General features: G+C 31.9%; 5 protein-coding genes and 1 pseudogene across 6 annotated transcripts; 2 read left to right on the forward strand and 4 right to left on the reverse strand.

Annotated features, from left to right (window-relative positions):
• The first annotated feature begins 4247 nt into the window (after positions 1–4247).
• On the forward strand, positions 4248–10168 carry LOC132934415 (uncharacterized). Its single transcript, XM_061000719.1, has 2 exons — positions 4248–4790; positions 9638–10168. Exons 1-2 carry the CDS (start codon positions 4248–4250, stop codon positions 10166–10168), a joined length of 1074 nt encoding a protein of 357 aa, XP_060856702.1.
• A 23241-nt stretch (positions 10169–33409) lies between these two features.
• Positions 33410–33763, reverse strand: LOC132932694 (uncharacterized). Its single transcript, XM_060999066.1, has one exon. It carries the CDS (start codon positions 33761–33763, stop codon positions 33410–33412), a length of 354 nt encoding a protein of 117 aa, XP_060855049.1.
• Positions 33764–33770: 7 nt separating this feature from the next.
• LOC132932702 (uncharacterized) lies at positions 33771–36125 on the reverse strand. The gene is made up of 3 exons (XM_060999072.1): positions 35975–36125; positions 34448–35923; positions 33771–34387 (listed from the first exon to the last, which is right to left on the reverse strand). Exons 1-3 carry the CDS (start codon positions 36123–36125, stop codon positions 33771–33773), a joined length of 2244 nt encoding a protein of 747 aa, XP_060855055.1.
• A 5659-nt stretch (positions 36126–41784) lies between these two features.
• Positions 41785–55103, reverse strand: LOC132935803 (PHD finger protein 7-like). 2 transcript variants are annotated; one of them, XM_061002422.1, is made up of 5 exons: positions 54672–55103; positions 46546–46661; positions 45286–45451; positions 44209–44385; positions 41785–42092 (listed from the first exon to the last, which is right to left on the reverse strand). In XM_061002422.1, exons 1-4 carry the CDS (start codon positions 54785–54787, stop codon positions 44247–44249), a joined length of 537 nt encoding a protein of 178 aa, XP_060858405.1. In that variant the 5' UTR covers positions 54788–55103; the 3' UTR covers positions 41785–42092; positions 44209–44246. The 2 variants fall into 2 exon arrangements, with proteins under 2 accessions (XP_060858405.1, XP_060858406.1); XM_061002423.1 differs by having other exon boundaries at positions 46552–46661; positions 54672–55102.
• A 2944-nt stretch (positions 55104–58047) lies between these two features.
• LOC132932709 (uncharacterized) lies at positions 58048–60968 on the forward strand (annotated as a pseudogene).
• Positions 60969–63785: 2817 nt separating this feature from the next.
• On the reverse strand, positions 63786–64232 carry LOC132932716 (piggyBac transposable element-derived protein 4-like). Its single transcript, XM_060999082.1, has one exon. It carries the CDS (start codon positions 64230–64232, stop codon positions 63786–63788), a length of 447 nt encoding a protein of 148 aa, XP_060855065.1.
• Between the last annotated feature and the right edge of the window lie 7857 nt (positions 64233–72089).

The raw sequence follows: 72089 nt of genomic DNA on the forward strand, positions 1-72089 counted from the left end.
ACGTATAGGTACACGGGAGTACAGGTATTACCTTTAAAGTTTTTACCAACGTTTATATTGTCTACTTGTATTGAGTCGATTTTATCATTATTTAGAGATTTTGTTCCTATTACCTTATTAACCAATCTCCAGGTTAATTTAGAGTAGGACGACGCAGATCGAAACTTCTTCTCATAGAGTTTAATCTTAGCAAGCCTCAATATTTTTGTGAAATTATTTTTATATAAAGCTGCTAGTTTGAGGTTATTTGCATTTTAACCCAATTATTTATAAACCAAATATTTGGTTTTTTAACACTTAGATATTATAAATTTACAAAAATAAATACTACAAAACAATATTTAAAGGTACACACATATTATATTTCTCTATTATTAAGACTTCATTGCATACAATGTAAATATATAATAATTTATAAGTTTCAAGGCTCATCAGGCCATCAATTTATCAATATTTTTTTATTTTACTAAAAAAAATAATTTTATAAATAAGTATTGAGAAAGGTGGATAAGTGGATGTCACTCTGCTGTACAGTAGGTTACAAGTGGGTCACTGTCATGGATGGTGTTAAATTTCAATTCAATGATATAATATCATTGTATAAGAAAAATGATTCTGAGCGAAAACGGTCAGTCAGCCTATGATATTACCAAGTATATTTGATGATATTATTGTGAATAAAGTAATTTATATATAACCTGTTTACGTGGAGCCTTGTTTTAAATTTTCAATCCTTAGCCATAAAAGTTAAACATTTTATACATTTTTAACTACAAAATAATTAATAAATTATAAATTTGATAAATGTTGTCAAAATTTGAACTTTAAATGCTTATAAATAAAAACTGTGACTAAGGATTTTAATTTTTTTTCATCTGCCTTTAAAACAATAACCTAGGAGCCTTCTATTAAATTTTCAAGCTTTTTTACTCAACAGATAAAATTTTATTGATATTTATAGAAAAAAAAATTTAAAAAAAATGGAAATTTACAATGTCCGTAAACAGCTCAAAATGAATCAAAATATTTTTAAAATGTTATGGTGTATAGAAAATGCTAATATAAACATTCAGTGAAATTTCATGTCCCCACAGTCATTTGTTTTAGAGTTACACCAAAAACCAAAATAGATTTTCTCGAAAACAGATTTTGCGTAAAAATTCCAATTTTTCCTTAATTTTTCTTTTGTTTTTCACGTCGCTTTTGAAAACTACTTGGACATTTTTACTTTTGACCCCCCAAAGTACTAACTAGATTCACTTTCCTATCAGAAAAGTTACTGTTGAAGGAAATCCAAGCACTTTTACTGTCCTAGAAGATGATGACAGACACAAAAATAAAAAATTAAAAAAAAAAATAAAAAAAAACACACATTATTGTAAAATCAATACATTCATCGCTTCGCTCAGAATCTAAAATATCAAACTATTCATTTTTGAAAATAAATAGGTAGGTAATTTTAACTAAACTTCAATGTATTAGCGTACTGTTTGAAAAATGAGTTAAAGAGGACCTTATAAGCGCAATCATAGGAAGGGGGATTGAGTTACCCTGAATCCCTCTCACGTTAATCACTGCATTTATAAATTCGTAATCTGATCCAGGGGAATCTCCAAACTCGTATAGTCTTATACGCACATTCATAATGTTTACCTCAAAATTGACAACTTGTTAGCACTGTGCAACGAAAACTGTCATTAATCTAAAGACGGGCGACTCGTTAGCGCAAAATGAAAACATATAAAAGGTGATTTTTAAACATGCCAACCACATTATTATGTTTAAATTTGACATACCTACATACGTATTCAAATTCAATTTTTTGTAGTTTTTAAGTGTATACAGTATGTATATTATATTTTTAAATTTTAACCCACCTATAATGTAAATTATTCATCGGTTACAGATAGCAGTAGGTACAAAATACAATTTATCGAATATTTGATAGCAATATAACTATGATATCTTAAAATTAAAATAATAGTTTGTGAAGATTATAATATTATGTCCGTCTGTGTCACTAAAAAGCTCACAACTCCGTTTTCTTGCCAGCAAGCCTTATTTTCCATAGAGACTACTGGGCAGGCGGGATACCGAGAGTTCCCCGGTGGGCCGCTTGTACTAGTAGGGACGTTTTTTTTTTTTTTAGGTTTATCGGTTAAGGCTCATCCTGTCGACATTTTAGACGCATTTTCTAATGCGATTGTATTAGAAAACAATTTAGAATTAATGAAATTCCTCAAAATAGATATGAAAAAATCCATATGGAAATTATGTAAGTGTAAGAAATATACAAATGCTGTTTAGTAGATGTTTTGAATCCAAAGCGCATATCTTTACAACGGTTTATTTGTACGCATTATTTATTGAAATAAGACATTGCAAGCATACATCGTGGTTTAATATACTAAAGTCACTATCAAGCTAGGTGTCACAAACATAATTTGTTAACAATGTATGATATACTATATTTTATATAGTTATAAATAGTTTGGATAGCATAGTTTATAGTTAGAGAAAATTAAATTAATTTGCATGTTTCACGAATTATTTTCGAAGCTTATGTCAGAACTGAACGTAATTTGAAAATAATAACGCTATAATATAATAATTAATGCCGATTTAGCTTGACATTTATGTCAAAGAGTAAAAATTTTAGATATAGATAGGAATTCCAAAAACATTTTAAATTATAATTTTGTCTTTAAAAAGTAGGTCAGCGCATTTCGGTGGTGGATGTTTTGGGCCTCGGACAGGATAGTGTAATTTTACTGTATTCGATTTGAATGCAATGATTCTGAGCGGACGAGGGAATCTTTTTTTATTTAATTTTATTCGTTTCTATGGTGGTAAACAAAGCGTTTTATAAATTTATATAATTATAATTAGGAATTATCATAAAAATGAAAAAAAATATAAAATAAAAAAAAAAAAAGCTCATAAGTCGCTCAAATGTTTTGAAAATAAATTTTACTATGTCTATGTAAGGCTAATATAAGTAAACAACCTAAATTTCAAGTTTTTACGAATGTTTTTAACCGAATTACAACAAAAAAACTCCCAAAATTAAAATGTCTATAAATAGCTCAAAATGGGCTAAAATTCAAACCGTAAGGAACAAAATCCAAAATACAACAAAAAATATCGCTTGTCATTTTTATTTGAAGCAATATTTCTGGTAGAAAACGTCGTCCGTAATTATTTAATATTATAAAATCCTGAAATCGTACGTTTTTTCTCCTTTAACTGCTTTTATTTTCAGTAGCGTTTCGAAAATCGAAAAATGACCTCTTTAAAGTACTAGGTCAAGAACATAACCTTTCAAAAAAGATGCTATACTTGATACTTTTAAGCAAGTTTAGAGGGAGAAAAAGTGTTTAAAGAATAAAAAAGAAAAAGAAATAAACATCATTGTAAAACCATTACATTCCTCGCTCCGCTCAGAATCTAAAATGTATTAATTGTCAAAAATATATTATCCTTGTGTGTTGTGTCATATTGTTGTCTTCGTTAATCGGTAATCCCTAAATTATATAACGCACGTCTGGACTGCATAAAGTTTGTGACAATTATCACACAAACTCCATGTATAAATGTATAATGTTACATTTGATACACTAATCAAGAGTATGGAAATAAGTTTTGGTTACCCAGACAATGATTTTTTCGTAAAAACTCGATAGAAATGTCCGGTACTCAGTCCGGATCTATAGGTCTACCGATTACACACACTATGACTTAGAGGCTTTCCCACGTGTGCCTTATCGTGGTTATATAACCTCTCTGACCTGGGGCCAATCACCCTGGCGCCCAAACAGTGTGTATTATTTGTATTATATTTGTTGTATCCATAAACGCAACACCGAAATTTATCCTGAAAAATAAACCAATTTATGTCTGGTGTGTGTGTGTTTTGTGTGTGTGTGTCGTCCTCGATAGACAACGCGTCAAGGCTATTTAAAAATGAGCGTCGGTGGTATGTACCTATACGCTGCAGTACTTGTACTCTGTGTCTTTGTACTTGTTACCTATGTCGCAGTTTACCATTTCATTAAATAATTTATGAAATTACTTACAGTTATCTATACGACGTACTAGGTTTATAAACACGTGACATTCATAACCTGACAACGTGTTTTTGTTTGTTTGATACATTATAATTCGTGCTTTGCGTTAGATATCTGCAACAATATTTTTCCATTGCCTGCGTATCACTACAGCACGCTTTATTACGTGCGAAGCCGAAAATGGACAGTAGCACGGACGTCGATGCCAACGGTCAACGGTTGACGAAGCTAACTAAAAAGCTTGTGGTTATGTTCATGCAATCCTTCATCACGGCGGTGTTTGTGTTCATCCTGGCGACGTTCGCGTATTACCTGCACTTGCGGTGCAAGTCCACTGCAGCGCCGGTGTCGCCGATTACTGGTAAATTCTCGTACTATGATAACATGGACGGTTCGGGATTTCGCGCCTCGGTGCCGGTGGAGCAGATCGTCAACGTCACCGCCAGAGAGTTCTGTTCCGTCGTGTCCAGGGACCTGTACTCGCTAGAACAGATGGGCTACATGGACGAAACCAGTCGCGTGTCCAAGCTGCTGTCACTGGACCTCGGCGGCGCCCAGGACGTGCATTACGTGTTTGTCAACACCACGCACGTGCCGTGGACAGTCGCTTGTTCGCTAGAGTCAGCCCTAGGTGCTGTTGGCCATGTCGGCCGCGTAAATGTGTTCGTCGTCAGTGGAATGGAATTCGATCGAACCAATAACAAGTGCGGCGTGACGGAGCCGGTGAGTGATTTCTCAATATAAGCATATATAGGTACTTATAATAATATAAACATTAATCAGTATAAGGCAGTATATTGACAGATTTAAATCCCCTAAAAACTATCAACAATTAATAAAAAAATGCCCTGTATACGTAATTACGATGATAAAAACTACCAACATTTCTTTATAGGCAACCAAATATGCAGAAAAACGATGATTTAACTTTCGGCACTTTTAACATTTAATTATCAAAAAAACTACGAAGAAAATTACCAACAAAACTATCTATATAATAGGTACTAAAACAAAATACAAAACTAAGACATGTCGTACAATAAATAAGCAATAAACCAGGGCTTGCAAACGTTATAATAACGTTATGATTATAACGTTATATTTGATAAAAAACGATTGAAATTTGTAAACGTAATTATAACGAAAAACGATAAACATAAATAAATAAATAACACAAAACAAAACGTAACGTTTAACAAAATATATGATATATCATTAAACAAAACATAACGCAAAACGGTATATATTGTATTCCATTAAACAAAATAATTAATTTCCAATTATTTAATAATACTTAGTATTATTCAATTATTTATTCGATCCAAGAATTAATTTTATCCCGTATCCGGCCTATCCGGGAGATCCCGTATTAGATTTATTTTAAAATTTAATAAGAAGGTATTAATAGAATAATTTAATTACCAATAGCTAATAATAGTGATACTCTGATAATATTGTACTGTACTACGGTCGGAATTTATACCATTCAAGTTATTCAACTATTGTGTTCGGTGATCAGTTTGCTCAGATTTGTTCAGTCGTCAGTGTTTGAGTAATTGTATATTTTATATTTATTATTTTATAATAAAGTCCTTAGAGCCTAGGCAATTTATTAAATTCAATAATACATTATCACTTATAACTTAAGATTAATTATCATCATACTGTTTTATCATTTATTTTGTTTCCATTTCTTTACGAACTATGTATATTGTAATTTAATCTGTATCACTGTACTCTATATTTTGTAAATAATATGTAATTGGGTTATCTAACCCATTTAATTAAATAAATAAAATTACACAATACCTACTTAAAACTCAGAATAGGGAAATTATGTCCCCAAAAAAGGTCATAGTCATATACTTTTTAATTGCGGCCTGTGTACTTTTAAAACGGGTATCTAAATGCTTTTAAATATTAAATAACGATAGACGCAAAAATTGTATAACGTTTTAATTATGAATAACGTTAAACGCAAAAATTGTATAACGTTTTAATTCTGAATAACGATAAACACAAAAGTTGAATAACGTTTAAATTTTGAATAACGATAAACTCAAAATTTGTATAACGTTTTGATTGTAAATAACGTAAAACAATATTTTTTTTTCAAATGCAAGCCCTGCAATAAACTGGAAATTATTACGATTGTGAAGTATCTCCAACTGACCAATAATTAGTTGTTATTAATTTATTGTTTAAAACAAATTTTTATATGTTTTGTAAAACAACCATACTATCATCCAAAAATCGCTGAATATATACTGAATATATACTCATCGAAGGTATATATTACGGTTAGGTATATATTAAGGTCTACGAGCAGCATTAAATGCTTTAAAATATTTTGATACAAATAAAAAATAAGTATATTAAAAAAAAATAAGTATAAATCAATATACGTGTGACTTAGATCCTCCAAATTAAAATTGAAATTCAACAATCAATATAAGAAATGTGCAACACATAAAAATATTAAGGTGTTTGTCAAACATTGCATGACAATTTTAAATAAGGTACCTATATGTTATAATATGAATAATATGATGAATAATGTATAATATAAGGATGATTTATCAGATTTGATATCTCAAAAACCAAAATTTTCATCAGATGAAACACGGCATGATTACTTTTTATAAATTGGAACTTAAAATATATTTTTTTTTATTGCACAGTAGGTACATCTATCTATATTTCAGGGATACAATATAAGCATATCGTATGAAGGATATAATTAAAACGTTTCTAAATATGACTGTATTTAAAATTTAAATGTTAATGCAAACATTTATTTTGACTAAATTAGCTTATTAAATAACATTTGTATATAGGTAGGTACTTATAATATTATAATATATAAGTTACATTTTAAAATTTTTATTTTTTCTATTTATTATTTTATATTTATATTTTTACTCCCAAATCACTTTTAACATGTTCGACAGTAAACGAATTATGTCATGACAATAATAACTGGATGTTGATGAATTTTACATTTTTATAGTTATAAAATAGTTATATAGTTATATATGTTATTTTAGTTTTTTTCGGTTCCAAAATCCAATAGATAATTTATCTATAGTAGTAGGTATAATATAATTATAAAATTAGTTATTACCACTTATTAGTAATAACATGTACTTATAAAATCATAGATCTATAAAAGTTTATTAATACTAAGAAATAAGAATATTATTATGTGTTAGTACAACAGAATTTTCATAAAACAAATTCCAAAAATGTGGATAAGTGGATGTCGCTCTACTGTACAGTAGGTTACAAGTGGGTCACTGTAATGAATGGTGTTAAATTTGAATTCAATGATATAATATCATTGTATAAGAAAAACGATTCTGAGCGGTCAGTCAGCCTATGATATTACCAAGTATATTTGATGATATTATTGTGAATAAAGTAATTTATATATAACCTATTTACGTGGAGCCTTGTTTTAAATTTTCAATCCTTAGCCATAAAAGTTAAACATTTTATACATAATTAATAAATTATAAATTTGATAAATGTTGTCAAAATTTGAACTTTAAATGAATATGAAAAAAAATTAAGGCTATGTATTTTTAATATTTTTAACTGCTATTAGAACAATATATCAGGAGCCTTATATTAAATTTTCACGCTTTTTTACTCAACAAATAAAATTTTATTGATATTTATAGAAAAAAAAAAACTAAAAAAATTGAAAACTGACAAAGTCCGTAAACAGCTCAAAAGGAGTCAAAATATTTTTAAAATTTTATGGTGTATAGAAAATGCTAATATAAACATTCAGTGAAATTTTCAAGTATCTACAGTCATTCGTTTTTTAATTACAATAAAATAAGAAAATTGTTACATGAGAAATTGGGTGAATATCAAATGTTGTAAAAATATAAATTTCAGACGCTCATAAAAATTTAATTTAAGTTTCTTGTAGACATTTTTTTTTGATAAAAGTAGAAATACTCATAAGTAATCTTATATTACATTTTTAAATCTTAGATTTAAAAAGACAAATTTTTATGAATTCTCAACTCAAAATAATTTGCTAATTTTCGTGATTTTTCCGTATTTTGTCAAAATTTGAACTTTAAATGCTTATAAATAAAAACTGTGACTAAGGATTTTTAATTTTTTTCATCTGCCTTTGAAACAATAACCTAGGAGCCTTCTATTAAATTTTCAAGCTTTTTTACTCAACAGATAAAATTTTATTGATATTTATAAAAAAAAAAAAATTAAAAAAATGGAAATTGACAATGTCCGTAAACAGCTCAAAATAATTTGGAAAATGTTATGGTGTACAGGAAATGTAATTATAAACATTCAGTCAAAATTTCATGTCCCTACGGTCATCTATTTTAGAGTTACACCAAAAACCAAAATCGATTTTCTCGAAAACAGATTTTGCGTAAAAATTCCGTTTTTTCCAAAAATTTTTCTTTTGTATTTCACGTCGCTTTTGAAAACTACTGAGAAATATTTACTTTTGACCCACCAAAGTACCAACTAGATTCACTTTCCTTTCAGAAAAGTTACTGTTGAAGAAAATCCAAGCACTTTTACTGTCCTAAAAGGTGATAACAGACACAAAAATAAAAAAAAAAAATAAAGAAAAAACACACATCATTGTAAAATCAATATATTCATCGCTTTGCCAGAATCTAAAATACAAATTCCAATTTCCATGTAGATTACATGATAACGATTCCGGTAAGTAGGTACCTACGTTCAATTATTATTGAATCGAAAATTGGAATTCGTAATAAATAATGTAGAATTTCTAAATAATAACAATTTGTACGTTTATAAGTGTTTCATAGTAAGTTGTCTTATAATTGTTCCTTAACTAGTAACTAATATAGTAATATACCTGCAGGGCTTGCAGTTATAATATTAAATACCTTATAATGTGAATATCGTCTATTAGTTTAAAATTTAAATATTATTAGCTAATAAAATAGGCAGGTAAAGTGTAATGTTTGTAACCTTTCAAATACATTATAATTTAGGTTTTGCTAGTCATATACAATATACATATTATATGGCAGTAATGTTTTTTTTAAATCTTACAATGTTTAGAATTGAATGGTATAGACGTATATAGTGCAATTTCCATAAACAGTCAGTAAATTATTGAATATAATAGTATATATTTTATAGTTTTAGTGTTAATGATATTATATTACCTAAACGCTGAAATAGGTACACCTAATTACAGCTAATACCTGCCATTAAATAGCGGTTCTTAATATGTTAATTTTTGTATACAGTACTCAATTGATAAAAATAAAATAAAAAGTCAAATATTATAAAAGGTTAAAAACGGTATTAAGCAAAACCGAAACTAAAACTTGATATTTTTGAAAACTGGAACCAATATTTTGGATTTTTGAGAACTCAAACCTAAACCCAAACTGATAAAGTCATAAAAGTTTCAGTCCCTGATTGTAATTGGTGGGAGGATGGGAAGTTGTCCTACCTTATCTTCTAAGACCGTGATTTCGGTATTCTTTTAGGTCATCTACATCATATATGTTATGATAAAAATAATACTACTGATGCAGGTGTCGCTGTTGTCGAGCCTTGTCGACCTAACGGCCAAGTACGGCATCCACCGGTTGAACGTGATGCACGTCAACCTGGAAGATATGCTGGAGTTTTCTCCGTTCCAGTGCATGGGCCTGGACAAGCGTCCCGCGCTCGCCAAGTTCGCTGTGGAGCTGGTGCTGCTCTGGCAGTTCGGCGGCACAGTGCTAGAAGGCGACATGGTGGCGATCCGAGGGTCCGTGTACCGTGCAACCGACACGGCTGTCGAGTACAGCGACTTGACAGTCAGCTCGCCGGCCACCTGTCACCCGTTCTTGTACGACGCTATGGTGTGCACCAAGAGCTACGCGCTGCTTTACAGACCGTTCATGGCTGACACCAGCCTCAAGATCTTTGACAAGGCGGTGGAATGGTCGGGACGCGGTGACGGTGACGTCCGGCGTGTGGCCGACAGCGTGGTGTGTCGGAACGGCGAGGTCAGCGGTCCATGCTACTACGTACAACGGGCCGACGCCGACTTGATTCACCGCTACTGCCCCACTGTCTAAAAAATATTCTTCGAAATGCATTCAACGTTCTGTAATTAATCAATTAATGCAATAGTAACTGTTAAAATAAGCGTAATATTATTATGCTGATAAATTATAAATATTATAAAGTATAAACACGAATAATGGTTTACGTGGTTAAACTAATATAAGTAAACAGCATCTTAAATTCGAATGATCTATTATCTAATGTATTTTTTAAAATTAATTTTTTCCAGACCAGGACTTGTACTACAGCATAGAAATAATGTTACCAAAATAATGGAAGATATGTGAACAATGGACGACAGCTAATAAAAAAAATTCAACAATTATATTTTTGAATTATTCTAAACAGCTTACATGGAAAGGAAACGAACAACGGCAGCGAATAAAAAATAGTTTGTTATACTATTATGAGAAAATAGACATTTAAAAATGTGCATAGCTACATAGCTTCCACTGCCATGCATATGCTTATATCTGGTAAATTTGCACATCGTGGTGCCGCCGAGCTGCATCGAAAACTTGGTGAGAGCGGAATACTAATTGTTCTGCAGTCTCATGCCTTGGAATGGATTAAATTCCATCAAATCCTCCAGGATAACGTTTGACACACATTCAAAATCCATCGTAGTCATACAAACCGATGGTCACCGTCGGCTCGACCAGGCTCTACGAAATTGACACCTGCGGAATCTGCAGTAAACCAAACGTTTAACCGTCAAAAACACAGGTCTTTGTTTTTACTAGCTCGTAAACAATAAATCATCTTTTTTTCTTATCTATAGATAATTGAAAAAATGGTTTTCTGATGAATTCGGAGTTGGTTGTTTGCGTATTGTTATAATGCGCTGCGTACAAATATGCTTAAGTCGTTTATGTATAGTACTATCTTGCGTTAAACAAAAGAAATAGTCTAGATTAATGAATATTATTTATTCATTTTTAAATCATTTGTCAATAATTGAATTGACAACATAGCCATCCGATACAATTTCTGAAATTAACTTTAAATTCGTCCAACTTCAACATAAATAATTTTAAATAGATAAAATCATTCATGAAATTTGATGAAAAATTAAATAATATCTAGCTTTAGTCACCTTGGTGTCATAATTACTATTTTAGTTTCTGAGCGGATAAATGCATTGATTTAATTATTTTACAATGATGTGTGTTTTTGTTTTAATTTTTTTTTTTATAATTTAGGACACTAAAAATGCTTAGGTTTTCTTCAACAGTATTTTTTCTGATAGAAAAGAGAGTGTAGTTGGTACTTTGGGGGGAAGGGGGGGGTGTAACTGTAAAACAAATGACCAAATATACATGCAATTTTGATGTGATCATTTTATATACACCATAACATATTGAAAATATTTTATCTCTTTTTGAGCTATTAACAAACAATTTGAAATTTCAATTTTTTTAATTTGTTTTTCTATAAATATCAATAAAATGTTATTTGTTGGGTAAAAAGCTTGAAAATTTAATAGAAAATTTATAATATATTTATTTATTTATTTATTTATTTATTTATGTATGAACGATTTATTGTTTCAAAGACAAGTAAAAAATATTAAAAATCCATGGACACATTTTTTTTATAAGCATTTAAAGTTCAAACGTTGACAAAATACGTAAAAATCACAAAAAATAGCAAATTTTTTTGAGTTAAAAATGTATAAAAATTTTATTTTTAAATCTAAGATTTGAAGATGAAACACAAGATTCCTCACTAGTTTGACCACCTTTATAAAAAAAAAAAATGTCTACAAGTAAATCAAATTGAATTTTTATGAGCGTTTGAAGTTCATATTTTTACAAGATTGGAAATTCACTCGATTTCTTATGTAGCAATTTTGTTATATTGTTGTAATTTAAAACCGAATAACTGTAGATACATAAAAATTTCACTGAATGTTTATATTTTCATTTTCTATATACCATACAATTTTAAAAATATTTTGACTCATTTTGAGCTGTTTACGGAAATTGTCAGTTTTCAATATTTATAGTTTTTATTCTATAATTCTAAATGCAATTTCATTTGTTGGGAAATATTGTGTGATAATTTAATACAAGGGTCCTGGTATAAGGTTACAATAGTAGTTGAAAACTATTAAAAATACAATTGCACAATTTTTATCATTAGCATTTAAAGTTTGAATTTAACGACATTTATCAAATTTAAAATTTAATTAATATTTTGTAGTTAAATCTTATAAAATGTTCAACTTTTTTATCTAAGGATTGTAAATTTAAAGAAAGTTCCACTTAAATAGGTTATTTATAAATAACTTTAATTTAGCGGTTTTTCTTAATTTTTCGGTGATTTTTCCAGTGGCATTAAATAATTATTGATAAAATCGAAAAATGACATTTTTTAAGTACCATCTTGATCCAATTCGCTAATAGATAAGGTACTATAATATGTTGAAATCATAAGCACTTCTTCTAATAAACACCATTGTAAAACCACCAGCTTCCTCGCTCCGCACAGAATCTAAAATAAGTTCTTCATCTATTTTGATTCAGTTATTTTAATACTGTATTCTCGATATTTATTAGGTATAATTTATGTTTGATACATTAGATAATATAAAAATAATGTATTAATATTATTTTCATATATTTTTTCCCATAATAATGTTTAATAATTTTCCATCTATAGTAAAATGATATCACAACTTTTAGAGCCGTTTTTTTGTTTTATACACATAGTTTGGTGGAGTGTAATTTTTGGAATAATTACAATAGATACAGCTTAAAAAACAGATATTACCTACCTAAACTAATAGTTTGTTATAAATTATATATATATATATATATATATTATATGATAAGGTATTTTTTTTATTTTTTTTATTGATTTAATAGGCTTTAAGGTATTGAAAGGCATTTAAAGCTTCAACTTTTGAGGTCATTAGCCTGTAATAATAAAATAATATTGGTCTTAAGACTATGGGAATACATTATGTTCAACAGTAGAGGGAGTTTGTAAAATATGTATAAATATTCATATTGTTTTTTACAGTAATTTTGTTGAGCCTATGTTTTTGAAGAAAATTGTATTTAATTTTGCCGAATGATTGTTGCATCGTTGATGGGTTTCGCAGAATTTGTCTGGGGCTGTTGAACTTTGGGCATTCTAGTGTGATGTTTTGATCGTATGATGTTTTGATTTCTTCAAGTTTGTTTGTATTTGAAGTCTTTTCCAACATATCTTGCCAGTGACTTTTAGTTAGTTTATTGATTTTTAGGAGTGCGTCTTGCCGTTTTGAAATGTTATATTGTTCATTCTTACCGAGTTAGGTGATGCTATGGCTTTGTCAGCTGCCCTATCAGCTAGTTCGTTGACAATTATGCCAGTGTGCGAGGGGATCCATAGAAATTCAATTATTTTTCTTGAATAATTTCATTTTTGGGGTAAGGATGGTTAGGTATTATATATTTAATACTTTAATTTCATATTTTATGGATTATCAAATTCGGGTACTGTATTTAAAATGTATTATTTATTACGCTCTGTTGTACATTAGGTGTCTAGAGAGTCACTGGAATAATTGTGTTAAATTTTAATTCAATAATTATTGTGTATGAAAAACGATTCTGATATGCAAAATAAAATGATCAGTGTAACTTATTATCGTTATGAAACATATTTATACATCACTCACCTTGTTATGCAACCGTTCTGAATAAATAGGAAAAAACTAGAAATTCTCAGCCCTAGTATCCATAATCAGGGTTAGGATTTCTTAGGCATTAGCATATTACTTATAAAATGATTAAGTAATGGTCAAAAAAGTTTAAAATTTGTTTCAAAACTCAGAAAACTGAAATTAAAAAATTAATTTTGCATATTTACGCAATATTAAGTGCATAAAATCCCAACCACTATTATAATAAATCACTATAATCATTAAAAAAAGTATGAGGTGATGTGTAATCATAATTTGTACATAGTATATAGTTCAAATATTAATATATAAACTAAGTCTTTGTCTTTTTATCCTTAAAAATCAGCCAGTCCCAACAAAATGCTCTAATGTGACCTATGATTAGAAATAATGTGATTTGTTTTTCTGGCCTACCAGGGCGCGCACAGTGTGGTAAAAATATAATGTGTTATTACTTATTATGCAATATTGTAGATAATATTGTCTATGTAAAACTCATATTATTTTTCCAATACCTACTTTCTGGAAGTAATCGACTTTGGTGTGTGTGTGTGTGTGTGTGGGGGGGGGGGGGGGGGGGGTGAGGTGAACTTCACAGACATACTAATGAATAGTAAAATAGTTTTTGTTGGTGTAAATTAATTAGTTAAGCAATGAGACTTGCTCACAGTGGTGTTTTTGAAATGACAATTGTAGGACGCCGTCCTATGTCCAGTAGATACGCTCATATACCTATAAACTAGATTATTGGTCTATAGTTACGCTTGATGTCACGTCCAGACACTGTATGGGAAAATTACATTTACACGGTAACGTTTGTATAAAGCACAGGCGTGCGCACGGGGCCAGACGAACGGGCATGTACCAGTTGCCCTCAACCAAATGTACCAGTAGCCCCCAACTAAATGTACCAGTTGCCCTCATATGTTAATATATACACGATTACAATATATAGCCCGTAAAATAGGGGAGGTCATTACACAAATAATAAATAAAATTATAATGTAAAATAGTATAAAATGATAGAACCAAATGTTGATATTTGCAATTATATATGATATTATATTTTGTAATAAATAATAAATATAATATAGTATATAAATAATGGATAAAATGAAAATTGTATTAATAATAATAGCCTATTACTTGGTGCAAAGCGAGGATTTACCAAATTTAGTCGCGTGTAAGTGGATAGCTGATTTATCACGTGAGTAACGAGTAACCACAGTTATATTAGGCTTTATCGGAATAGGCTAGTTATTATAATTTATTAAACCTATCTTAATTAGTATTTTTATGGTTGTTAGAAATTATTGTACGATACGTCTTTGATAGGTACATTTTATTAGATAAAAAGCATTGACGTTGTTAATACGATGGAAAATATTACGCGAGTGCATAGTGAAAAGAGCAAGGTTTTATTAGTTTTAAATAATTATACTTTTTATAAAGATCGCATTACACAAGCTGGTGTGAAATGGCGATTTACATTAAAGTCGTGTACGTCAAAGCTGTTTGTGAGTGGAGATGAGACGGTGCTTTTAAAATCGGTTATCGAACACAAACACATTTTTTTCATTGAGGGCAACTGGTACATTTGGTTGAGGACAACTGGTATATTTTTAAAATCCTAATATCAGCCGTGGGGGGCAACTGGTCAACACCCTATTCACACTGTTGTTTCTTATTGTATATTATATTGTCCTAGCTATACAACTATAATAATGTACCTAACTTAACCTTACCAATCCTATATTTACGAGCAGTGCTCGACTTGGAAAAATTAAATTGGGGGACTTTGTTTACTTTTAAAAAAAATAGCGTCCCCCACCTCTTGTTATACGGTATTGAACAGTGACCTCACATCCCCTATTTCCCCTCTTTAAATCATACAAAAATATTTATATCTAAATATTCAATAAAAAATATAAAAGTTAATATAAGACATTAAGGTCTAGGTACCTAATATATTTATTATAGTCATCAATAATAATAAACTAAACAGGATAATAAAATTAATTAATTAACTGTATATTATATATATTAATTATTGGTTAATATTAACTATTCCATAAGAAAAATCATGATTGTAATTGGTAACTCGCACATTTTGAGAAATATTCAGAATTATGAACATTCCCATGCGTCCCCCTTATAAATAGTAGTAGGGTTACGCTAATTTTTTTAAAAATAATTTGTTGAAATGATACTGAGAAAAGCCGGCCAGTCGGCTTATAATATTACTAAATATTTTTGGTAGTTTGATTGTGGTTTAAGTAGGTAATTTATTTTACTATTAGGCATTGGTATAACAGTGGGTTAAATTGATTTTTCCCAAAAAAATACTTTCGAAAATGTCATTGTGTGTATGAAACATAATAATATACTCTAAAATTTCTTATACCTACAAACAACATTTTTACATTACAACAAAAGATTTAAAATCATTACTCTCGGTTTTAATATGTAATTTTGTCTACATTTTTACTTAAAATGTATGTACAGAATGACTCCACTCGGTTTCTAAAATAGTCAGAACAAACCTCGATCACTACAAAAATAATAATAAAGTAAACATCAGATTGATATATAGCCATATAGGTACCAGCTTACCCAACTATAGTGGATTTCTATTATATTTTTAATAGGTATAAGGATAAGAAAATATAAATAATAAAAATAATAATTTAACATAATATAATATATTATATACAATAATTAGTAATAATGAGTTGACAATAGAAGAATTTTTCGCATACATCATTGTTTAAGAAAACGTAATTTTTATTAAACTATAATTATTATTGTAAAGTGATTAGATGTTTGAATTCACTATTTTTTTTAATTAACATATTTAAAAGAAAGATTTGTTCTTCTATATTTTTATACTTACTCTTATATTATTGGAGGAACAACATATTGTAGTTAAAATTTAAGGACTACAGGGTACAGGGCAAAAACGGTAGTAGTCCATTTCTATACATTTTTCAGGAGAGCAAAAACAAAGTTTACAGACTTCTACCTATCTAATTATTAAACAAAAAATATGCCTTATGAACTTATATTTTATTAAAATGTATAAACTTCGAAAAGTTATTGAAATAAATTTAAAATTGTAATGATTATTATTAAAAAAAAATATATCAAAATAAAAAGCATGGACTTCAATCTTTTTTCACCGGTTAATCTGGATGATTGTTAATAAGAATATAAAATAATACAATATATTATACATACATTAATAATACACTTTCATTTCAAGTTATAAAAAAACATTAAATTATTAAAACAATTTTTTTTTCAATCTTCAGCTTCATCCATAGGAATGTTGTCGATGTATTCGTCTTCACTGTCTTGAATATTATCTTCGTCTGTCTTCAGATTTTCGTAGAACTTGCGTGATTCTTCTTTCATTAAGAATTGTTTTAAATGAAGTAAATCTTTATGTTTCGATTTTTTTATGGGAAGTTTGCCCTCATAAATTGTTTTCAAGGCATTGGTTTCAATGTTTCCCCTTGTGGGATTTTGACGTGTCTTTCTTCCTCGTTTGTTTTCTTTTGGGATTATCATAGTGCTAGCATACATTCCACTGTAATTATCTTTGTGGAAGATAAGTGCACGGGACTCTTTACGAAATTCAATTACTCTGATAGGTCTTGTTTTGAGGTTACTTTTTTTGGAATAGTGTGATTGCAAGTGCTCCGTCCAGTTTTTGAATATTATATCGTTTTCACAATCAATTACAGTGAAGGGCGAAGGTTTTGTTCTACTGGTTAACAAAACCTCTCGCCAGTCATCTGGTGTTTCGGTGTAGGAGTTACAATTTACCAAGCTCATATTTCGGTCACACTCCAAGTAAGAGTGGCCTCTAATTGGAAAAACCATTTTCACGAGATCAAAACGATCTTTTTGAGTAACAAGATAATGTAAAAATCTGAAAACTGTAATGTTTTTATTTTGTCCAGCGCAAGAATCACAAAACATAATTAACTGACGAACATGTACGTTTTTTTTGAATCTTTTAAAGAATAATGTGACTTGCGACCTTTCAATGATTTTAGAAAATTATCTACTTCGTTAAGAGTTTCATCCGAAAGTTTTCTGGGACGATTTTTATGTTTTCCCCTGTTATCTATAGGTATGTTTCCTGTGGTTGATAACGATTCCCTGAGAGTTTGAACACGTTTCGCAGAAATACCATGCAAGGACATAAATGCTTTTATACAGACAGGAATGTCTTTTAACTTGTCATCGCAAAAAACACACACGCGGTAGGCATAACTAGCCAAATTATACTGGGCTTTGTCATCACTAAGTCGACTGCGTCTCCTCATAATCGGTAATACTGTAATAAGACCGCAAAGGTACTTACTCTGGTTATTGTAGTTCTCCAGACTGTTAAACTCTCTAATGATACGCTTCTTTTCTTCATCAGTTATATTTTCAAAACAACGATAACGTTTACATTTGCAGTCGGGTCCTAACTCATGTGTAGTAGCACGCAATTTTTTTAGAACATCCAGTTCTCTACCCATTTTAAGTCTTTTTTTAGATGTCCGTTGATCACTGTTAACATCATCATCAAAATCACTTAATTCACTGTCCATTATGAATAATTAAAAAATAAACACAAGAACGTCAAGAACTAACTGCCGATTATAGCGAGAACATAGGAATAATGACGAAAATGGGAAAACTAATAATAATAATGCTATCTCGCAATATTATCGTATATTGTGTATCATACGAAACGCGTTACTGGGAAATACGTCATGTTACAATAATTTTGTTATTATTATAAATAACAAAATTATCAAGAATACGTCATATTATTATTGCAGTAGGTACAGTAGAAAGGAAAAAGATAAAATAAAATAATATATTTCGGAACTGGACTACAATCTGTTTTCCCCACAACCGCATGGACTAAAATCATTCTTCACCAGTATACCTAATTTTTTCCATTTAATAACTATGGACTGAAAGATTTTTTCACTGAATCGATTTCAACAGTCGATATTACTCCATATTTGATATCGAATCAAACCATAAAATCAAAATCGAAAAAAATGGACTACTACCGTTTTTCCCCTGCACCCTAAATTATTATTATTTTATAATACACTTTTATTATTTTAAATTGAATGGTTTTCATCATCGACATCTCTATTTATAATAATATGTATGATATGTATAATACCTATGTATGACTTTATAACGATTTCTTTTAATTTCAGCCCCATTAACACAAACGAATGGTTCATCACTAATAAGATTGAGTTCAGTTTTAATTTAAATAAGGTTTAAAGTCCCACATGAAAATTTTTTCAGACTTAGGACTGACAACTTAAATGTAGTCTAGTATCTAAGACTTTAATAAATAAAGGTCCCAAATTGGCTCACCTATTGGTGCAAAACCACCGATAAGAAAAACCCAAAATACCTGATGAAATATAACATTTCAGGTGCCGATTATTTAATTTTCCTTACATTTATATGATCCATAGACCTCATGCATTGTTTGTTGTGTTCTGGTCCATTATCGAAAGCAGATATTCTGTCGTATAATTATTTCAAGGGAAAAAGTTTTACTTCTTTTGTGGCTTTTTAAACTAAAATTCTTAATATATTCAGCACAGCCATCCAAGAAATCATGAATAATATATACATCATAATAATCAAATTCAAATATAATGTAGGTAATATTCATAAAATTAATTACATTTTTTAAAAAAATATTAAATTTAATAGAATATTTTGTATTTTTGGACTTTTTGTCCAACTTTTTTAAAAATTGACTTCTTGACAGATTACCTTGTTCTACATATTTAATATGTATGCATTGCATGTTTACAGACGCTCACTCGACACATTGCGATTCGTACGAATATCAGGCGAACTGCTTGGGATGTTTACACAACGTGTGGTGTACTTACCTGCCAATAAAAATGAAAGCAATATATTCCGTCGTTTTTTACATATCGTTAGCTATTGCATTATGTTCACCCAATGTTTTTTTTTTCGATAAACAGATCGAAGATTTACAAACTGCGTTAATGACATAGGTATCTATTTACATGGTAATGACAACAATGAGCGCAATACCTATAACCGGTGCGGCGTTAACGTTGCCGCAAGTGATGATATCTGGCCAGTTTGCTTTGCATTTGAATGATGTATTTGAAGAAATGGGCAGTTAATTGAATAAGGATCATATAGACTACGGAAAGTGTTCAGCAATCTTGGAAGAAATCGTAACAGCATCCACAATCATCAGGTCAACTAGTCATGGGTTCTCTCTCGTGTCATTTATACCGGGTTTAGGTTTGGCACTTTTACCTCCGAGGTTAGGTGGATCGATAACTGCTATGTTACTTATAAAAGAAAGATTACCATTTTGGCAAAAGACCAGTTGCCAATATGCTACAACAAGAGATTGTAATTTATAGGAGAATCAATAAAAATGTATATTAATGATATGATTTGATTGTAAACGATAATATGTAATAGTTTTATCATAATATAAATATTCTAAATCATACCGTATTATGTTTGATTTAATTTATGTTAGAAGTTAGTAAATCTATTTTTCACGTGAAAATTCTTATTTTCACGATGCGAACGTTTTGGCTTCATAGGCAATATTATATTATAATGGTCAGGAAATGTTGTCTAATTGTGCCCAAATCATTGTATATCTGTTTTCGAAAATTTGCTGCTCTCCTAAAAGTGCTGCCCGTAGCGATTGCCCTTTTTCCTGTACCCTAAATTCGCCACTGGGTATAGGTAGTTCAAATCATCATTTACGAGTTTTGGTCTAAAAGGAGTTGAAATTATATGAAATATAATAACATTTATGATATAATTTTTCATGAATTCGGATGGATTTTTTATTTATATAGCAGGGGTCATCAAATGGTGGCCAACAGACAAGAAAAAATAAAATAAAAACCCACAGTATTAGGTATATGGTTCTAGAGTTGAATTTTTTTTTTTTTTTCATTGGTTTTACCGACGTTAGCAAATTTTAGGGCTCTTGAACAACTTCCAGATTGTAGCCCATTCAAAATATTAATTAGTTACCCCTGTTATATAGTATATAGGTACTAGATTTCTAGTACAAACTCTCCTGGTTCTGGGGGTGGAGAAAGTCGGCGGCCAACTTAAAATAAATATAATATATGGATAACATTTCGTCATAAATTATGATTCATAATTTTAACTTCGAATGCTCATTAAAAACTTCTATGGACTTACGCTTACGCTATTTGCGTTTTGGAATTCCAGTAATAAATACTTATATAGAACCTTGTATTAAATTGTCAATCTATTCATGTTGTATTAACAATTGTCAATTGTTGAAAAAAAATTATTAGTTAGATTTCAATAGATGAGAAACATCTTTACCACACAATTTATCTAAATTACAGTAATACATTTATATGATTAAAATGAATTTCTGAATATAATTATAATTCTCTAAAAATGATATAACATAATATTCTCTTTACTCCTATTATGTGAAGCAATTGGATGGTAACAAATTATTCAAAGATAACTTGTTTATTTGTTAGGTAACATATTCAAGGGGCCTGCAGGTACATTTGAGAAATATCATATAAATATAAAATCTATTCTAACGACGATTTCCTTAAAAAAAAACAAAAAGGATTGATAGAAACAAAGTAAATTGACCCTCAACTAGAAAATGAATCTTTAGCAGTACCTATATAAATGAAATAAATGTTTTCACGATGAACTAGTCGAAATATTCTAACCACATCCAAACATAATTCCTGATAGAGATTTTATCTAAATAACTCAACAATCCATCTCAGTTAGAGAGCCTCAAGGCAAGGTGCCTGTTTACAGTGGCGTAATTAGGAATTTGGTTTGGGGGGATATACATTTTTAGCAAACATGAATGGTCATTATCAATACTGAGATCAAAATTTTAACGTTAAAAAAATGTTTCGGGTGGGTTGGATCCATCTCCCTAATCACCCCTTATTACGCCCCTGCCAGAGTATGATCTCAGTACAAACAAAAACATAAAAAAAAAATGTAGGTATTTTATAACTTAGAAGACAAGACACATTTTTTGCTAACCTACATAATGGTTGCTAAACAAAACTACTGGACTCTAAGGGCTAAACATTACCTAGGTACACCAGATTTACTTAAGTAAAAAAAGAATTTTGCATAATATATTATGTTCAAAATGTATAGTTATTACTTATTTCTAAAAATTATCAAGATCAGGTACTATACATATTAATCACTGGAAGTTATTTATTGTGAGGGGGGAGGGGGTGGCGAGAAAATACTATCACTTCAGGTGGTTAATTTGGATGGAAGCATTGCTGGCCACAATATCTACACATCATTGTTTACATCGATCACCATCATTCGACCATTTTGAGACCTTTTTATCATATTTATTTGTATTGTATATTAAGGGCGTTGTAGTCGGTGCGTTTTTAGTACAAAAACATGTCTTATAGGAAAACTCAAGTAAAAACTCAACTACAATACACCATATTATCCATCCCCCCACCTTAAATAGTTATCGGGCAGAAAATAAGTGGATAATTATTATAATTATTGTTGCAGTTATAATATAAAATTTAATTTAAACATTTTATAGAAATACGGAAAATTGTAAAAGCCGTCATCGACAACCTTAAGGGTAAGTTAATGTTTATCTAATAACGATCAGAAATTAATTTTTTTAGCAATATATAAATAGGTATAGTCGTAAACATTACGTATATTGCATATATATATAGGTAGTTGCGTAAGGTTTTATAAAAAATCAAGAGTATAATAGGTACCTATTGTAATATAAACACAACATATTATAATCAGGGGTGATTTAGGGGTTTTTTTTAGAGTATTTTGTTATGAATTTTTCCAACTTTCCTACTTTGATTATATTCTCGATGAGTTGTCTTATTGTTGTTTATTATTATCTAGCTAAACCACAGCCAAGGGCTTGTGAGTTTCGCTGGGCGTCGCAGGGTTGACAGACTGCGGCGCTCGCCGAAGGCTGGGGCGTCCTCGTCGCGGCAGATGGATACTGACTTTTAAGTTTGCTAACACCGAGCTATGTTCGACTTACGGCTGGTTAAGTGAACCAGCCGGTGACACGAGACTCGTTGCCGCGAGCCCTGCGAGGTCGGCCCGCACAGCGGACCGAGTTCAGTCAAAAAACCACTCGCGGCGGTCCTCGCCTGCGGCCGGGCCGGTCGTCGGGTAAGAACCGAGGTTCGGACAAGCCCGTCTCGCTGCCCTCTGGGGCGGCGAGGCGGGCTCTTATTCTTGTAAAATGGGCCACCTTCCCGCTACGCGCGGACTTAGCGCACGAAGGAAAGGAAGGTCAACCAAGTCCCACGGAGTGGTGCCCGCGAAGGACATCTCCGACCGTACACGGCTGCGGAGCGAACCATCGGACCCAACTGGCAGGCCGGTCCGCGGGTCGACGGGCTGACGAGAGTGGGCTGGTGGGGCCAGGCGGCCGGACCTCGGCGGCGCTCCCTAACGGCACGCGCCGCCGGGGGGCGGCCGGTAGGTACCGTCGACTCAGACTCGCCGGGACGCCACCAAGTCGTGCCCTGGCGAGCTCCGGCCAGGTCCCCGGGGCCCCGCGCGGGACCCAGGAGACAAACGGCCACCGTAGCAAATACTTGTACGCCCCAGGGCTCTCACGGTAGGACTAACTCCGATCGCGGCAGACTGGGGAGACCCGGCGGAAATCCGGTGCGAGGGAAGCACGCAGCACGCGGTGCAACCCACGCGGAGTGGACACCATCGCGCCTCACCCCGACAGCTGACCGCTCAGGTATTCAAAGACCGAGTTGGTGGGTCGATACGACGCGGCGCGATCGGGCCGCTCACGGACGACAGCCCCGAGCAAATGAGCGGGGAAGCCCGCGACGACCGTCTTGGGCACGGCGCCCGACGAACGCACTCAACGGGGCCGACGACGGCGGGCGTGGAGTCGTGAACCTCGCCCGACCGAGACGGTCCCACGCTGTCTCAGCGTACAACAGGTAGCAAACAAAGTGGCTGATGCGGGCTAAGTCGGAGGCGTGGCCGGGATATCGGCCGTACTCCGATTACTGTAGCACCGGCAACCAGCCGCCGAAAAGTGAACTCGGAGGTGGTCACGCTACATCCATCCGATAGAATCCGCAAGCTCGCTGAACGACTGTAAGCTGAACACGGGAAGACTGATACCCCGAGGAGAAAATATCGAGTGGTTGGCGTCGATTGCCCGAGCTCGCGTCGAGCGCAACTGGTCCCCTGAGGACCCGCGAACTACGTTCGTCGTCAAATCACTATTTTCCGTCGTAAGACTGAGACCGCAAGGAAGCCCGCCGTAATCAACATTTGCGGCGGGCAGGCAGAAGGCATCTTAGCGTCGTGCGGAGGAAGCGGCGCGGCGCCGGCGGGTTTGGCCGTCAGCGAAACCTTACCGGCTAAAGAAACCGCTGGGACGGTGGAGCGGGCTGCCGGGGCCGACGGCGCACCCGCGGAACCATGAACGATGCGCATATCATGCGATACCCGGACCTCAGAGGGCGGCAGAGTGCGGGCTGAGCCTCGGGGCGCGTGCTAGAGTCCGGCTCGGGTTGCCGGGGACCCCCACCGCGAGAGCACCAACGACGCGAGCCGTTGCGAAAACTGGCACAGCTCTCGCGGAGGGACGCGCCCCGGTGTCGGCCGGTCCTGGGCACCGGGTCGCGCGCCGTGGGTCGCCGCCTTGGTCGCACGCGGATGACGGATACGCACGAGAAGAGATCTATCGGAGGACCTACCCGAACGGGGCGCGGGAAGCGCCGCCACGAGCTCACCTCGGTGGGTCAGGCGGCGCTTTCGCGGCGGACCGGTCAGGGAGACCCGACGATGCGCTGGGTGCCAGTCCAGCCCGCACCAAGATGGATCACGTTGTAAACTTGCTGGTCAATCTGGCCCGGAACGTGGCCGGTGACACAGGAACTTAACGGAGCAAGCCTACAGGCTCCAAGTCCCAGGGACTAAAACTGTGGTACCTCCCGGGGCAGGCCACACAGGGGCATGTGCCTGACAAACGCGTCGGGGTTGCCCATGGCCTCCAGGAAGTTCCACACCGCTGTCACCTTCTAAAGCGGCGAGACCCAGCTAGACTTAGAAGCGAATACTATGTTAGCGAAAGGTCCCGGAGTAAGAGTGGAAGGCATGGGGGCGCCCGCAAAAGGCCGTACCCTTGGGCGCCCACGCGAATAGCTCGTCCTCGGTGGTACGGAACCGTGGACGGGTGAAAGATGGCCGCGGCATCAAGACCGCGTCCGACGAGCCTCGCGTGGTAGCGGGGCTGGGTGGAGATGCGTGATTGAACAAGTCTCCCGTCTCCCCTCGGGTAATCCCCCGTCCCAATCTCTCGACGCCAGCGGAGGGCGCATCTCCGAACCGACTCACCCGGTGATATGGTGAGAACTCAGCGCCTTGGTCGCGCGCCGTTTAAAGCAGACTACTAATCTTATGACACACGATGGTACAGAATAGAGACACCCCGTCGGGCCGAGGCCTGGTAGTTGGGAATTCGGATTGCGGGGTCCCACCACCAACGTGTATAAGACTTAGTTCTTCAGAGGCGGAGCCGAGCAACACGTCGACAGATAACCTCCTCCCGGGTCGAGACGCTGGTGTCACCCCGGTCGATACCACCGTGTCGACCCCACCGCCACGTAAAAAGAAAGGCTGGTGGAAGAGAGGACGGAAGAGACCAGGATGAGTCCAACCTCAAAAAGAAAGGGTCGACCCTGGGATAGGTGACTTGGTTCTCGAATGCGATAATATAACAGGCAGCCCCGAGGATCAGCTAGCTCGAACCGAGAAAGGTGAAGCGCAAGGAACAGCTGTGTCAGTTGACTGCATAACTAACACGGACACTAGCAGACTTGCGGCCCAAGGGAAAGACGAGACGCTAATTAAAGTAGCCCAGATAAATGCGGCAAGGTTGAAGATCGTAATGCATGAGATCGAGCAACTATTGGTAAGCAAGACCATTGATATCTGTTTGATACAAGAGCCCGCAACCGATGGAAAGGGGGTCTACCTGCTAGACAGGCGCCCCTTCAAGGTAATAGCTAGCGGCTGCGAACCTAAGCCCTGGGCCAAAGACAGTTAAGTACCTCGCATAATGCCGTGGGCACGATCGCTAGGGACGATATCCAGCTCACGCTGATATCATCCTATTTCCAGTTCTCGGTACCCACCTAGGAGTGCGTCGACGCCCTGAACTCTATCATGGACGGACTGAGCGGCGATGTACTGGTGAGCGCTGACGTGAACGCGAGGTCCACGGTTTGGCATGATGACAGGCCGGACAGTCGGGGTGACATTGTGGTCGACTTCATAAGTCAGAGGAACCTGAGAGTCCATAACCAGCCGGGCGTACCGACGTTCAAAAACCGAGGGTCGGCGTACCTGGACGTGACTCTGTCGTCTAACAACGTCAGAGTTGTGGACTGGTCCGCCACTCACGATCTGACGTTGAGCGACCATGCGCTAATCTGCTTTAATATCATTGCACAGAATAGCGCCCGAGGGCCTCCTAGGGAGAACGCGCAAGGCTTTAGCCACAGCCGGACGGACTGGAAAAGTTCGGTAAGAACTTAGCCGACAGGAGAGACGTTAGGAGAAGGGAACTCGAGTGCCCGGACGTTGAGAGTTGCACGATAGCGCTCTCACACGTACTGAGTGAAGCGTATGAAACACACATGGCAAAGAGAAAGGAAATCAAGCATAGACCTCCTCCATGGTGGAACGGAACGCTGGGCCGAGAACTGAGCACCCTCGGCCGTTGGAAGGTGAAACTCAGAAATGCCGGCAATGCATCCGAACGACGGGCCGCGCGCACCAAGTTCAGGAGGCTGAAAAAGGCCCACAAAAGAAACTGCTTCAAGGCCAGACGCAAAGCCTGGCGCGACTTTGTAACGGAGACGGGGAACGAGAAACCTTGGGGCCTCGTCTTCAAATGGCTTAAGACAGGTGGTACTAGACCCTCTGAGAGCCTTCCAACAGACGTCCGCAAAAGCGACGGCACGTTCACCACGTCTCTAAGGGAAACCGGGGAGAAGCTGATGGATACCCTGGTTCCCAGCGACAGCTACGATAACGAATGTCCTGAGCAGATGGCAGCCAGGATAGAGACGGGAGTGATGGTCGGCTCCTTCAGTATATGGTCCGAGAACCCCGGGCACATCGAACCCTGTGACGTTGAGGAGGTCAAAAGGGCCATATGGCGGATGGCACCTAAAAAGGCCCCGGGCATGGACGGTATAACGACCTGAATCCTGAGGCAAACCTGGCCGGTACTCGGGAAGAACATAACCGCGGTATTTAACAACTGCCTTAGGGTGAGAAGATTCCCGAGCACATGGATGGCGGCCAGGCTCGTGGTGATCAAGAAATCACCCGACAAAGACCCGGCAGAGGCTAAACCATACCGTCCAATAAGCCTCCTACTCGTACTATCTAAAGCATTCGAACATGTGATAGTAGATAGGATAAGACGCGACACAAACGCGCGCATGTCGAAAAGACAGTTCGGGTTCACGAGGAACCTCTCAACGACCGACGCTATCCGACACGTCCTCAACTGGTCAAAGGCAAGAACGGAGAAGTACGTCCACGCGATTTTCCTGGACATCTCGGGCGCGTTCGACTGCCTCTGGTGGCCGCAACTAGTAAAGGACATGGAGGCTGCCGGCTGCAGCGACGGCCTCGTAGAGCTCACGAAAAGTTACCTCGACGGTCGCCAATCAGAAATGAAAATAGGCGACCAAGTCATACGGAAAACCCTCACCAAGGAGTGCCCGCAGGGCAGCGAATACGGCCCTGACCTTTGGATATATGCTGTAAATCCACTCCTGTCAGAGGTGCTGCCCATAGGCACGGAACTTGTTGCGTACGCAGATGATCTGGCGCTGCTGATCTCGGGCAAAAATAGAGCCGAGCTGACCACGAGGGCAAACGCACTTCTCGAGAGAGCGTCGCTATGGGCGAAGCAGCGCAAACTTACGTTCTCAGCGGCCAAGTCGCAAACGCTATGGTTGAAAGGATCGCTTTCCAAACCACTGGACCTCCTTCTCGGAGCCGACAGAATAAAGCCAACTAAGTCAAATACCTCGGTGCTACGTTTGACGAAGGCGCAAAGTTCAGCGACCACCTGGCGGAAAAAGCGAAAAGCACGAAAGCTCTGTTCGGTCGCCTGCACGGAGTCGCTAAGACCACCTGGGGACTGAAATCCGGAGCACCGCTCCTGATTTACAAAACAGTTTTCATACCGAAAATGAGCTACGTGGCCTCGGTGTGGGCCATGGACTGCATGTCCCTGGCGCACCATCGGGGCAGAGCGAACTCCGCCCAGAGACTACCGCTGCGGGCGATAACTGGGGCATACAATACGACGTCGACGGTGGCGCTGCAGGTACTAGCGGGGGTTCCCCCCCTGGACCTGAAACTAAAGGAAATGACCCAAACTGAGAAGGACAGGATCCTGGTAAGAAACGGCGCTATGACGGCTGTAGAGGCTGGCCACAACCTGTTAAATTATACGAGTGAAACCATTGACCTCTGGCAGCAACGATGGGTCGCCGTGGACAAGGGAAGGTGGACTTATGCATGGTTCCCTAACGTCCGTCATCGGTTGGAACGCACATGGTGCGTCATGGATTATTACACGTCACAACTGATGTCGGGCCATGGGGACTTTAACGGCAAACTCTACATGTTCAACCTGAAAGGCGACGCAGCTTGCGGTTGCGGGTCTCCAAACCAGACCGCCGAGCATCTGCTATTTGAATGCCCACTTGCTGACCAGGAAAGAAACAGACTCGAGCTCACGGTGCGAGCGGCCGGTGCGGACTGGCCGTGTGAGCCCGAGTTCTTGACCAGATCCGAGGTCTTGTTCCAGGCGGTGAAACAGTTTGCACACACAACACTGAGCTGCTCTGAGGAAGGACGAGCCCGTTAGACGCGACTCGGCGTTAAAGTAAGATTCCGACGCGGGGCCTCTGGCAACACAGTAGCCAGAGGCCAGAGGGAAGAGGGATACCTCTCTAATCCGCACAGGGCACACCCGTCCGAGTGACATATCAGCGTCGCGGAAAGCGACGTGGAAAAATGTTGCGACACACCGGCGGAGGTTATTAAGCGGGGGAGGTAACGGAAGGGCTGGACCAAAGCAACCGCGGGCAGGCACCTCGAATTTTACCTGCCCGCGGACCTCCAGCCACATGCCGGTACATTCCCCGCCCAACTCTGGCCGAGAGTTCACGGGCCCGGCCAACTCATGAACGAACACGTGCAAGGTGGAAGTCTGGCTGGGGGACACCTACCGACAAGCACTCAAACCCGAGCATTCGGTACAGACACGGCACCCGGCAAAAGAAAACCGTACCACTCAAAAAAGGTCGCACCGCGGCGGCGTAGGAACTGTCCCGGTGCAGATGCTAGTGAGAAAAGAGTCGTTGTGAGTACTCTGGATGACGGATCCTTCAATCTCATTCCGCGGGTCGATGTGGAGAGCCCTACTGAAAACCCGACTTTGCTAACGCCCGAACGGTATCAGTGCCCATCGAGCTATGTGGCGTGCGTCCGGCCGACGCGCCTGTGACATATGTGGATGGCCTCGCGGAGACTGTGGTAGTAGCGCCTTAGTAGAAGGAGAGCTATTTGACTGGGTCGAATCCAGCGCTCGCCGACGCGGTTATACGAAACCCACCGATCTATCTCGAACGAGAGCAGCCGGCGGGGGACTGTCAGCCTGGCGCCTGGGCGCCCTGATGTAACCCGTTGGAGGGATGTGACCGCGTCATCCAAAGGCGTGAAGGAGCCGCCCTCGCGACAGATGGCTATAGGTGTAAAAACCCCCGAGGCAATGGTCTTATACTCCCCGTCATACAGTGGTTAGTAATGTTGTTTATTATTATTATTAGTGATTATTAGTGTGTGTGTGTGACTGTGTATAAATGAAATAACGGAGAGCGTATGTATAAGTCACAAATTCGTGCCAATTGTCTATACCCATTGCGTTCAGATTTACATGTAGATTTATCAGTTCATTCACTTTTAAGACAATAGTCCTCCATTATTAAATTCCAGCAACACCTACGTCTACACTTTCAAGATTATTCTTCAGTTATTCAATCAGAAAATTATCTTCAGACTAGACGTGTATGCGATGACGCCCTTAATAATTTGTGTCTTTGTTATACTTATGCATAGGTACAAAAAAGACTTATTATTATACATTTATAATATATACTAGTCGACCCGTCACAGCTTCGCCCGTGATTGGTTGTTTATTTTGTTTTTGGACAATGATATGTATAATTTTTTATTTAAATTTTATCGTTTAATGTGATCGGCAAGTGAATATAAAAAACGGTTAATGAAAACGTATTGAAATGTTTCTAACGGTATTAATGGTATTAATTTTTATAGCACTTCATTACCCGTAAAAAAACGCAAATCTTAAAAAAATGATGATTGTTAATCTACTTTTGGGTGTAACATGCTGCAGCCTGCAGTAAGTGCAACTCAACCACCCCGGTAGGCAATCCGAGTACGTCGGATCACGGACAAAGGCAACTCTTTCACCAATCACCTTGGTAGACAATTTTCAATAATTCGAATTGATCCAATCTTGTACTTGATCTGCCCAAAAAAACAATGGCAACCGATAATAAACAAACACAAATAATTTCTACTGTTGACTGTAACCAATGGGAACTATTAATAAATAAAAATAAAATTCCTAATGTAAACTTCAATGTCCCTGTTTGAGCACCTCTTTAAAATGCGAATTTCGGCAAATCCTTTCTTATTGCACGGTGAAAATATGAGAAGAACCCCTATTCCAAATTTCAAGTCTGTACGTAGAGCAGTTTTTGAGATACAGTGATCAGTGAGTGAGTGGTATTTGGATTTTATAAGTATAGATTATATGTATTACATACGGTTGTACTGTACTGCCATATTATTTTGTATTTATTTTAAAACTGTTGTGACTGTATCGACTTCGTGAAGTCAAAGTTGTATATTTGTTTTGTGTAATTGTCATGCTTCTTTTTTATCGTGATTGAAGGTCTTTGATTGCAAAGGTTATTAGCTTAAAAGTTTTACAATCTCGTCTATTTTACAAATTGTTTTACATTATTTATGAGATTTAAGAGGTATATTATATAATATATTTTTTTTTTAATTTTTTTTTTTTTTTACAATAGGTTTTCATAAATCTGTGAAGTTAAAGAAATTAAAAATATCATTTTTGTTGACTTCACTTAGCGCTTCCTCCATGTTTGTGGGGGAAGCTTAGGATGTGTCGTAATTTATCCTACATGGTTAGCAGATTCCACTAATAACAACTTACGAGGAACGTTGTAGGTGTTCACAATATCAAGTTATTTGACGGAGCAAAAACTTTCATATGCCTATAAAAAGCTCAACATGAATCAAAATGTTTTGAAAATTTTATGTATCTACAGTAGGTTCATAAGAAATTTATTTTAGAATTACACCACACCTAGCACTTACATCAAAAATCAAAATCGATTTTGTCAAAACAAGGATTTTACGAAAAAATACTTGTTTCCCTTAAATTATTTTTTTGTTTTTCCAAGCGCTTTTGGAGACTAGGTACCTACTTACTGGGAATTTCGACCTCCCATATAATACACTACTAACTAGATTCACTTTCCCACTGGAAAAGACGAAAAGCGAAGAATTATTTCGACCAGGTACTTAACACGGATACAAAAAATAAAAATAAAAATGTATTACGCAGAGAGTAAATTTGATAATAGTTTCACAATAGGTCGATTCAATCTAATTTTAAAACTAACTATGCTAAAATTTGTGATCTGCTGATCGTAAATTCGCTACATAAGAATGAGACAATAAAATGCCCGTGTTACGTCCTCTTGAATCGTGGTCATGGAGGCAGCGTTGCCGATGTTTTATACTTCGGTAAAATTTAATGCCCGTCACATCGGCCAGGAGTACCTCCAATAGATAACCATTCTCACTTATCACTACGTACCACGAACTAAGATAGTAGGTAATAATTGTTATCAAATAAATAACAACACATTATTTTATTTTAATGTTTGCCGACTTTTGAATCATTCGATTATTTGAAATTCGACTACAGACTACATTCGTACAGAGTTCTTTTCATACATTTTAGTAAAAAATTACCTTGCATAAATGTATTCTTTTTAGTAAAACATCCAGAGTATCGCCTCGCCACATTACCTTAATTTTCATTTGTAAGTATTATTTTCTATTTGTAGGTAGTGGTTATATTTCTTCAAAATATGTGGTCAGTTTAATTTGCTAATTTGTTCATAAATAATAGATTTCCAAAAAAATGAAAATACAAGGAAATAATGGCCAAAAATCTTCAAATTAAATTATTAATCAATTTCTATCCGGCATAGAATCTGCGGTAATCATTTCACAATCAGTGATTATAAACAAAGCTCATTAAGTTAGTAGATATTATGAGGCTATCTCAAAACATAATCATAACCAATTGTCTGGGATAGAAACAATATAAAATCAATTTTAATTATTTACAGCAACACTGATACTACTCAGAGCACGACTAATAAATTATCTAAGAGGTAAAACCATTTAATATTACAATATTTTTACATAAAACTTTTGTTATTTTTTAACAACTTGACATTTGTTGAAAATTATATTTCTCCATCGATGAGTTAGAAGAAAATGAACAGACCAATAAAGAATTTGTAGACTTTACAGTTGATGATTTTAATTCATCCAGAAATGCCTTGGAAACTTATTAATGTCTAATTCATGCACACTTATGTAAGTATATTACTCAAGTATCCAATTTTAAATGTTTGCCAAAACCAAATGTTACTTAATTGTTTATCGTTTTTAGTTCATACATGGATTATACATATTATGGTTTTCAAAACTGAAATATACGATGTACTACATACAAGAAACTAAGAAGTTGGCCGACTAACCATAGTATTGACAATTTTTCAGTTTTGACTTACTTGAAGATAATTCTGCCAGCTCAGATGAAGCCATACAATATTGGAGAGAATTATGTAACTTAAAGGTGAGAATATTATTGATAGGTTTTTATTTTAAAGCTATTCACCGGACACATTGTATATCTAATTGTGTGCGTGGACTTATATTTGTATCGAAAGGGCTTAGTCTTTTAGTCAAAATAAATTAATAAAAAAATAATTAGATGTTTCAATCTTAAAATCTACATACCTTGCTTTGAAAGTAAAAGAGAGCACAGAGCTATGTACAAATTCTACAAGTCCTCTGTCCTACTTATTGTATAATTTATTCACTATAGACTACTCTATGGAACTTAAGTTTCGATAAATTTGTTTTGTCTACACAGAAAATAAGTAGAAATAGATTTGTAAATCAACTTCCTTATAGTTGTTTGCAATTTTCATACATTGAATTAAATTTGTTTACTGTACATTAATTATTGAGAATTGAGTCTATATAAATTTAATTATTTTGCTCATTAATTGATGTAATTACTACCTAATCTTGTCGGCAAAGTAATTTTTTCTTCACATTCTGGATATTTTCCATCTCCTATTTTTAAGAGTAGCTCAGAAAACTCTTCAGCAGTCTTGTCTCCTTTTAAATGTACTTGCATATTTTTGGTCAAAGAAAGTTTTTCTATTTTAGGCCACAAATATGAAGACTTGATGCATGCTGCGATTTCATTAGTTCGAGTTCCTCTGGGTACGATTGGTAGAGTTTGTTGAAAATCTCCAGCTAGCAGTACTGTGACTCCTCCCATTAATAAATTTGAATTCCTTAGATCCTTCAGACAGTTGTTTAAAGCCTCAAAGCCTTTCTTATGAGACATTGGATTTTCATCCCAAACTGAGCTTGCATTTTTTCAGAACATTTGCCATATTAGATTGTTTATTAATATTGCACGTTGGAATTTCGATGGTGTTCAGATTGAGTGGCAACTTGAAAGCAGAATGAGCAGTTTTTCCTCCATGTAAAAGCGTAGCAGCAATTCCTGATGATGTAGCTGCAATTGCAATCCCATATGAGCTTCTTACTTTAGCCAAAAGTATATTGATTAAGTGGGTTTTACCAGTTCCACCAGGAGCGTCTAAGAATATACATTTTCCTAAATTTAATTTGATAATATTTAAAGTTTGTTTGTAAACAAACCACTGTTCCTCAGTCAAAGAGGGTTCATTTTGCAAAACAATTTCCTGTAAAACATTTAAATCATAGCTTGTTTCTTTTAAATATTCTCTATTTTCTAAAAGTCCACCAGATCTTGTAGGAGTTGGCAAACCATATTCTTTTAAGTTATTTCCACCTAGATTCAAAACAAAGTCTTCAATTAATTCCAAACACTTATTATAAAGTTCACTGTATGTTATATTATTTTCTATATGTTGTTTATAATATTGTCGCCGAATATCGTCTGAAAAATCGTCCTTATACTTAGTCCAAAGACTTGAAGCATCTGAGGGATGGCAAAATATTTATATTACACTGAAAAGTTCTCGCATTTTATTAGGTGAACGACATAATGCTGCTTCTTCTAAAGCAAAATCCCACTGATTGTCATCTTCTAATAATCCAAGTGCTTTACATGTGACCTGGAATGTCAGATACTTGATATTGTTCACGGTCTTCAAAAATGAATACGATGTTGGACCTTTTACGTAAAGAAGAAGAAGACGAAGATGGTAACATTCAACATTGTTTGGGTGGATTGTATAAACTCTACCCAAAGCTGTATCTTTCTTAACTCCTGGCCAACTTTCGACATTCTGGCCTTGTTTATGTCTAACGAAATTCTTATTTTTCCACACATAATACGAAGCAACTTGTGGATAAAGCAATGTTTTTGCAAAATTATCTGTTTGACATATCTGGAAAAAAGCCTGAAGAGTTGTTGTTGGTGGATTTTCTATTCTTTCAGCAACATTATTTGCTGTGAAGTAGACACGTTGTCCACTTTCTAGATGAACATCAAGATGAGTAATAGTTGGATACCTATCGTGTATATGAAAACCTAAAATTTTCCAAGCTGCTTCGGAACTACTGATATATCTGCCACTTTCATATATTTTTATTTCATCTGTATTGTGAGTTTTTCCTAAACCAAACGCTGCGTGATCACTACTTTTTGTGACATATTTGCATACATGTTTTATAGACTTGATTGAACTGGTTATTTCTACATTTATATGAGCACTAAAAGTACGCAATAACACAAGGTTATATGGAACAACCCACCTGTTATCTAAGTCAATTGACTTAATACTCACTTTGAAACCTCCATCGTTTGTTGATCGCCTTCTATATTTTGGATAGCCATCTTCACCTCTTTGAGTTTCTTGAAAGAGCGTAACTGGATAACGTTTGCTGCGGACACCTTCTTTCATGCGCGGAGAATTTTTGTTCAAAAGTCCACATGGTCCATGTATCATGTTAGCCTTTACTATCTCGTACAGTAAAGGATCTACATCTGGATTCGGAATCTCAGCACACACGAATTTATTTATCATATCTGATGAAATTCGATTCTCCAACCTAGTAATTCTACAACATAGTAATATGTGTACGTGAGGTAGGCCTCGTTTCTGCCATTGAATGGAATATATATGGCACCTCACTTTCCCAAACAAATCTCCTTTTGTCAACAGATCTATTAACTCCTTAACTTTTCGATTAAATACTCTTTCAATGATGTCTGGGCGATGGTAATGTTTTTTTCCTCGTAAAAGTGCTTCTTGGACTTCTTGCCATTTTGGATTACACGTAAAAGTTACGAATAAATCTGAGCTGCCATAGTGTCGAACGTACGTCAGTGCATCTTGGGCTCGTTCATGCATATATCGTGGGCCTCCTGTAAAATATGATGGCAATACAACTAATTTTCCAAGTTGATCTGCGTCAACATTTTGTCTTCCAACGGCATCTTTTAAATGAATATATTTATTTGCTCTAAGCTTATTTTGATGATTTCTGATGAAATTTAATCTTTCAGTCTCTATTTTTGGTTACTTATTTACTAAATATTGGTTGAACAATGGACCATAACGAAGCAAATGATTATCTAGTTCTTTCCTTACCATAATTTTGTATGAATAAAAATTAGCAGCAGATACAGTTTTAACTGTAAGAGGAAATTTTGTAGATGCATCCTTCTGAGAAATATCTATTGAGTATCCATCTACTCCATAACAAAACATTAGAGGGTATTGAAGTGCGTCGTAGGATCTGTGTAATTCACTTATCCATTGTAATCGATTACCGTGGCTTTGAATAATAATATCACGTTTTTTCAAACTGCTGCCCAACTATAACTAAAGCTACTTCATTAGTAGTTGCAGCATTGTAACAGTCTTTGTGTCCATTAGCAGGTTTTCTATCAGCGTGAATAACCACCTGAAAATTTGTATTATTTTGACTTGCATTATCTATTGTGGTTTTTCAACTTTTGAATATACTTATTTTCAGTATGCAGCATATTTTGTAGCTGTTTGACTAATGCTTGTTTAACTTCTGGATAAAGAGAGCATCTAAGTTGAACTTCTTTTTCATCTTCGCCAACAAAATATATTTGTAAAAATTGTGGGTTTTCCTGAGTATTTGGAATCAAACTGCCGTACAAATGGTAGACTTGGCCTTGCACTTTAAATGTTGGCAAAAAACCTTCTTCAACAATCTGTTTAGTACCAAACGAAGTCATTTGAAAACAACTATTATATTTCCTAGTACGATTAATGAAGTGATCATGATCAGGATGGTCTCCCTCAAGTAAACTGCGTAATTGTACTGGGGGTGGCTGTAAGGGATCGAGTTGTGTTTTACCTATATTACAGCACATACCAGGAGTTTCGCCTATCCACTTGAGAGCGTTACAAAAATTACATTTTTGGTACATAGTGCCAATGTTATTTTTATAATCAATTGAGGGATTATATGCTAGACCAGATAATTTCTTAATTTTCCATTTGCGTAAATTAATTTTAGTCGGAAACCATAAAGTTTCTTGGTGTTTGATTGCTTTGTACTTTTTTATAGCTTTCTTAACTTGGTTGATTCGTGTTTTATCTGTATATCTAGCACGGCGACGCTTCTTACTTTTTTTATTAATTTTATTTTTATTCTTCTTACTATTTTCTGTGACACTAACATTATTAAAAATAGATAAATCGCCCTCTGAAGTAGTAATTAAATTTACTGCAACATTATGAATATTAGGAATAGATAAATAAACATCAAAATGACCACTATTAATATTACCAGTAAGACGCAATCTTTTCACCGGGAATGTATCTACACCAAATTTAGCATAAAGATTATTATTATAATAAATTTGAAATAAAAATGGGAAAATATTTCCAGCTGCAACCAATTCGCAATAACCACCGTAGACAGTAGGATTGACCATTTCACGAATATAAGCCTTAGCAGTGGAAAAGTTGTCACCATTTGAATTGTAAGACATAGTAATAAAGTTATTCCAATAAATTATCAGACACATACGAAACAATTGTATTTCGGATCTCCTGACATCTTTCTTGAGTGTTAAACAAATGAAATGATATTGAACGGAAAAGGCAGGCACCATCACCGATAATTGGTACAACTATTTGAGGTGTCAACATTCCATTGACAAAAATGTCTTCAATCGATGACATTTTTAAAAAAAATATTCAAACAATTAAATTGAATAAATATAATATTTTAAATAATTTTCCAACGTGTTCCGTGTAATCTTTATACATAAAATGTGATATACCTACGTATAATGTACAGCTAGAGGCTTACGGCTTATTTTTCACTAAAAATATATTATGTATTATAATAATAGATATATTGGTCAATATTTTACGTCATAAGTTTAGCGGTTGCAGCCGTGCTATATATTACTAAAACACATACAATGTATGATGAATAATGTAATAAAAATATATAACGTATTGTAATAATAGGTATATTTGTGTATACTTTATTGGTAAAGTACACTTTCCTTTATATATAGAGATAATCATTTTCTTATCTGGGTTATTTATAAACTATGTACGGGCGCAGGGCTGCGATAGAAAACCCGTTTTGACCTAGTAGGCCAGGCAAAGAAGAAAAAATGGCGAAAAAAAATCCCAACCAAGATTTTTTTTTTTAAAAGCTTTGATAAAGTATGCCCTATAACATACTAAAAGTCCCCATTGATAGGACTGGAGCTTTTTTTTATAAGTTCATGAAAGTTTAAAAATATGAGCTTTTTTGAATATCTCAAAAAATATTACAAATATCAAAAAAAGTTTCAATTAAAAGTTATTTATTAGAAAATTTACAAAAAAAAAGTTTTCTTATATTTTTTCATTTAAACAAATATTTGGAAAGATATATTTGTATAAAAATTGACAGTTAAAAAATTATTAATAAATTTCAGTTTGTACTACAAAAGTTTGTAGTTGTACAAAAGGTTGTGGTAAAATCTGTGGTTGTCGAAAAGCAGGTCTAAAGTGCTCAATTTTATGTGGACATTGCAAAGGCCAATGGTGCACTAATTCTATAGAAATAGAGGTTGATTGTACAGACGATTGTACACTTTCAGAATTATTAGATGGAATCGCAGAAGAAGAAGAATACGAAACATAAAAGTATGATCTGCCTGCACTATATGTAGTGTAGTTCACTTTAAATTATAATAATTTTTTTTTTATTATACAAATTATTTGTATGCTATCATAACATTTAAAAACATCAATTTTTACTATGTTATTATAATTCAATCGTTCATGTTTATAGTTTGTAAAACACACAAATATATTTAATACAGTGTAAAACCTATTTTAACACGGAAAGAGAGAGAAATTTATTAATAATTTTTTAACTGTCAATTTTTATACAAATATATCTTTGCCAAATATTTGTTTAAATGAAAAAAATATAAGAAAACTTTTTTTTTGTAAATTGTCTAATAAATAACTTTTATTTGAAACTTTTTTAATATTTGTAATATTTTTTGAGATATTCAAAAAAGCTCATATTTTTAAACTTTTATGAGCTTATAAAAAAAAGCTCCAGCCCGATCAATGGGGACTTTTAGTATGTTATAGGGCATATTTTATTAAAACTTAAAAAAAAAAAATTTCCGTTTTTTTTCAAAAATGTTGTGTCTATCGCCTGGCCTATAGGATGCGGTACTGCTGTTATCACGCGCGGTGTGGTGGTATGAACACCTAGTATCGAGCGCTGCCGCTGCCTATAACGGGCGCAGCACATGACGAGCGTAATTAAACATTTTTTTTACCGAAAAACATGGTTTCGTAATTCCAGGAATACGGCTTATTGAAACGTTTTACAGTATAAATACCTATGACAAAAATTGTAGAGGAGAATTTTTTCTAGAAATGTAAGAAGCCCGATTTTTGATATCTTCTTCCAATTGTCCAATATCGCATGGTAAATTAACACGTTTTTTAAACTTTTTATCAATTAATTATTTAGGTAATTAATAATAATATCGAAAATCGGGCTTCTTACATTTCTAGAAAAAATTCTTCTCTACAATTTTTATCATAGGTATTTATACTGTAAAACGCTTCAATAAGCCGTATTCCTGGAATTACGAAACCATGTTTTTATAACACATTTTGTCTACTAGTGCGCCCTCTTAAAAGTATGTAAATTATTAAAATTGTATTAAGTATATTTATTTAAAATGTGTAAATGTATATTTAGTTATAAAAAGTATAACAATCCTAAATGTTTCTTATTTTTTTTCTAGAAATATCTTGTGATAATTATCATAGTGATGAATAGTTTTGAGTTGTTGGTGAAAGATTGGTTTCGCCTTGGTACTCAGCGCACAAAAAGGGATGCCTTGGCTGCTTTAGGTACTTATATACTTATATTATTTTATTATTCAAACATAAAACAATAAGATAACTTGTTTATTTTAAAAACATTCAATGTGCTGATAGGTAGATATGTAATATTATATGTACAATTGAATTACTTTTAACGTTTAAAAATATATAGTATTTTTTCATTTTTAATTATTTTAGATTCCTCGAAAAAAACAAAAAAACTATTAAAAATATGTCTCTGAGACGTCATTTTCGACGACATATAAATGAAAAATCAAATCAAAGCATTACATCTACAATGGAAGAAGTCAATCCAACAAAAAAACTATGTTTACAGTCAATACCTACTTCATTAATTCCAAATATTGAAAAACATAATATAGAAATTCTAGTTGGTTTATCTTTTAAAAATATGATGAATTCCAATTTTATATCTCAATTAAAATCACCACTATCAATAAATAATTCAGTAAATTTAGAAGCTATTAATAATATTCAATGTGAAAATGTTTCTAACTTGAAAATAAACTTCAAAAATGGATCTTACAATACAATGCATCAATAAATTGTGTAAATGATTTGTTGGGAATTTTAAGGTCAGAAGGTTTTGAATTATCTAAGGATGTAAGGACATTAATGAAAACACCAAAAAATCACGACGTGGCAGACTTAGATCCTGGAAAATATATTCATTTCGGTCTGGATAAAATGTTATTACAATTACTAACTTATTTCTAAAATAATTTAAGCAATTTTGTAGAAATTAACATAGATTTTAGTATTGATGGCTTGCCGTTAGAAAAAAGCTCTAAACGACAATTTTGGCCAATACTCTGTTCAATTTTAAATTTACCAAAAATATCAGATGCTGTCTTTCCTCTAGGTATATTGTACACATTGTAAACCATTTTCGATTGAAGAATTTTTGAACCCTTTCATCACTGATTTATTAAATTTATTACATTCAGGAATACCTTTACCTAATAATAAAACATATAAAATAAAAATAAATCAAATTATATGTAATGCACCTGCAAAAGCCTTTATATTGAATGTGAAAGGTCACAACTCTTGTCTTAGGTGCAATACATGTTGTGAAGAAGGTAATTATTTAGAAAATAGAATGGTTTTTACAGGTGTTCATTCTCCTTTAAGAACTGATACTAGTTTTAGAATAAAATCTGATGATAAATATCATAAAGGTGTTAGTCCCCTTGAACGTTTGCCAATCGATATTATTCAGACAGTATGCTTAGATTATATGTATGTAGTCTGTTTAGGTGTTATGAAAAGGCTTTTAAAGTTTTGGGTGCTAGAGTCACAACAAGTTAGAATGCTTTTCTACCTAACCAGCTAGATGTATTATTATAACTAGGTAATATTAAATTAATTTTTGATATAGCTTCTCTAACATTTTTTTTTATTATATTTTACATTTTATTGTTAAAAAACAATTTTTTAAATAAATATGAATTGTTAAAATATGTTTGTTTTTTATTATATGTATTCTGGCTTTCCTGAATATATTTTTTATTACACTATATAATATTTCATTGATGAATGTTACCTATCAATATAACTGTTAATTATTACTACCTACATACCATACAAATAAATAAAAATGTACTATAGGTATTATTTTAAGTACCTATATAATATTGAATCATAAAATATTACTTGTACAATATGTTATGTCTTGAGTACAGCATATTTGTAAGGTTAATTAGGAGTTAAATAATGTATATCTCTTAGAGGTTAAATACTGATGTTAATGAGCAGATAAAATAAAACATCATGAAAATGTCACATACAAACCTCTCGGAGACTTCAAAACTTGAAATCTAGTAGGGGTCAAAAATAAAAGTTAATCAAACGGGCGTTAGCATACCGAGAGATATCCTATAGACTTCTTAGTGTCTACCTTCTTAACATCGCACATCACAAAATGCGTTCTATGTGACTTCTCCTTAACTGACTTTTGCACAGTGCCATTAATGGTTGATGGAATTAAAATTAAAATTTTGTACACAAATTAAATTTTTTATTTAAATAAATAAATAAGTAATTATCTACAACATAAAAAATTGTGTATAAATATTATATATAATTTCAGACAGTAGTTTTAAATTAGTAAGCAAACCTAACTAGTAAACTATATGACATATATAGCAAAAAACTTAATGAGGGGAAAATCGATTGGAATCAGTCTCATTTTGTATAATTTTATACAGCATAAATAATATAGCATAATATTCAGCTGGTAGCCTAATTATTACTTAATGTATATGTTTCATGTATTATTCTGACCATTGTAGTTGTTTGAAGTCAAATCACCTGCAAAATTAACAAAATAAAGATATATTTTCAATCAATACTAATTTAAAAATAATATTTTTAGAATCTTAGTAGAACTTTTACTTATTAAATTGTAGCTAGCTATTATTAGTTCCGAATTTGAGGAGTTGGAACAATGTGTTGATGGGTTTTTGAGCATAAACATAAGTTAAACGCTACAGAAATAATTGTATATTTATATTTTATGAGTAAGGCCCGAAACTAGTTGATAAGAGATGTTCTGGGTAAAAAATCTGGTATTACACTGGGTACCGAGTACTGGCCAAGTAAAATTTGTTATACTAACCGGGTATCGAGTATAGGCCGAGTAAAAATTTTAACACTACTGGGTATCGAGTATAGGCCGAGTAGAAATATAATTACAAAATGAGTATTATACTACTATCAAAGTACCAAGTATCAACTATATAAACATTATACGGTAAACACGAGATTTATTTTTGTAATTCGTAGAAGAAAAACATGATTTGTTTATAATCAACTGGCTCTTGTATATCGGTTCAGTTATTCCAATATGTACCAAAAAAATTATAATTTATTGCCCTAGAATTTTAAATTTTTCCTGTTATTTTAATTGGTATGCATATATTTATAAATAGATTATCAGCGTTTGCCATTGGATATGAGTCGAGTAAAAATGTAGTATTTCGCCGGATACCGAGTAATGGCTGGGTAAAAATGTAGGTATTACGCCGGTACTGAGTAAGAGCCGAGTTTTAAATATGATATCAAGTACCCGGCTATCGAGTAATGACCCGAAACATCTCTACTAGTTATCTCCTAAAAATCTTTAAAAAATTCACACAAAAAAAAAAGCGGTTGATGTTGCTCTGTTGTAGAGTAGGTTACAAGTGGATATTGACCAGTCAATGTATAATAGATTGTATTAAGCTTGAATTCAATGATATAATATCATTGTATAAGAAAAACGATTCTAAGCGGAGATGGTTTGTAAGTCTGGATTTTTATATTGTTATTATTTATTATAGCCTGTAAGTTTAATTAATATTACAATATTATTAGTTTATTCGTTACTACGGTGATAAACAAAGCGTTAGAAATTGAAAACCTATTTCAAGCGGTTTTTTGTAATTTGTCGGTAGTTTTTCCAGTGGCATTAAATAACTATTGAGAAAATCGTAAAATGACCTCTCTAAAGTACCATCTTGATCCAATTTGCTAAAAGATAAGGAAAAGATACTTTAAGTTGAAATCGAAGCACTGCTTCTTGTAGAAATTTTTTATACAGGATAAATAAAAAAAAATAAATAAAATATTAACACCATTGTAAAACCACTAGCTTCCTCGCTCCGCTCAGAATCTAAAATATAAAAAGGTTTCGGTAAAAATAATTATTTATTATGTATCAAAAAGAGATGGTTAAATTCCAGAAGCAGCATTGACTAGCATTAAATCAAAAGGAATATCCAAATAAACATATATATATGTATACATTCACATCTGCCTTAAAAAAAGTATTTTAATGTTCTGTGAAAGTTACAATGTGTTAGAAGAAACAATAGATATTTCCTAAAAAACAAAACACATCTATTAACATTTCCCAGTAAGTCCCATAAAAGTTAAGTTTTGACATTTATTATTATCTGATACTTAACAATGGGAAAGAAAATTTTCTCATTTTCACTAATGACAAATCAAAAACAAAAATATGCTCCAATAAAAAAAGAAATTGTCAAAGTTAGTAAAAACATAAAATAAATGTGAAAAATAATATTTAAAGACAAAAAATACTTATTTTTTTTTCATATACCTAACAAAATTAATCAAAATCATTAACACTGCAATATTATATTAATACCGTGTGCTATCCTAAAAAAAATGTTGTTTGTGGTACAAATGTGTACAAACCCCATACAACTTTGTGGTTGCAAATTTGTTTGTAGTATCCAGTTCTGTGTAGTTCATGCTATAGACTACACATTGTTAACTATTATTATTTTACCTCGTATAAGGTTACTTAAACTTTTAAAATAAATTATTGTATGAAGGGGAAATAGTAAGACCTCAATACGTAAATAAAAAAATATCAATAACACGCACCTGAAATCGGATGAAAACATTTAATAAGTATTACCTTTACACTGTTATCATTGCTGTCATATGAATCTAAAATTAGACAGTTTGATGATTGCCACTACGTATGGCTTGACATGCTGTACAGTACCATGCTTGAAAACATTTCACAAAACTGCATATTCTATGTGTACCGTAAATACCACATGTGTCGCATAGTAGTATTTCCCATGATCCACTGTTTGGAAAATAAAAAATATATTAATGCCACTTGATTTATAGTATATTAATAATAATAACGTCATCATATACATATTATATAATTATGGCAGTTTCTTATGACAGTCATAAGTGCTATTAAAGTATTATTACATTTAAGCAGCAAATTTAATATTGTAAAAAACATGTCAACATTGGTTAAATTTTGACTTTGAGTTGTTATAAAAACAGATAATTATGTTTATAGAAGCGTATGCATATGAAGCGACATTTAACTAAATTTAAATTAAATAATAAGGCACTCGAACTTTGTTAATTAATTAACTAGTCCCAAATTATATATTTTATTATTTTAATAAAAATAAAGCTCTAAACCACCTAATCAAAAAAAAATATGGGTAGCAGATAATAAATGAGGGGTAACAAATTATTTATGAATGTAAGTCTGTATATTGTGAATATTTATAATAAGTTGAAAAAATTTATCTATGGGACGTTGAGAAAAAAGAATAGTATTAATATTTTCTGTACCAAGATACTTACCTCCATTAATTAAACACTCTACAATAACACTATAATGTATAATTAATATCCAATTTGATAATAATGTAATGGAAAACGATGTGAAATTAAAATTAGAATACTGATTATTGATTGATACAATTTACATATTATATGGTTAGATATTTAGAATATACATAAACTTACCATGGTTAGTAAGTTGAAAATGTATTAGGAAATTGTTTTGAATTTTGAGTTACATTAATATGTCAATTTCACAAATATTTCACACAGTTTAAGAACATACTAATTGAACAAGTATCTACAACTACCCCTTATCGCAAACACTAATATACTTAATTAACTGCATTATTTGACTTTGGGGCATAAAATAAAAATTATTATAATTAATACTTACATCTTCTCTTGATGTCTTCGGTTTTTCTTATAAGGGCATAGACATTTTTTAATAGTGCAAGTACGTCTTTCTAAGATCCCTGCAGAAGCGTCAGGTACAGTTGCCGTAAGGGCACTCATGTGATGTACAGCCATGCTTTGAGAAAACAATCTTTCTTCTTCCATACCTGATATACCAAAACATATCTAATTTAGTTTATCACCTAATTAAAAGGTACTTAGGTTAGCTTAAATATTTTGAATTCTAAAAATAATGAACAAATTTCTAAAAGCCCTGTCTTTTAGACCGTGAAGCTTGTGTTCCAGGAGTAATTAATCTACGTACATAGTTATATATAATAATCAAACTCGACTAACTGATTAATCAAAATAGAGCCTATGATCATTAGGGACTTTTAACATTTACACAATACCTTTGTACCATCATGTAGTGGTGCACTCAGACAGGATTTTCTAAAATTTATATTTCAAAGAGGTGCTCACACAAGAATTTTGAGATTCACAATGGAAATCTAAATTTTTTTTTTAAAAATGGGTGCCATTAGTTTTATATTATATTTTATTATAAGTTATTTTTTATATATTAAATGGTTGGTAACATCAATTAAATTTCTATTATGATTGGATATAATTTTAACCTAATTTAATATTTGGTCACTATAATTTTTACCCCGACAGAAATTATTGGTAAAATCATAATTGCATATATTTTATTAATTTTTGCTAGCAAAGTTGCACGAGGTCAGCTAGTTATGGTATATAAGGCATTCTACCCAAAAGTCCGATTTATTTTTATAACTACATAATACACAGTACTTATTTTTTTTTAAATATTTAACTTGTATTTTATTTTGTTGAAATACCTATTCATTAACAAATAAATATTCCCATGAAAAAATGTGATTCCATGTTGAGTGGAAAAATATTTTTTATGGGTCGCTGCCATAAACTAATTACGATAAAAAACTAAACAATTAATTTGAATTTAAAAATAAACTTTATACTCAACAGAATTACATATTCATTACCTATTCAATATTGCATAATATTACATTAAAATATAATGATTAAATTTTTTATAAGAATTATTATTATTAATATTTTTATATTATGGCAAAGGTAATTGACTTTAGGGAGAAGGCCGCCTACCCAAAAAAAAGTGTGTACAATAATAAATTTATGTGTTAACATAATAAAAAAGTTGAAATACTGTTATAAAACATAAAATATAAAAAATTAATACAATAATAATAATTTATACCTGTACCTCCATTGCATGTTTTACAGCACCAACGTTTGTAAGGTTCAAGAAAACTGCATACTCTATGTGTTCCATATAAACCGCATTTGTAGCACATTACAATTTCCCATATTCCACTGTTTGGAAATTAAAAATATATTAGGTAGGTAATGGCACTTGAATTATAGTATAATATTAATAACATAATATAGGTTTACAATTATTTCAATTTTTATGACATTATTTAGTATTATCCAATTTAAGGAAAATATGAAATATTGTACATAACATGTTAACATAGGCTAAATTTTGACTTTGAGTTGTTATAAAAAACCGACAACCATGTTGAAAACAGTTTATGCATATGATATGACTTTTAAAACATTTACTTAAAAAAATACAACACTTAACTCGTTTTTTTTTTTCAAATGTTTTATTATTTTCAATATATATGTAATTTGTAATTTAGTTTTATTAAATTAGTAAAATCTTCTTCCTATATCAAGTACAATAGTAGCTGAAGTGAAATTGTTGTAATCAAGACAACAACTATCTACCTATCTTTTTTTCCTAGATTCGTAATTACTTGTTACTACGGTTATAGATATTATAATGCCTAGTAACTTTACCCGTGCTTGTTACCATATAATACCATATAATCATAAACAAGATAGATATTTTGTTAACATTTAACCTCCAATTCTTTTTTTGCTAATACAAAAATTAAAACATTTCCAATTGTTTATGGTCTCTTGTGAGTGGTAAGTATTTAATTAAAATTGTTACTATTAATATTATTTGAAAAAAGTTAATAGGTAGTTACTGAATATTTTGTTAACTTGCAAAAAATGTATTTACATATACAAAAATAGAAATTAAAATTTTTATAATATGTATGTTTTCCAATAGAAGAGTTCAAAACTATTGAAGACCTATTTCAGGAGACTGAAAAAATCTAGGGTAGAAACTTCAATTAAGCCGGAAAAAACTTTTTATTGCTAATGGTTTTGATAGCCCTTACATAATTGTTGAGATAAATCAAATCAATATGCAGGTTGATTTTTTAAGCATGCTCACCTCATTTGTATGCTTAAATTATGCATATAATCAAATTTTGATTTTTGGAATTTTTAAATGTCGTCATTAAAGACGATAATTTTAAGTAGTTAAATTGTTCACAACATTTAAGGAGTGTCCTGTGGCGATACCAACTTTTGTTTTTCAAATGACAACCTATATGTTTTAAAGCAAAATGTGATTCAGACAATTTTTCTGAAAATGTTGACGTATTGTAATCAATATTTGAATGAAAAGTTTCTTAGTTATTCAGTATTCTTCTTTAAATACTAGGAATAAGGATAATAATATAGTCTATTATATATTAAATACCTACTTTGTAAATGGATACGAGCTCAATAACTATAATTCGTTGTGCAATATAAAATATTTGTGAATAATTAGTACTTATTAAACAATTATGGATTAATATTGCACCTGACAATATTTAAAACAAAAGAAATATAAAATAATATCCTTTTCATTTTATCGAGTATGTTATCTTATACTCTAGGTATCGTTAAATAATGATAATTTTTATAACATATACACCTACTTACAATAAAATACTAAGCAATAGTCAATTGTAGTCGGTAAGATAAATGCGACATATTTATATGATTCCACAGGTCTAATATTATGTAATTATCAATTAGAAATACATATTATAATATAAATAAACAAAGCATCTACACGTCATGTATCCATATTTATACACGTCTAGTTAGCTTCTAGATTACGCAAGTGCTAAAACTTATAATAATAGATAAAAGATAATTGCCATAAAATATAAATATAAAATAAACAGGAACCTGGAATCGACCATGACAAAATAAATAAAATGTAATTTCGTCATGATAATAATTATATCAAATAATATCAGTAGTGTGCTCACGGACTGGGAACAAATGAGCCGACGGAGGGCAGGGTCTGGGCCAAATGTACAACGGTTCCTTTTCTGATGCCGGTACAACCGTGACCGCTGTGCTATCTATTGACAAATGTTATAAGCCTATAAATAATCCCTATATTTATAAAATGTTACAATATTCAACATTGTTACTGTAGGTATGAAATATTTAACAAACTTTAGACTTGTTATACTAATTTTGTTTCTTGAATGTGTATAATCTTATGTTTAATTTCTATTCTAATGTATATTGCACTTCAAAGATGATTACCAATGTTTCTTTAAATAATACATAAGGTAATATTATATTCTTTTGTTTTTATTAAATGTAATTTCAATTTTTATATTTAGTTTCATCCAGTTTCAAGGAAATTACAAACATTGAAATTGAAGTCAAAATGTGCATGCAATTATTATAACGAGCCTAAAATGTCCAATCAATCTGTGAGATATATTTTATGGATAAAATAATTTTTAGATAGTATTTGCACATAATTGTAAGTAACATACTTTTTAATGTTATAATACATGTACATAATTGTAAATATTTAATAATAAGCTATTGAAATTGTGAAGACAAATATCAAGTATTTTTAATATAATATCATCAAGTTTAATTTTTTTTTTTTACACAACATTGTGATACAGTTAAAAATGAGTATCAAATAAAACCATCTAAACCACTATTGTGGGATCTGTTTTAGTTTAAAGAAAATAATTTTAGCATAATATTCAAATGAATTTTCATTTTCAATTAATTCTACATTTCATTTGAAGTTGTAAATATTTTTATAAAAGTAATTATCATATTTTAAGCTGTGCATTAATCTAAGAATCTACATTAAAACATTTATAATATTATCAATAATTAATACAGACTGTAAAAATTTTATCTATAGGTATTGAAATTGAAATAGTGTGTCATATTAAATTGTAATTAAATTGCACCGTAAACAATAAGGCTTATATTATAATATTAATGTGGTCGGTACTAGATTTTTTTAACACGCTAAAGCTACAGCTACTCCTCCAAAAAAGTAGTTTGTTATCGGTATCGCTACTTTGTTTTAAATGTAGTGCGCTGCTTCTGACACAATTGTTTAAATGTAGCGCGCTACTTTTACAATACATTTTTTTTAAATGTTCCAATTGGAAATTGGTAGTTTATAGTTTGTACTGATTTAACATTTGGTCACTAGACGGGTTTTAATAACGAGAGTTAATCGTGGATTAAACCCGAAAAATGCATTAATATACTCATCATTATTATAATATAAATAAATAAATATAATAATTATTATACTATTTTACTATCACCAAATAAGTATTGAAAGTAGCAATTAAATAATGGTAATTTTCGCTACGCTAACCAAAAATTACTAGTGTACTAAAGTATATCACTACATTGAGCATGCTACTCCCGACCACTGGTTATATTAAACAAATAAATGTACATTTTCATTAAATAAAAGATAATTACAATTAATAATTAAAATATATATTTACTTATATTTTAATAAATGTTGAAAATGTACTCTTGAGCACATTTCCATTTGTTTTAATATTTCATGGTGGGTTACTTTAAATAACATTTCCCTAAGAATTGATGCACATGCGTTTACTATTTTGTTTTGAAGTTCATCTAAAGTGTCTGATGGAGTTATATAGACAAGTTCTTTAATACAATTTTCATTGATTGCTATGAATAACTATGACCTTAGCCATGAAATTATCATAAATATTAATCATGACAAAAAATAATTTAAAAAAGTGTTGACAAATGTTTTAATAATTCTAAAATTGGATTACTAACCTGATATAATACATAATGGTGAATGTGAATTCTTATATAAATGTGCAAGAACTATAAAAGTATTTTTTTAATTTATTACTCGCTTACATCTTACACTTTTTATATTTTGTTTATTGAAAGAACCATGCAAAAGTAAATGGTTAGGTATTGTACGGTTATCATTATAAAGTTCAGTATATAGCTGTAGCATTATTATTACAATGTGTGTAATATTTAAACACATCCATTTTTTCAATAAAAGAATATAGCATGATTTAAATTATATTAAAAACAAACATGATTATACGCTTATGATATTACCGAGGATATTACTGATATTATTGCTCATAGAAAAAAAGTATCTTGTAATAAAATTACTAGGTGCAATGCAATGTAATCAAAGTGTATGATATTAATTGGTAATTTATATTTCCCCAAAATTCTTTAAATAAAATGAAAATATATTTGTGATTTATTTAGCATGTAAATTAATTTTTACTTTTGTAATTTTATTATTTTATATTTATTAGAAAAAAAAAACAATATGTTGATGATTTAAATTTGTATGTACAAATCTTTATATAAAAAAAAATATTATTTTTATTTATATTGTATTATTTAATAATAATACATATTGTATCTAAATGTTATATTTGGGATTTTTCTCATTTTGAAATTATTTCACCATGTACACAGACTGTATTATGTATTATAAAAATTATAAAACCTTAATACCTAATATGTTCATTTATAATTTAATAAATTTAATTTATTAATCTCACTGTTATTTTTTATTCATTCATTTTATCAAATATAAATATTATTTTTCTTTCGGAAATAAAAAAAATATATTAAGATACTCATTAATTAATGTACTATAATTTGTTATACATACCTATAGAATATTCTGTATAATATACTTCCCTACTCTGATCTTATTACGGTTGGTGAGAGGGTAGGAACGTGCAGTCCATCTATATTATGCTTATATCATAGAGTGGTCTATTCTATTACTACTACTCTATGGTTAATGTACACTCACTGCCTGACTTGGAAAAAAAAATAAAAGGAGGACTGGCTATTAAAATTGTAAATGGCGTTTAATTCACTGGGGTTTTCAGTCCATTATATTATCAGAAAAATATTATATCTTGGTCCGTCGGTTTATCGCAATTGGAAATTATCTTTTATCTAACCGCTGATATCTGAAATTACTTTACCTTACCCACAGACTAAGATATACAGGACTGGAAACAACAGTGTTATCAATGGAACCAATGTACAACGCTAGTTGGTACAACGTCAATCTTAACGCCATCTAGGTACATAAGTGCATTACATAATAATACTTGTAATGGTAATACATAATATATTTAATTATTAAATTATAATTATTATTTGTTGTACCTACAACCTATATAAAAAAATATTAAGTTAAGAATTAAGATCTAAAATTTACTTGTATAGTTGACTTTCCTATATACGATATAAAGGTATCTTAATTGACAAGTAGTTTATGAGATTGAGAGCAAATTTCAATACAACTTTCATCTTTTGAGCAGCACATAGTAGAAAGAGTATTAGAGTTAATACATTATAATATTATTTTTACATATTTGCTTTTTAGTGTTTTACTTTATTGATGTAATAACTAATAACTATATTATGACATACCTGTTAATACTCAATTTACATTAACAATAATTGTTGTGAATATGGAATATTCTGTTTTCAAGTTCATACCTATTCCTACTTCAAAATTCAAATACTGTGCAGATATTTGTGTATGCATAAAAAAATAACAACAATAAATTTAATTTAAAAAAAAATTAAAGATATTATATTATGTATTACTCAAGTAATGACTAATTTAGCAGATTTTTTTCTTTTTCAAATTTTTTTGTTTGGATTTTTATTTTCTTTGTTGGATAACTCATCCTTGTTGTTATGTAATACCTGACGATGAACATTAGTATTTCAGTTTTATGTTCATCACTGGTATTATTTTCAAAAAATCATCAATTGTATCTGAAATACACTAGGCATACTACAATACTTTGAGAGAGAAATTTTCTATTTCTATTATAATATTATGAAAATGTTTATTTGGGTTCCAAGCTGTTAAAATACTAAGTTCTTTTGGTGCTTTGAATAATGTACATTTAATTTTGTTTTTCAAAATATGACATTGATCTACACTACATTGCCTAGGCATTTTGGTAATTTATCTTAATTATAATAAATAAATTTACTATTCTAATATTAGTAATAAAAAAGTATAACATATTATATATTATCGTAAAATAATATAGTCAATACTTGCCCTGCATTATCTATTCTGTACTTAATTTTTTAATAATATATGTATAAAAATAAAGTATAATATATCTTAGATTAAGTTATTTAGTATAAAATATATTATACACATTCAAGAAACAAAATTAGTATTAATAAGTCTTAAGTTTGTTAAATATTTCATACAGTAACAATGTTGAATATTGTAACATTTTATAAATATAGGGATTATTTATAGGCTTATAACATTTGTCAATAGATATCACAGCGGTCACGGTTGTACTGGCGTCAGAAAAGGAACCGTTGTACATTTGGCCCAGACCCCGCACTCCGCCGGCTCATTCGTTTCAAGTCCTGTATATCTTAGTCCGAGACCTTACCAGCTCTTAAAGCACTTACGTAATCTGGAAGCAATTTTCTGGACCTTTCCATATATTTTATAGATAGGTATAATATTTTTCTGGACCTTTCCATATATTTTATAGATAGGTATAATATGTCTATATCTATGTTTATTTCTACTATATGAATTTATAATTGATTATTAAAAATTAGAACTGTGGAGTCATGTACATATTAATTTGTATTTATGTACTCGAATACTGACTATTGTTGAGTATTTTATTGTAGGTACTAGGTATGCTATAAAAATTGAGAATACCTATAGGCTAAAATATAACAGGTACTCGATAAAATTAAAAGGATACCTATTATTTAAGATTTCCTATGTTTTGAACATTGTCAGATGCAATATTAATCCATAAGCATTTAATAAGTAGTAATTATTAATAATTAATATTTTATATTGCACACTGAATTATATTTATTGAGCTCGTATCCATTCACAAGGTATTTTAGTATTTAATAGATTATTATCCATATTCCTTAGTATTTAAAGAAAAATACTGAATAATTAAGGAAGTTTTCAATCAAATTTCGATTACAATTCGTCAAAAATTTCAGAAAAATTATCTGATTCACATTTTGCTTTAAAACATATAGGTTGTTATTTTAAAAACAAAAGTTGGTATCACCATAGGATACTCCTTAAATGTTGTGTGAAATCTAAGTACTCAAAATTATCGTCTTTAATGACATTTAAAAATTCCAAAAATGAGAATTAATTAGGTAATGTTTGTGTGTAGATTGACCTCTGGAAACAAGGTGTTAAATTTGGTTTTTTTTTATTCATCGGATTTTAGTAAGGTTAGGTTAGGTTAGTATTAACATTTAAAGATTTTGTATTAATTGATTATATTAATCCACTGCAGGTGTAATTAAGTGAAAACTTGGTATAACTTTGATACTCTAGAGATAGGTTAGGTTAGGTTTTATTGAAAAAAGTGAGTACCTATGAGACATATTATGGTATTTTTAAAAATAAAATATTTAAGTTTAAATATCTTGATTGACAAAAGAAACAGATATTTTGCAGTTTGGTTATAGAGTTTTATAAAAATCAAGTAATAAAGTCAACTCATGTTTCGGCTCAAGTATTTAAAAGAAATATTTCAGCAAAATATGACAATAAACCTTGCAACAAATCTTAACATGACACAATAGAAGTTTTAAATGATAAATACGCCTAAATGAAAAAAAGAAAAATCATTAAAATTACTTATCTAGTTGTTGTACATATGTAGGTACATACCTACAGGAAAGATTATTATCTAGTAAACCTCATAGGTTTTTTTTTAGGTTTTAATTTTGAAGCAATTTATCTATGATTATTTTAAAAACACAAACAATTTACCATTTTAAAATACTCATAACTTGCTTTAAAATTAAAATATAAAAAAAACCTATGAGGTTCACCAGATAATATTCTTACTTCTAAATGTTTTAAAAGGTCAATTCACACTGATTTTTAAGTTAACCGAGCTAATCGTGATATGCAAAGCGTACAATTTGCCATGCTTTGCGTTTCTAAGATGCCGAGAACGCATGCAGGCGTAACGCACTCTTAAATTCTAGTTAAAAATCATACCTAATAGGTACCTACTTACTATTTTTAATTTTGATTTCAAGCCCCGCATGGCCGCATTAGTAGGTATTATTAAAAACAATAAATGTATGAAGTGGGTAGGTACTTACTTTTCTCTTTGATAGTTGCGCTTTTGTCGAAAAGAACACATACATCGTGTTGCGTAACATGATTTAATTACAAAGAAAGAGTCGTATACATTGTCAAGTTTCGAACAGCGAGCCATGTCAATGAAATCCGGCGACGACGAAAAAGAATCATACGAAAGAACGGACGGACAGCTGTACCCTCAAGGCGTCAATTGTAGCGGTTAACGACTGAACGGAGTGTTGAGCACGTGAACGGGAGCACAGGCTACAGGAAGCAGAAAAACGTGTTTCGGATTACGGACGGACGCTTCCGGGCGGGCACTTACAAATTAGTACAACGAAGTCGGCCTATCGTAAGCATGGATAATAATTCTTCATTATCTCTATGGTCGTGTGGCGTCCCACAACAATGATAATATACTGTAACCGCGGGTATCGGCGCGTTAGCCGCCGTCAGCTGCGCGCACCGGTTACCAACTAGTTTAAGTTCTCCCGAAGTGAGATAAGAAATATGATAAAAAAAAAAGAAAAGTAAAAAAAAGTACCAACTGTAACTGTTAGCAGTTAAAAACAGTCTCCATACGAATTTTGTGTTAATGAATTATTTATCGTACTGCACTGAATTCATATAATTATTTATCCGTCAACGACTATCGTGTATTCGTGTTTGACGGGCTTAAGCCCCCCCCCCCTAAAGGCTTGCCACAGGTACCGTTGCGTAACAAACTTTAATTGTATTACTTAATAATAGTAACTAGTATTGTTGTACAACTGTTCAAGTCGACATCGTTAATTTTAAAGAGCTTATCTATTTATTTTTTGTTGATTCAAATAAGTGAATAAGCAATTATTTAGCCCCTCCCAAAAAAAAAATTCCGGGTGCGCCCCTGCGTAAGCTTACCCACTTTTTTTGTTTTGTGCACGCAGAGTATGTGGAACATTTTGTTACAATATAGTTAACTACGTATACACCGTGGTGTTTCGTGACATAAAACTGTTGAATTACAGTGAACTGTATTGTCACAAAGTTTTCACCATACTCTGACGGGAAATCGTGTATAAGTTGTAGGACGTAGGTAGCTGCTGCAGGCTAATGGAGTTTAGTTTGTCGCAAGTACTAGGTATTCTCGAATAATGATTGCACATGCCTGTTCGACGTTGAAAGAAAGTTCAACTAAGTTAAACGTGAGTATAACCTGTACTTTTAAATTTTTTAATTTTAATAATAAGTTTGTAATGAACGGTACATTTTGCACCTGTTAGGTCATGTGCTCGAAAGTATTCATATTTGTTCATAGCAATTGTATGCAGTATCTTTCTACGTATACCTTGTATACCCGTCTTAGAAACAAAATGTACTCATATGTACTCATGGTAAGCACTTGACTACTCCTCAATATTTAATATTATCATGATAATCAACAATTTTATTTGTATTTTAAAAATACTTTTTTAGTATGGTAAATGTAGTTAAATGAGGTTCCCCAACTTAATTAGTCTTATAACTTGGGCAGTTACACATGAATAAGATTATAATATATTATACGTATGTGAGTGTTAATCACGAAAATATATACTATTATCTAATGTGTTATATATAATAATTATGTATGACTACCCAGTTAGAAATGTCTGCGTACTCTCCTTTAGAATCTATCAGCTTAGAACTTTATTAAAAATTTTAAAATATGTATTGCTAACCAATGATTATTTTATATTACTTGTGTCTTATTTGATAATATATTATTAGAGTGTGTATATTAATAAAATAATGTTATTGTATGCTTTTACAGGATGTCAATACATGTCGATATAATAACCTGTGAATATTCAATAATATGATACCAAACTTGTACTTGTGTTTTGGGGTTTTCTATTATTAAACATTGAGAGTAAATTTTGAATTCTTTAGATGGAGTGACACCCAACAGGCACATTACAATCATCTTTTCTGTTGTCACTGTGTAAGCTCAATACATTTTCATTAAACACTGGTATTTTGAGCATCATACCAACAACCAAATTGTCCAGATTGATTATAACAAGACTTGAAAAATTCTTAACTAATTTTCTATCATTCCAAAGTTGACAATACTGAATGCTGCTCTTAAAAATTGTCCTAAAGAATTTCAAACAGTAAACATGGACCTTGTTGTGATGGCTGTTTTGATAGTTAATAGATGTGTTGTTCAAGCCTACACATTCTGGGGACTAAGTGATTACTATAGGATTACTAGTCTGAAACTTGTCACTTTTTTAAAAATAATTGGGACGTTTCAGTCCCTTATTTTAAGTTTAAAATGTTGTATGTTCTCAGTTTTTAATATCAACAAATTAATTGAGAATAATAACCACAATGATTTGTTTTAAAAATTATAATTTCAGATTTAAAAAAAAAACTTAAATCATATTGTAGAATATCAGCCCTGTATTACTGATTTACTGTAACTAAATATTTACAATTTTTGAATGGGACCTTCATTAATATAGTATTGATGTGTTAGAACCATCAATTGTTAATTTTAACAAAATTAAAATCCACGGTATTTGTGTACTAACAGTTTAGACAGTCTTGTTTGAGAATGTTTATTTTTTGCTTACTATTTTTAATTTTACTATTTTTGAGCCATAAAAGTACTGCATTTAATATGTTTTCTAATAAATGTTTGATACTGTCTGAAATTGAATAACGATTATTGATGGGAAGTTTTTTTTTTCTGATACATAGATGTAAAGAGTGTACACTAATACCTATTTTTTGATGTAAAATCAAATAACTTTAAGCTGATAGTGCTAAATTAATTTATATATCCATTAAAATGTCTATCGCAAAAACAAAAACTTTTAAAATATTTTTCCTATTTTAGGAAACCTTGAAGGATTGAATTACATGTATCTTAAGTTAATTTCTCAGATTCTCAAAGTATTTTAACTAAATTGGTCCAGGTGGTAAATAGTGTGTTTTAAATATTCACATTTAAAAAAAAAGTTTGTGAGGAATATTGTTTTCTCGATTTTTTATTTTTTATTATTGATTAAATACTTTGATTATGTATGTTTTTAACTGAAGTGTTCATTTTTTGCAAAGTGAACAATTAATTATGTACTATGTAAATGTAACTAATAATTTCATTGCTTAGATATTTTATCATACCTGTATTACTAATACTAATTTTTTTTTTTCTGTAGCTTGATTTACTTATGATTTGCCTGCGATTTACCTGCCTTCAAATGCGTCAACAAAAAACAGTTTTTTTAAGACCAACTCTGATTCACTTGCCTTTAACTGCAACAATCAGAATCTGTTTTTTTTTAAGCTAACCTTTAATTTATAATTTATAAATAACTTTTGTTTGTTTAATATTCTTTTAAGTTTTTTTTAGCAACGTGTTCTGAAATGGCGCTGAGAGATCGTGATTATATCATTCTAGGCAACCACAATGATGAAGAAGTTGGTGTTTCAAATGTAGCCGTTATTTTGCAAGATCACGATTATATCCAACAAATGCCCTTTGTTGAGATTGGGCCCCAACATGAAGAAAAAGATGGTAAAGCAGATGAAGAATAAGAACATGAAATACCAGGAGAACCACAAGAAGAGAAAGAACTCGTAGAAGAAGATGGATAATCCCCCCTAAAAGAAGAAGAAGATGTAGCTGTGGTTGCAGATGTTATAGTTGGAGGAGTACTACAGAAACATACAGAACACTCTCTGGAATTCGACGTAATTCAACAATCTATGTAGATAATTTGAAATTCAAATACTATAGACGTGAGCTTCTAGGTCAACACCATTTCACTAATTTGTGAGAGAAAAAAAAATCACACACATCCAATGTGTTACGGTAAGGTATCAGTAAAGTAAAGATATTATGGACAACATATTTTCACTCATTCATCCTCACAACCATCAATCAACGATATAAACTTACATGTACGCTCGTAATTATACTCATCTCCAAGCTGTTAGAAGAGTAGGTGCGATAAGAAGTTTACAACGACCAGTAATACTACAAGACATACATGCACTTGCCATAACATTGAATAATCCATAATATCCCCCCTATTCTCAAACATTGCAAACGCCACCCTCAAGATTTGTCCAGCAAGAGGTAGTCATCAGTGGAAGAAGTGTAGGAGTTGTATTTGCAAACAGGGTTGCAATAGAACTGTACAGAGAAGATTTAAACACTGTGACTTTAGTTGGTATTGATGAAACATTTAAAACTGTACCTAGTCATCCAACCGACTTAAAATGTCTGCTGACATTTCAAATAGTATTCAAAAGTGTTGTAAGTACATATTAAATATCACTGTTGTCAGTATATATTATTTCGACATTATTTTTTTCTGTTTTAGAGTATGACTAAAGAGACATACTGTGGTGTACTTAGAATTATCAGAGAAATGTTACCTTTAAATTACAACAGAGTTTGGTTTGTGACTGATAGTGAATGCATTTTGAACACATTTTTCCAATAAGTGGATTAGTTTTTTATTGGTTTCACTTCACACAGAGTATCGTGCGAAACTGCCATGGAAAATTTAACAATGTACTAAATTTAATTCGAACGCACGAAGAAGCAGCTAGGATTCTTAGAATAGGGTTTTTTAAAAATTGATGTATTAAATTTAACATGTCTTAGTCTAATACATTTTTTATCAGGTCTTAGCTCATCCTCACTTGCCTATCACAAGAAACAATCCACTGTGTCCAAATATTTTTGTATTAGATAGATACAATGTCATAGTACGGTATGCCAGACAATTTCCTGAAATCCAAGTCATTGTAGATCATTTTTTGGAGAATTATTTCCTTGGTTTTTGGATTAACCAAATTGGACCAGAAAAATTTAGTGTCTTTGGAGAAGACCACCGTACAAACAATAATTTAGAATCGTCCCATTCAACTTTACTCAAGCAAATGGGTACCCACCCTAACATTTAGGATTTCCTATGTGAGTTACTAAAGTAGTTTCTAATGAGTTATCTCTATGTTATTGTCTTATTCTCTATTGTATTTATAAATTTTTTTTATGTTTATGTGTTCTATGTTTGTGTTATATTTGTTACAGTCAATGACGAAAATGATCTTGTACAATACAAATTTACGTAAATTTATATTGTACAAGATCATTTTTGACACATAATGGTTAATGTTGTAAACACGGGTATTATTTTATTATCCACGTCAATTCCCAACTCCTGCTGGACATTGTTGTAAATTATACATTTAAACATTTATAACATACAGGCCACTGTCAGTTATCTATCCAGACACGTTACTACAGTATGTATTATTTATATTAATATCATCGATAAATGATAATCAACTTACTCGAGCAAACCATAATAATATTGATACATAGCTATTGGCTAAGTTAAATAATGCCGTGGTTATCTAACAAATAATCAAAGGTAGGTAATTTATTTTATTAGATTTTTTTCCCCATAACGTATATTTTAACTATTTCAGTATCGTTGCAGACATCGTATTCGTTTGACATCGCTTGATTCACAGTTCACCAGTTCGAAATTTTAATAAATTATTATCCTAACCTATAGTTATTATAATATTATTACAATATTATATATTATTATTATCTATTTATCTATTATTAAAAACATATTTTATTACTAACAAAACATTATTACGCTGTTTAATACGTCATGATCAAGGTTCGAGACTTCTTTTATCTATATCAGAGTAAGCTAAGCATGCAGCTTTAAAAGGTTTTATTGTATTTTTTCTGCTAATTTTATAAGTATCTTGCTATTTTTTGCATATTATTTGTAAATATGAAAAAAATGCTTTAAATTCCTATTTTACAAAAGTAAAATGTTAAACCTTATAAAGCCTTATAATATTATAAAATCTTAACAATCTAATTTTTTTAAATTAGATTATAAATAAATATTATTAATTTATTAGAATTAACCAAAATTATGTTCACTGAATGAAGAAATCATAAATGTACAATGGTCGACAATATTTTTTAGAATTAGATTATAAATAAATATTATTAGAATTAATCAATATATTTATTTTTTTAAATTTTCTTAGTATTATTGTGTTAAAAATTATTAGGACACTATAATTGTTCCAGGCTCAACTACGGTTTTTGTATAGTAATTATAAAAATAGTTTTTTTTTACGTTTTTTAAGGTATTGGAAGATCTTATGAGGACATGTTTGGCTGTACTGCCAGAACAGGACTATTATTGATTGGTCTACCAAATGATGAAATAAATTCATTTAAAACAGGAAAAGATATAGAAGTATTCTTTAAACACTTTAAACAAATGCAAGAAACTTGATTACACGATTCAAAACAAAATATTGAAGAAGTTATTTCACCGATTTTAGAACAGCAAGAAAATATAATAGGTACAGGTAAATTAATATTACATTTAAAATTTAAAATGTTATGAAAATAACATACTAATTATTTAAACATATTAGATACAAACCTAAGAAAATGTGAAAGATGTTTTATTTTCCTGGAAGCAGACAATGAAAGTACAAATTGCATGAATTGCCAACGCTATGAGCAAATACAGAATGAACAACATAAATCAAGTGAATGCTTAAAGAAACAAGCCAAAAAATTATGACTATTTCTAATAAGAAATTTACTACGCTAGAAGTTGGTACCACAGTCAAAGTTTCAATACCTGATGTTGATCGAGCACGTGGATCACCACGAAACCTATTAGCAGTTATTACCCAGGTTTAAGATGATTTATATAAATTAGGTACTTATAAAATTATAATTATATTATTTAGATATATTTATTTAAATTTACAAAAGCTTATATTTAATTATATTGAAATCTGTTCTATGCTTGTGCTGTATTTATAGATTAATCAATGTCATGGGGAAAGTAAAGATAAGTTATTCATGTATTTAAAATACATAATTATTATTATTATTTTAATTTTTTAAAAACTACTTATTTCACTACCTATAACTGATTTTGTATGCTTATATTATACTTTGTGAGTACTGTATTTATAATTATTAGTATTGCATGCAACTAATATTTGCTAATGTATTATATTTATGTTGAACACTTCAATTATGTTATTGATCAAAGGTAGGCAATTTACTAGTTCAAAATTTAAAGTTAAATTAATATTTTTTTCCATAATAATTTACTTATCAAGTTTAATTTATGATTAGTTAACTGTTAACTTATCAATCTTATGTTTTCTTAACTTGACTTAAGTTAATTATTTTCCTTTATTTGCTTACCTTTGGTTTTAATCACCGTATGTGTTCTGCTTAATGTCTTGATTAGCTAGTGTTGATTTGTTTCTGTGAAACATTTTATTATAATTTGCAATTTATTACCGCATACTAATGTAATGTGTTCATCTTTATTATTTACAAAGAGGCTGGTTATAATTAAAAATCAATTTTTTGTAGAATTTGGACAACAGCAAAGAAACTTATAACTAATTTTCTTATAACGTGTATAGCATTTAATAAACAAATTAAATAACTTATTTAATCCTACAAATCAGAGATATACATTCAAGAGCGGGAAGAGAAAACACAACAATAATTATAAGGGAAAATATTCAGCAACTCAATAGAGATCATAACATTTTGGCATTCTTGGGAAGAACGGGCCACCTCAATGATGGTTATGTTTTTGGTCAAATTGGACCATATCCTTAAATTTTTTTTTTAATAAAATGACTAATAGTCTACTACAGACAAATAATAGAGCTTATTAAAGTCACAATGTATTTAATCAACAAGCTTATATTAAATTAATAAAAAATTATAATCTAAATATTATACTCATTATTCAAACTTATTCTTACTCATAAATTCCTTAGATGTTAGACAACACTAGTGTAAAACTTAAAATTACTACTTTTATGTAATTGATGTTAGTAAGTATGAAATCTAGTTATTTAATTGAAACAAAAAATTGGCGGGCAATTTCGTTTTGCCAATTTGTCAATCTTTAGATCAATACGTGACTTTTCCGAGAATAGATCAATTTGATCTCGAGGGTTGATTGCCTCGATCCTTAAAGGTTTCATAAAGATATTCTTATATTGAATGATTTAGGTTTTCGATATAATACGAAAATCTAAAAAACACGTTTACTAAAATATAATTTCCTAAAATATGACCGATTTTGATTCAAAAACAGGTAAAATGCAAAAAAAACAATGCTGAGCATTAACGGGTTAAAAAGTTAAAGTTAACCCGTCAATGGTCGCGTAATTTTTTTTTTATTTTTGGTCGCGCGGAGTAAAAATTTTCCATAATATGAAATATACTTAAAATATTACTTTAAGTTGGTACTTTATACCTAACAATACTTATAATTAATATACATAAATAATTATACAATTTGAATTGCATATGGGTCTTTAGTTTTATGAATAAAAATTAAAAAATAATAAAAATGGTAATGTAATACAATACTATTATAATGTAAAACAATCTGGGCAAATTTCTATCAAGTGATCTCTACATATAGGCTTTATGCAATTGGTGCACACTTTAGTGGTTTTTTTGTCTTTTGCTCTTTCACAAAAAGCACATCGGTTCGAACTTCTCAACTTTTGAGGGAGCACTTCTCTTTCAACCTATAATATAAATAAATTTAAAAAAAAAAAAATATATAAATAAAATAAAATAAATAAATAAAAAATGTTTGACTACCGTAACATAATTTTGAAGTCTTGTTTTTAGTGGTCCGGGCAGACTGCTAATTGTCATTCTGTACTTTAGTTGATCCTCCATAAGTTGCCTACCCAATGATTTCAAAAATTCTAAACGTGTTTTCTTTACTTGCGTATTTTCTTGGTACACAATCATTGAATTTAATCCTCCGATATTGAGTAGAGAATAAAATACTGTAAGAGGCCAACGAGCACTATGTCTTGCCAAACTGTAGTTTTCAGTCATCCAATCCATAGTATCTACACCACTTTTGGTCGAATTGTAAAACGTAATCATTTCTGGCTTTAATTTTTCTCCAGTATTCATATCAATAGCCTTATCATTGTGCATTGTCGAAGCTATCAAAACTATTTTATTTGATTTAGCTTTATACGACAGGATTGATTTATTTTTTGAAAAACCAAAATATGACGAATATAATAAGTCACGGACCTTTTGAAATGAGAAACTCGGGAGGGATTTCTCTTTTATTTTTTCGAACTGTGCCCACCATAGTTGTTTTATTTTGGAGTAAATAATCTGCTAATGGAAAACTAGTAAACCAATTGTCAAATGTAATATTTCTACCAGTATTCAAAATTGGGTTTGCTAATCGTTTTACAACGCAAGATGCAGCATTATCAACTAAAAATGGACCATCTGGTTGTTTACCAGCATAAAGTTCGATATTGAGTGTGTAATAATTAATACTATCTACTAAAGCAAAAATTTTTAGTCCATATTTTGCGGGCTTATTTGGCATATATACTCTAAAAGAACAATGACCTCTGAATGATTGTAATTTTTCGTCAATCGTGCAGTATTCGGAAACAGTATATGTATTTTTACAATTATTTACAAATAAATCAAATATATGTCGAATATGAGTCATATTATCAATTTTTTTTCTTATGTCTCTTCCTCGGATATCATCAAATCGTATACAACGAAGAAAAAAACGGAATCTATGCTCCGACATAACACATGCTAAAATATCTACTCCACACCCATCTATTTTCCAAAGATCCTCAGTGGATCTGTGATTACATTTTATTGCTCCTAAAATAAAATAGTAAATGATAAACAATTTTTTTAATTTTTTTGAAAAAAATTAACTTACTAATTGTATATAATATGCCAAAAAGTGCTTTGATTTCGCGAACACATGTTTCCGAAGCATCTCTTTCTCTATTGTAATTATGTCGAACTTTTTCAATATATATATTCGTTATTTTTACTATATGCTCCAGCTCCAACATATCATTTGAAAAAAATAACATCCAACATTCCAAATTAATTTCACACAAAAAGTATTTTGTGTTAACATTATTGAAGGGCCATATTTTTCTCATAGAAAGATTTTAAACCATAAAAATACCCAAATTAGAAGATACACAAGGTTCAGTATACAATGGTTTAATTTCCAAAAATTCTTTACCGATTATGTAACTTTCGTTATTTACTTTGAAGCATATTATATTATCAATGATAACTATTTTTCCTGAAGTAAGACCACAAATATTATTTGCTTTTGTTTGAATTTTAAATGTCATATTTTTAAATAATAAAGTTGAAAATTGAAAATCTGGACAACTATTTAAAAGAGGACCATTAGTATGAGGGTTTTTAAAACTTATGTTATCATTATATAAAAAAGACATAGTTTCTTTTTCGCGAAAACATGTGATCTCATAAATCCTTCGAGCAATTTGTTGTAGAGGCTTGTCATCTTTCCGTAAAAGTTTTTTTATTTTTTGCATAAAATTTTCAAATTTGAAAGTACTAAACATATCCAATGATCCAAAATTTCTTACATCTTGGACTATGAAGTAGACCATGAACATTATGTGAGATATGGTGATGTCCATAAATAGTCTTAAAAGATGTAACAAAATGTTGAAGTAGCTGGTGGGCATATAGTAAATTTGCTGCTTCCTTGCATAAATTGTTTGAAGAAAGAATAGTGATTGCAACATGTAAAGTCATAAAATGATTGTATACTTCATCAGACAAAACATTTTTTAAGGCGACTGGGCCACTGTACAGCAAAAACTGTCTAAACTCGGTTCCTTTCCAAAGCTTATAACACTCTAATGCTCTAGGTTTCCTTTGAAATTCTAAAGGTACATATGTGTGTATATTGTTTTTTAATAAATTTGAAATTATTTTAATTTTTCGGAATTGCAATCTCACTTTAAGGCTATCACAAAACCATAAATTTATTAGCTCTTTAACAACACCTAAGCAAATTAAATGCAAATAGTCTAAAGGCACATTGGTAACAAGGCCTAATAATGGAATTTCATCAAGAGCGCTAGCACCTAAATGGTAATTTTCATCAGTCTTTAAAAAAAATTCCTGATCGGTTCTTTCTTTTCCTGCCTTATCTGAAAAAAAATTCTTCGTTCACAATATTCACCTTCATCCCAGCATTTTGTACAACTTGAGTACTCAGTATGTCCTTTGACATTTAAAATGAACGATTTTGCTGGTGCATCTGCACAAATGAGTTTTATCATACAAGGTAACTTTTTGTTATTAAAACGTATACCATTTTCTATGACATGTTTGGATTCTACCACCAATCTTTCTAAAAACAAATGAGCACTTTAGGAACCAATAACATACAACTAAAATTAAAATATTTACAGTCACATAATAATTATATGTACTATATATTATATTAAGGGGATAAAGAGGGGGTAGGTACGGAAATATATGTTGGGCATCAAGATTTATAAATGTTCACCACGCCACTGTATACAAGTGTGTAACTAACAAATTAAACAATAAAACATATTGTTTTGGTCTAAATTTTAAATATTACCTATGCCTGGTGGTTACAATTTATTGTATGATTATATTGACATATTTATTCGTTTATTTATTTTGTAATTAAAGTTGTGAAATTAGAAAAACTATTTTAGAATTTTTATAATATCATCAATTTAATTAAATTACTTATATTAACTATGCAGATACAAAATAATTTTAGTTTTCATATATCTGCACATAATACAGTAGGACATTCAATCGTTTTCACTATATAGTTTTTTCAGTTACCTAACACATGTGCAGACATAGACGTGCGCACGGGGCAACCCAGGCTCGACCGGAGATTTTTCAGAGGCAGAGTAAATTGTAGATACCTAATATATATCCGTATTTTATAAAAGTATGTTTGTGAAGATCATGAACATTCTATTTGTCCTGATAGCTAATAAAATTAAACCAACTCAACTAACAAAAACATTGTGAACATAACCATAGTTATTGTGTAACAATGTTTATTAGGTATAGATTGTTCTGATCTATACATTTATAATAAATATTATTGAAATAAATACCTTAATTCCATGATTCCAACATCTTCTTCACTACTACTTAAATCTGGCATGGTTTTTATCTTAACTATATACCTAAATGTAAAATAAATGAAATAGGCATAAGTACTTAAGTTTGTAAATAATAAAAATGTGTCTAAAATCTAGTCAACTTTACCATAAATATTTAATAATATTATGTATTCTTCAGTATCTTATTTTAAATAATAATAGTTATTACTTTAATGCATTCAATATACTTAGGTAATATAAAATGTAATTCTCAATCAATATTGTTATTTAGTTTACATTTTGAGAGCTAATATTTATTATTTATAAAGAATTAAATTAGGTAATTGATAACTCAAATACAATCATTATTCAAATTTTCAAAACCACTATGCATCTATGCCCTTTTAATAGTTTTAGCAAACTAGGAAAAATTATGGATGTAATTGAGCATATTATTAATTTCATGCCTAATTCAAGTTGGTTATCAATTAAAAAGTCAATGTTTCAACTTCTTCAAAAAATCTTCTACGCTTAGTAGATTTACTAATATTATGGATATACTTACAAACTGAATGTTCTAACTAATTATAAATATAGATATAATTAACTTTATACTTACTTATATCACGCAAGACGAAATGTCGGAACGTGGAAACCTCAACGGAAAGTACGATCAACAAATTATAGTCTTATTATATGACTATACTAAAAAAAATTCAATATAAATCATATTTTATTTAAATACGACACTTTCTTACAGTTTTTGAAAATATTATTAAGGTTAGTTTTTTTTTATTTATTGAAATTTTACTTGAATTGCATATTTACTACCGCTGTGACGTGATGACTGATATTGGCATTTTATACTTATACACTGCACTTATACATCTTTATTCTTTATGTATTGTAATTACGTAGAAATAAGATAAAATATAAATACGACTCCTGTCGATAGTTATATTAAAATATTCAAATTAGAGTTGTAAAATTACGCTATTACTTTCCTCCAGGTGTTCGGGGGCTCTCGAGATCGTGTATTCGAGAATTAGATCAAATACACCGTACAATATAATTTTATGGAAAAAAGCATATAGAATGTATTAACTGCAATCAACATAAAATATTATATTATATGCCTTACCTGATTCGCAGTTGTTTGTAGATAATATTGTAGGAGTTTTAGGTTTTAGATAAAACAAAGTAATACTTCAAATACACAAATTGAATTAAAGAACGCACTGATTATTGCTCGCATAAGAAGTCCAGTTGTCACTCGTTGAAATCGGTTTCTTTGGGACTTGAGAGGTTGTTACTCTGGTGGTTGGTGCTCATGCACTGGTTTAAGGGACGACGCGAAGATGCTGACCAGAGAGTGGTGGGCGGCTTTATCAAAAAGTTATCGTGAGCCTGGGAACTAGATTATTCTTTGGCGTCAGCATAAAATAAAGTCACACACATCCTACGTAATACTGTTATAAGTGCGTGCCGATATCTTAATTGTCGTTGTTAATGGTTTTATTTGATGCGACCGATTTCTACAAACGACAGTCTGGCCGTTGTTTATTATTCTGTACAGTTTTAGTTTATTATAATGGTGTGTGAGCATATCATTACAGTATAGTTATTAAAATGCATTTTGCTTTGCTCGGGTTTACAAATGCTATCACATGCATGTTATATTTTTATTATTAAGTGAGTGCTCTACATCTATTGTTGTTTGATTCATCAGTTTTTGACGATCGTGTATGTATATATATATAATTAAAATCAAATATCTACGGAATATTTTGTAATTGTTAACGAGGTGGTTTTTTTGTGCTTATTTCATCGTAAAATTTCAACCCTTACTAACAATGTTATTTTTTATAATAAAAGTAAGAGAACCCTTTCCCTATATTTTTACCTATTTGCATTAATTATTCTCTCACTTTTATTTTACATATAAATATTTGATATTTATATCTTATGGTAAATTTACAATAAAATCCACCTCATACTGATGTCTGATATTAGTGTTCCGAAATTATTCTTCACCCGTTCCGTCGTTTGATTAAAACGTTTCAACTCTATAAATGCCATCGGTCCCTCGACCAGTGCTGAATCAAGGAGGCCTGTTTACCGCAAGTCGTCGTCAATTCCGTACCGTTTTTATTCTTATCGCACTGTTTTGCGAGTCTACGTGTTGAGCGTCATGACATGATCCAACATGATATCGGCCAGGCTGGTTATGGATATGAGTGTGCCGGCGTGGCGGTGCAACTGCAACTAGTTGTTTTATCTCCCTTGACGTCGGACGTCGTTGCCTTTGACGTCTGTGGACACCTCGTAGGTGTTGTGGTTTTTATTTGTAGCCATTTAAGTATCAAGTGTCATTGTTTTCCGTCTACAATGTAAGTTCACGATCACATTGTGCGTTTAGTCGTTGCCGTCAACGCCCAGCTGATCGCCCGGAATAGCTTGTCCACCGCCTACTCCGACCACCACCGCCGACCGACACCATCATTGCCGCCGTCGTAATAGCCAAGTCTTTCTTTTGTATATCTGTTCATTGAATTATTGTAATATCCGGTAGCTGACTTGGAGACGTCTAGTCAGTTCCAACCTTTTGTTGTTAGCCGTCTTAAAGGCCATTAATAATTGATAGAAATATAATACGTCAAATTTGTATCACTATAATACCCATTGTTTACATTTGTGTCACCACCTATTACTAGCTTCCTGACATAGCGAGTACGTCGTGTCAACTTCTCACAAAAGAGCGCGGCGTGCGCCAACAAGGCCTGTTGTCGTAGTCTGTCCGCGGATTGGTGTAGTTACAGTCATAGACGTGCGCAGACTTAAATTTCTGTTCGAGCCTATGCAATTATAATTCTTTTATATTTGGACAGCGCCCCTAATTTTTCTTTGAACACATCAACATATATGTTGATGTATTAATCTAATTATGTCTATAGTACTATAGTTATTGTGTTTCTATAAAGGTATAATGTTTTTGTTAGATTAATAAAATGTATGTAGTAGTAGGTACACACAAATATTTTTAATTTTATTATACTTTCACGACAAACAAATTTTCCATTATCTCCACAAACATATTATTATAATATAAGCATTATAATAAAATATATACGCACATTTTACCATGCCCCTAAAAAGTTTCAGGTCGAGCCTGGGCTTGACTGGCTTGTACCGTGCGCACGCATATGGCTACAGCTATATTGTATCCAGCATGAACACGCTGATTTGACTGTTAGATACCACCATATGTCTTGGGTACGAGGCCTATGGTTCGCTGATATAAGCCATGAATCATGACTAGGGCCCGGATTTCTATGCATTAGAATGTTTTTTCTGAATAGTTCAAAAAATAGCTGGGTAAACTACAAGTTTGATTTGTAATCAATAGATCCGAAATATAAAGTTTTATTTTGCATATTTTGTCCTTTTTCGACATGTACTGCATATTTCTGTATTTTACGATTTTTTATTGCATATATACGGTTTTTAAATGCATAATATTATGTAATATTTTGCTTATTTTCATTAAAATAACGTATTTATAGTTATATTTATAATCCATGTAATTTGATGAAGTCGTTTTTTCATCTTATCTGAGACCTATTGGAGCAAGTAGTAATCTGTTATTGAATAGGTTTTAGTGAATCATACATTAGTCGTGTTTGTTTCCTCATGTTTGTCGTGATCCGAGTGCTCGTATTTTATTTTGCCGAAAAAATGCCAAAAACCAGTGCAATTACGTCCAGTAGGCTAAATAAATTTGTTGCCGAATATAAAGGTATTTTTCTGTTCTAGTTAGTTATTCAAGGAATATCATGCAAACTTGATTCATATTATATTAGATAGTACAATAGTAAATACTAAATACGCATTGGTCACTCATCGGTCATATCGTACCGCGCGGTATCGACGTCGTTCATCATTTGGGTAGGGTGAGGTATGCTTAGATCTAGCATATTCACGAAAAATATAAAAATAGCTGATATTTCCAAACAAAAACAAAAACCTCAACCGGTCTGTAGGTACTCCGCGATAGCAACGCCATAATATATTCTATAGATTTTAGTATTGTTTACTTGTTAGTTCTTAGAACCATAATAGTTAATAATATAATATATTGTAAATTATAATTATTTTAATATAGGAAGTTGATTGCAATAAAATTATTGCTACTTTAGATGTATAGAAATCGCAAGAAGTGCTAAGCAGCTCATACACTACACAAACATCGATAATAAACATAATATTTATTGTTTATAATAAAATAACAAATTAAGAAGTACGAGTACCTATATAATATTATATACAAGGTTTATACAATACGTCAATGTATAATAATAGTATTGATATAATATAGTATATTGATGTATTGATATATTATATATATATATTTACAATTTAACTCAAATTACTAGGTAGGTCTTGGGACGATTAAAATCGGGAAGTTCCAAATAGGTATCAATTGAGAACTATACGGGTGGTACCAGGGAGGTCAAAATGCAGCCCATCAGAAAGTTCTAGTTAAGCATCAATTGTGCGCTTTATAGACGGTACCCGGGAAGGTCTGTGCTGTTAGGGAAAGTGGTGCTTCAAGTGAAAGTCTATTAATGATTTGAAAAATCGAATTTTCAATCATAAGACTCTACCATTAAGAATAGATGACTTTATTAAAACGCATATTAAATCAGTTGAAGGGTCTATTATTCTATCTGAGTCGATAAATATAACAATTTAAATCTACAATTCATCAAATACAACCAAATAATGAAGATTTGATTCAACCAAATAATGAAGATCTGATTCAACCAAATTATGATAATGTAAATTTATGTTCAGCTTGCAAAAACGGTGATTTTCCAAGTGATGCTCATAAATGTATTATTTGTAGTGCCAAAGTCCATGTATTAGATTAATGTTCTGTATCGATAGGTTATGAGGAAGGCTATGGTGAAAAACGAAAATGTATTGGATGTATGACATCCAATACATCTAATATTAATAAAATTAATGAAGATTTAGTTTTGGAAGATTGGGGCGATGAAGCTTTGGGACCAGAAAATAAAAGAAAAAAGAAAAACTACTTGGATAAGGATCCTACAATAGTTTTATATAATGACCAAAGTCAAACCAAAAGTATTGTTATTGGAAATTTACAAAATGGGTCGTTATCAAAATTATCTCCAGTTTTAATTAACAATAAGCATTTTGAGGTAACAAATACATGTGCATTCGATTCAATAGTGCATGCACTATGTGTCAGCATGTGTGATAGTCCGCTTTATAATCAGTTTATAAATAGCAAAAAAGAAGATTTATTATTATTCAACTTAGTTTTTAATGCTCTTCGAGATGGTATCAATGTCCAGACGTATAAAAAACGAGCCATAATTTTAGAA

The sequence above is a fragment of the Metopolophium dirhodum genome, chromosome 1 (assembly GCF_019925205.1).
Source record: "Metopolophium dirhodum isolate CAU chromosome 1, ASM1992520v1, whole genome shotgun sequence".
Taxonomy (NCBI): domain Eukaryota; kingdom Metazoa; phylum Arthropoda; class Insecta; order Hemiptera; family Aphididae; genus Metopolophium; species Metopolophium dirhodum.

Excerpts from the sequence above, each read along its gene's own strand:
- LOC132934415 (XM_061000719.1), top strand. The coding sequence starts at position 4,248 with ATGGACAGTAGCACGGACGTCGATGCCAACGGTCAACGGTTGACGAAG. Across the intron at positions 4,791-9,637 it reads AGTGCGGCGTGACGGAGCCG|GTGTCGCTGTTGTCGAGCCT; the intron begins GTGAGTGATTTC and ends CTACTGATGCAG.
- LOC132932694 (XM_060999066.1), bottom strand. The coding sequence starts at position 33,763 with ATGTCTCATAAGAAAGGCTTTGAGGCTTTAAACAACTGTCTGAAGGAT.
- LOC132932702 (XM_060999072.1), bottom strand. The coding sequence starts at position 36,125 with ATGTTTTGTTATGGAGTAGATGGATACTCAATAGATATTTCTCAGAAG. Across the intron at positions 35,924-35,974 it reads ACTAGATAATCATTTGCTTC|AGACTGAAAGATTAAATTTC; the intron begins GTTATGGTCCAT and ends AACCAAAAATAG. Across the intron at positions 34,388-34,447 it reads AGAAGAAGCAGCATTATGTC|ATGCTTCAAGTCTTTGGACT; the intron begins GTTCACCTAATA and ends GCCATCCCTCAG.
- LOC132935803 (XM_061002422.1), bottom strand. The coding sequence starts at position 54,787 with ATGGCTCGCTGTTCGAAACTTGACAATGTATACGACTCTTTCTTTGTA. Across the intron at positions 46,662-54,671 it reads CGCAACTATCAAAGAGAAAA|TGGAATATGGGAAATTGTAA; the intron begins GTAAGTACCTAC and ends ATTTCCAAACAG. Across the intron at positions 45,452-46,545 it reads AACATGCAATGGAGGTACAG|GTATGGAAGAAGAAAGATTG; the intron begins GTATAAATTATT and ends TTGGTATATCAG.
- LOC132932716 (XM_060999082.1), bottom strand. The coding sequence starts at position 64,232 with ATGACTCATATTCGACATATATTTGATTTATTTGTAAATAATTGTAAA.